General features: G+C 38.2%; 1 protein-coding gene across 1 annotated transcript; it reads right to left on the bottom strand.

Moving 5' to 3' along the window:
• Positions 1 to 26,594: 26,594 nt before the first annotated feature.
• Positions 26,595 to 57,555, bottom strand: PLPPR4 (phospholipid phosphatase related 4). Its single transcript, XM_054285570.1, has 7 exons — positions 57,423 to 57,555; positions 44,200 to 44,385; positions 39,860 to 39,989; positions 37,985 to 38,180; positions 34,780 to 34,837; positions 33,349 to 33,522; positions 26,595 to 31,377 (listed from the first exon to the last, which is right to left on the bottom strand). Exons 1-7 carry the CDS (start codon positions 57,498 to 57,500, stop codon positions 30,040 to 30,042), a joined length of 2,160 nt encoding a protein of 719 aa, XP_054141545.1. The 5' UTR covers positions 57,501 to 57,555; the 3' UTR covers positions 26,595 to 30,039.
• Positions 57,556 to 72,089: the final 14,534 nt, after the last annotated feature.

The following is a 72,089-nucleotide window of genomic DNA, read 5'->3' on the forward strand; positions in this document are numbered from 1 at the left end:
TATTGTTGCAGTCAATGGCTGTTATTTTTATACAGAAAAAAAACCCCAAAACAACCAGGGCATGAATTACTCTTTCTCCTGAGGTGCTTGTGTTGGAGTTTTGGTTTGATGCTTTCACTCCCTTCATCCCCTAAGCTACAGGCAGGTTGCACAAGCTCAGTCAAAGGAGAGAAACTCTGAGTTTCTTCTCATAACTGTAGACTGATCTTGGAGTCAGGAGGCTCTTCTAGTTTGGGGCTAGTAATCTGCAGCTTCAGTGGACAAAGAAAGCAGTACAGGCTGTGCAGTTTGCAAGGGGGGCCTAAAGCCTTTGTGTTCCTGTGGCCGGCAGGAGAAGGAGGGAGTACTGCACACCTCCAACACACAGGGGCCCTCATGACCTGGAGGATATTTGGTACATTTCCAGAATTTGGTACATTTCCAGATTGTCCTTAATAAGTGCCCATGTTGAGCACTGCTTTTCCTGGTTTGGAAGCCAGCTGATTCGCACTGTTTAGGAATTGGCATCAAGGCCTGAAGAGCAGATTTGCACTTGGCAAGATGCAGTGCATTCCACTGTGTTCAGTTCCTGCCTTTGTGGTCTGATGTGGCTGTGTCAGAGCCCATCAGCTGTGATTTCACATATATCTACTACTTCTCAGCCTCATCAAGGTGTGAATTACAGCGCTCTTCATTAAATACCTAATGACATTGCCATACACCTCTTCATACCTTATGACTTAAGGAGAATGCTTCCTTTTGTGAAAAAAGTGCAATGTGGATGCAAGGCATGATTTCCTTGGGACAAAGGGGAGTACAGGATATAAAAATACTCCAGAGATGCATACATATTGTGGAGTAGGAATCTCCTTTATTTTTTTCTCCTTTATCTTTAATTTCTTTTATAACTTTAGTTTTATATGTAACAAATTTTGTAGAATAAATGTATTTAATATTGGTTAAACTCAGAAAATGTAGAGGATAAAATAAAAGACATAAATCCAACAGAAAGGCTATAGATATCTTCTTGGCTTGCAGATATCTTCTTCAGTGCTGTTTCCATGGAAATTATTTATAGTGCCTGGAGGGAGTGAAGTGCAGGTCACAGATCCGCAGAGCTACAGTAGGCTTTCAGCCCAGTTAGGCAGAAGCTGACAACAACAAATGGGCATGTCTTTGAATGGAGCTCTTCTGCTTTCAGAGGAAAATGTAATCTCTTATAAAAATGTGACTTTGAGAGAAAAATATTAATCTCTATGGCAGTTTGGGGTGAAATTGGAACCAAGAGCTGTCGGTTTTCATTATGAAAACGGCTTCAAACTCTCTTCTTCACTTCCCCCTCCCCCCATCGCTTGAAGTCATTAAGGGCTTCATCACATTTATTAGAGCAGAATTCTAAGTACCATTTCAGATTAATACTGTGCATTCCAGTTTGGCTAAATATTTTACTTCTTGAATGTCTACCTGGGATATGCTCAAACAGAGCACAATAGACAAATTTGGTAAATGATGGGACTATTACCAATCATCAAGGAGCATATTCTGCATTTTATTTACATAAAAATACATTTTGTATAAAATATTAAACCTATATGGAACATTTTATATATTATATTTCTGTATATTACACATATGTGTGTTTTTTCTTCTCAAAGACTTACAAAAATAGGTTATATAACAATTTATGTGACAGCTCTTTGTAGAAATTAATGCTTTGTACAAAGATTTTTTAAAGAAGGGTATGCAGATATATGGACTGCCGTTTGAACTAAGAGTATCACTCTTGTTTTGTCACAGATTATTTGGCAGTATTCTCTTTAAGAATTTTGAAACCAAAATAAATTTGTTATCCTCTTAATTAGCTATATTTTTTCTTTTATTAAGTTAGTAATTTGTTTCTTCATCTCTTTCTTCCTAATTTATTAGAGAACATGGAACATTCCTTTTCCTCTTAAAAATTAGGATATGCCCAGGCTCTCTGTGAAACAGGTGCTTTGTAAATAGCTACAGAATAAGAGTGTGTGACCAGGCACTGTTTTTTCCATTTTCCTAGAGAAATGAAGGATGTTCAATATACAAGCAAGTCACTTCTGAATGACTTCATCTATATTCCAGGAAAGGAATAAATTCAGGAGGAAGGTAGTGAAACGGAATGTCGGATAATTTTTTTTTTTGGATTGTAAATATTTGCGCTGTGAATGTTACTGTTTCTCATTTGACTGTGCTCTCATTCACCTTTGAACTGCTGTAGATACTGTTGTACACTGTGTTTCCAGTAGTTCCTTCAAAATACAAATGACTGAATATTGGTGATCACAGTGAAGTGTTTAAGTAACCACGCTACAGATATGAATCAAATTCAGATTGGCTTAGCTGCAAACCCTGATTGTAGTGCTTCAAACAGTTTTTCAACTTTATTTTAGTGTCTGGAAGGGTCTATCTACTGTAGTGTAATACACTTTAGTGTAACTTAGCCAAATGAACTGGGAAAGTCAGGAGCTAATGAAGGTATTGAAGCAGGCCATGTCTGCTGGTTATATCAAGCAAGTAACTTCTGTGATATCCTAAATGCAGTGAGAGACTTATTACTGCAGCTGAATCACAGAATGGGTATGAATGGAAGGGACCACAGTGGGTCCTGTGGTCCAACCTCCCTGCTCCAGCTGATCCTAGAGCACTTGGCACAGGGCTGTGTCACACAATTCTGGAATGTCTCCGGGCAGGGACGCTCCACACCCCCTCTGGTCAGTTGGTCCCAGTGCGTGGTCAGCTGCACAGTAAAAAAGTTCTTCCTCATGTTCAGGTGGAACTCCCTGTGCATCAGTTCCTGCCCACTGTCTCTTGTCCTACTGCTCTGCACCACCGAGCAGATCTATCCTCTGACGCCTCCCTGCTGACAGACATTGTCCCCTCTCAGTCATCTCTTCCTGGCTGAACAGCCCCAGCTCCCTCAGCCTTTCCTGGTGAAATGCTCCAGTCCCTTTTTTGCCTTTGTCAACCTCGCCCAGACCTAGGCAGAGCTCCAGGAGTTCCCTGTCTGTTTTGTACTGAGGAGCCCAGAACTGGTCACAGCTGTCCAGATGTGCCTCACTGGGGCTGAGTAGTGGGGCAGGATCATCTCCCTCAAGTTGGGGCAATGCTCCTCCTGACTGTCTCAGCATAATATGAGCTCATGTAGTTTGTATGTCTCTCCTCAGCTCCTCAGAAGGATAAGAATGGATTAAAGTTCGGTTTCTATATCAGTGTTGTGACAAGGTCTCTCTAATCCCCTCCCCACTCTGCAATATTTGTTAACTTTCTTTTGATTTGGTAGATACTCTTTAAATTAGCACACACTGTTTCTAACAGGTCAGTTAGGTAGGCCACCTGACCACTCAGGTGTAAAAATCTTAGCAGTTTCTGCCGACTGGAGGTTAAATATTAACCACAACCTAGAAATTCAGCACTCACCTCATTAATCCATTTGAAACCATCTGTCATAAAAAGTTGCAATATGTGACACCACTTTTTCCTGCCTCTGGCATCTGCCAATTGCTTTTAATCTCAGGAAAATGTGTTGTTAAATTCAGTAATTTTGTAGCCATACTTTTGTCGGTTTAGATATCTTGGCTGATGTTTATTAAAAATGCTTTCATTAAAGCAGCTCAATTTGAAATCTCTTCTATATAACAGTAAACAATTCTTCCTTGGTGTCATTTTTCTTGTTGGAATGGACTCTTCTGAACAGCAGTAGGCATAAAGCTGTTGTCCCTAGGAGATGCTCTGGGGGAAAAAAAAGAGCAAAACAAACCCAGCCCATATGGTCCCTTCCTGTGTAAAACGTGTTCAGATTCCCACAGTGGAGTAGGTATGGGAAAAAATACCTTATATATGCAGGAGCAATCCCATGCATTGGGATCCATTGTGGTCCATTCCTACAGGCATGGATGGGGTGCAGAGAGCAGTAGGAGTTGTGAACCTTCCCTAACTTGCATGGCGAAAGGAAGATTGAGTACTGAATCACATTCTGTACTACTGAGGAGAGTAAATCCATATCTGCTTCTAGGATATATTGTTGTTACAGACTGAATGCCAGCCTTTATCTCTCTAGTTGTGGTCAGAAATTCAGCAGCTGATCATTTGTTTTTACCTATGGTGGTTTATGGAGATGTAGAATACTTAACTCTCAGAGACTTACATTGGTGGAAATAACTGCTGTGAGCAAAAGCACTGATACACCATCAGCTGCCTGAGCAGGGCACACTTAGGCATCACAAAACTCCTTCTTGACATGCAGTAGCCTGCTTAGATCCATACTGATCCTTCTGCATAGCTATTAAAATAGTCTTTATTTTTCACTACAATGAGCAAGATGGACTCCTTCACTCTTTGAGACACGTTCCTTTGTTACTTTTTCTCATTGTGTGTTGAAGCTCCTTTGTGGTAAGGGAAGGATTAAGACAATGACAGCCTTCTGAAAAATAATTTTTTTACAGAGCATTAATCAACAGTGTTGGTTTTGCTGCAGGTCTTTTATATAGCCTTTTCCAGCACTGTAAAAAAGCCTTTATTTTCTTTTGTAAATGGAAATAGAGAAATATTCTTTTTGTCTGTGTTTTGCCCTCAGATTCCCATGTGTATAGTTGCAGAAGTAGTTTCCTAATTTCTTGCTTATTTTTTTGATCTACAAATATCCTGAATATATCCAATCAGAACCCAGAGTATATCTCACTGGAGCTCTAAAATATCATTTCATAGGAATGAAGCAATATTTTAACCCTATTAGATACTTCTATTTTGATGGGATCCCTATTCTTTCAATTGTATAGCAACTGTATTTGTGTTTAAGTGTAATAAGACTATGGTAAAGCTGAGTGGTTTCACCTCCATTGTCAGGATAATGTTTTGCCATAGTACATCTTATTTATCTTACACTCTGCAAAGGAGTAGTTTTTAGTTGGTAATTGGTTCACAAACAAGTGTCTTGGTTTAGTAGCCATTGTCTGCTCTTTGTTGGGGCTGAGAGAAATTGCCTGCTAGACATGAGTACACTGCTTAGCTGCACAGTAAGTGAGAAGAGCAAATCTTCTCTGATGAGAAATTTGCAATGAATTGGTTTTGGTTTGGTTTTTTTTCTCTCTGAGGTGCTAATTGAAGCTTCGCAGTAAAAAAGACCAGACTGACAGTGATTAGTGCAAACTCTGACAGAGACCTATACTCACTTCAGAAAATTTTACTAGTCTAAACAGCTTTCTTAGCTTTTATTTTCCATTGCATCAGATTAATATCTTTATTATATTTCACTAAACTGAAATATGTACAAAAAAGTAGGGTAAACAGTTTCTTTTCACCCAATGGCTAGACATGTTCTTATCAGCTAAGCAAAATACTACCCATTAATGCTTCTAGACTTAGTTTTGTGCACTGCTGCCCTTTTTTAAAATTATTTTTTATTTAGGCAAGCAGGCAGAGTGAGTGTTCTGAAATACATCTAACAGAGATTACTTTATAAATTAATTTAACACAGTTGTCCCAAATTTGTTAAGGACTCTAAGATGGACGTCCCTGATGAAATATTCAGAGGAGATTTGTTGCTCTGTGAAGTTCTCTGCCAGTCATTACTGTGTGGTATCTCTACTGAGACATAAAATATACCATATATGAGATTTTCATGTAGCACTTCACTACTCTTTCTCTAGAGCTTATTTCACAGCAGCTTGTGCAGAACCATTTTGAATAAATTTCTACTCCTGTGTTTGCATAGCAAATTCATATGAGCATGAATGAGAAGAAATTATAATTTTTCTGCTGGTTACTGCACTTGTGAGGAATACTTGTTTCTATCATAATTATTTTTTTTTTTTTTTTGTCTCTATAGGATTTTAAAGTATCTGTTCAGCGGCTTGCACACATGAGCAAGATGATTTATCGTGTACACTCTGAATAATTCTAGGCAAATAAATATTCAGATGTCTTTGCAGAAAGGTGTGTCTGAGAGGAAGAGCACCTGGTGTAATCCAAAGTGACCACAGGGTATGCAGTTACATGGATGTGTCAGTTGCCTGTGGTCCAATTGGCACACAAAGCTTAAATTTTCTGTTACAGTTCCAGGATAATTATGCAGCTCCCTGACATGAATGGACTTGGTCAGTCCCAAAACAGGGCATGTTTGCTGTTGAAATCAAATGCAGTCAGTTGCTCTTGGATTCTGTTATTTAAGTCTGTCACTGAAGGCATGGGAGAGAAATTCTGGATAAATTATAAAACTGCCTTCATCTCAGGTCTGTAACAGTAATTGCACGAGGAAGTACTTGAAGCAGAATGATTAATTTTTCTTGTTATGACTCAAACTTCACTCTGAACTTGTGCTAGGGACTGTTTGCCATGAGCTATCTGCAAATAGATGTCTGGTAAATAGTTATTTGGGCTGGATGGTAAAAGTGACCAGCTGTGATGCTAAATGGAAGCATTCCTTTGGGTGAAGTTGGAACCATTGCCATGTGTTCTATCACTGAATACCAAGGAGAAGGGCTCAGCACCTTCCCCTTCACTTCCCCTCCTCAGGAAGCCATATAGGGCAATGAGGTTACCCCTCAGCCTCCTTTTCTCCTAACTAGACAAACCCCAAATCCTTTGCTGCTCCCATAGAACGTTCCACCTTTCCCTTTGTTGCCCTCCTCCGGATGTATTTGAGCACCTTCACATCCTCCTGAAATGGTGGAACCCAGAGCTTCACACAGAACTCCAGGTGAGATTGTACCAAAGCTAAATACAGTTGGAGAATTGTCTCTCTTAACAGACTGAATTGTGTGTGGAGAAGAAAACTTTGATCACATCTTTACGACTGCAAAGGAAGGTCCTTGCCTTTATAGCATCTTATTGCAATGATTAAGTTACAGGCATATCTACTCAAACCTCAAAGTCTGGTTAGATATCAGCTCAGACCAGGTTGCTCAGGGCTTTGTTCAGTCTTGACAACTTCCATGGAGGGAGATGGCACAGAATCCCTGGGGTGCCTGCTTTATTACCTGATGGCTTCACAGAGGGAAAGCTTCTCTTCACAACCAGCCTGAACCTCCCATGTTTCAGTTTATCCCCACCACCTCACACTCTCCTGCTATGCACCACTGTAAAGGTCCTGGCTCTGCCTCCTCCAGGAGCTGCTTGCTGGCCAGGCCAGTTTGCCAGGGAACTGGAAGATGTTTGAAGCACCATTTGTTTATTTCACCTGTGTCTCTCCTGAATGTTACATAATAGGATGTGAAACAGCATTTACATTGAACAACATGCATTGCAACATCTCTGAGCATTTTTTATTCTTAAATCTCAAGCTTTCATAAACTCAGATTTTATGGTAGGAATAAGCATGCATTATTTTTTTTTCTTCCAAGCTCCTGAGTGTGAGTGAAAGAAATAGGGAAAAACCCCAAACCACAACACACAAACAAAACTGAACAGAACCAAAACAAAATCGAAAGTTAAAAGGTAAGTTTTTATTTTTCTTGGATTTGTAATTCCATTCACACTAACATTCAGTCTGGATGTGATGTGTGCATGACAGGATGTTGGTGAAATGCTTCTCCTAACAGAGGAATTGTGTTCACAGCCAATGAAGTCTTAATGTTTCTGCTTTGCATTGGATGTACCTGAATAGAAGGGTGACTTTAAAATTAGGATTTCAAGTAGAGTAAATTAAGGATTGTTCTGTAGTTGTTTACGTTTTAACTCTCTTAATCTGTTTATTCCTCAGTAAAAAATACACAGTCAAATAAGGAATAACACTAATGCCGGTGTTGAAGTTTTTGTATCTTTGTTTATAAAGAGTGGTAGTGAAAGCAGAGTGAGAGAAATTATTTTATGTCACACACCATTGGCTGATTCCTACATCTGTTATTAATGAATTGCAACTGTTTATATCAGCACTGGGTGTGATATCATGAGTTTTTGGATTTATCTAGTAAATTCCGTATCTGTTGCATGAGTTCAGTAAATAGCTTAACGTTAACTAAACGGAGATATGAAACTGTGGGAAAGTAAAATAGTGACATATATATACCCTACTCAGATACATTTTAATGTGGATTTGAGTCTTAGATTTTAAGCTTACCCTGCAGCAGAATCTGGCTGATTTGCTCAAAACCTCCCCCCAACCAAAGTGATACATGCACTGTGACCATGTTTACTCAAGAATGCTGAAGTGTGTGCAGTAAGTGCAGTAGTCTTTGAATATTTGTGAGTTCAGTGGAAAAACCCTAAAACCCTAAAGTTCAACATTTAAAAAAGATGAACAAATTGTTTTCACACAAGGGCACAGCAGGTGCCTCACTGTCCCCATCTAGTAATTCAAATGTTCATGTGTTTAACTGAACACACAGAACAAGCTGGGCTATCTTTGATTATTTGATTTGTACACAGAAGTTCACTCATTGTATACACACACCAAAAGACTGGAGCAATGCAAACAAAGCAGATGTGTGTTAAACAGCCCGCACCCTCTAAATCATTTCAGTGGAAGTAAAAATGGGGGGCTGAAAGATGATCTCACTTCTTAGCAGATGGGCTTAGACCTGGATGCTGATTGTTTAGATGTCCTTGAATTGAGGTTTTCCTTCCAGTCTTCAGCTGGAGACAATTATATTTCTATCATCTTTATTTTTAATATATGCTGATTTTAAATTTTTTTACAATCTTACTAAATATGAAAGCAGAAGCAAGGAAAAACATCTGCTGTAGAAAATATTCTGAATCACAGTTTAGAGAGCTTATGAATACTGTAGGCTTAACACTTGCACAAAACTGTGTGGGTGGCACACTGTCAAGTGCAGACAGTGGTGGGAGACTCCAGTATGGGAATCTTTTTTTAATGGTTGTGAAAAGATCAAAGAAAAATTATTTGGAGGAAAAAGGCTTGATTTGGAGGGAGAAAATATCATGTTGGACACAAATTAAATTACTGTATGGATTTGGACAGATTTGACATGATTAAAAATAATGTAGTTAGTCCATCAAGCTTTTAATAGAGCTCATTACCATCATGTGGGAAAATTCCTGCTGAGAACTTTGGTCTGGTAAAGTATTAACCTATGGATAGCAGGGATTTGTCTTTTATTTCTAAAATCTATATTTCTCATGCTAGCCAATGAACCAGGAAGGATTTAAAAATTCAGCCATGCTTTTTCTTCAGTAATGAACCTCCATGTTTTTGGATGCTGTTGTCATTTTCAGCTCTTTCATTAGTGCTTCTACCTGGCTTTAACGTTGCTATGTCTACCAGCTGGGTCTCTAGCTGGGGCTCAGGATATAATAACAGAAAGTGAGAAATGGATGATTGGGCTGAACAAAATAAATATGAGTCTGACAGAATGTAAAAGATTGTACTTGTTACCAGAACATTCTTCTGATTTCCAATATAAATGCCAGCTAATATGTGTTCCATAGACCTGCCTGCCAAATATGTTTGACTTGGAAAAGAAATTTTCCTGCCAGTTACTGTATACTTAGGCTGCCTGTCATTATCTCTCTCAGCTTGTTTTTTTCCCCAGTGATTGTGCATTTTACAGAAGTACAAAAGACAAGCAATTTAAAAGGCTTTTTGTGTATAAGATACTCTACAGGCAACTTACCTGCTGGAAATGAAGTGATTTTGTGCGACAATTTTCTTCCCTGCATATAACATTTATGTCACAGAAGTCATGATTGTGGAGATAGAGTTCTTATCTATTTTATTCACTCTAATTAATTAGAGTGAATAAAAGCATTATTTTGTATATGGTTTAAAAAAGCCAAGCAATTTTTAATAAAAACTGTTTCTTTGCAACAGGGCAGGAAATTGTTTTTTCTATCCCTATAAATATTCACTATTTGAATATCTTCTTTCCCATAATGAAATATGGACCCTTTAAAGCATTAATGAACTTATATTGTGGAAAAATGCAGTCAGGGACCTTGAAACATCTAATTGAAATGACTTTGAAATACTAAATTTATTTCTTATCCTCATTTTATATGCTAAGTTTATATGTACAGACATAAAAAAGAAATTCTAACAAAAAATAGTATTTTCTGTGTTTTGAAAAAGTAGCATAAACTATTTGGAGACCCATAGATATTTTTCCACTTAATCAAGAAATCAGTTAGTGTTTCTGTGTCACAAAATGTTATAGCTCTGAAAATGCCATATTTTTAATTGAAAATATCTAGTCAAACTCTTCTCATCTTCCTGCACTGCAGACTTCCCTCTTATATCTATTTCTGAGCCAATCAATACTAGATTTGTTTACTGCAGTTTAATTTAAAAAAAAAAAGGAGACAATGCAGCACCTTTACCATATCTTGAGTTATTTCAGGAATCTGAGCAGACCCACTATTTTATTGATCTTTGCAGCAGTTTAGTCACCAAAATATGATTATGAAAACTTCTGTCAAAGCTTTCACATTGACACAGTGTTGGACTGTCTTGGACAGATTGTGTCTATGCAGAATACAAAAACCACTTGACATATTCATAGTAATATAGGGATAATAGGTAATATTCTCTTCAGCAGACAGCAGGAGTGGCTCTACATGCCATGATTTTGCTCATATGAGTAAATGTCCTCTAAAATAACTACTGAGGCACTTCAGTTGTAATGCCAGAAGTGTCTCCAGGACAACAACATCCATGATCAGTGCACCTCATCAGACACACCAGCAAACAGGGGCTGAGCAACAAGGGGATGTCACCTAATGGAATTCTGGCTGGGCTCTTGGGTCTCCACAGACTTCTGGCATTGTTCAAGGGGAGAAGGACAATCTCCCATCTATCATATTTGAGGCGGGGGCTCAGGGGCTGAGAATTCCCCACTGTAAAAACTTGCATTTTCCTGTCAGCTGAGAAAGTTTAGGCTGATCTGGTAGAGATAGGACCCCAAAGGTGAGATATACCTCTATGGATTAGCAAGCATCCTGCAGCAGGAGACCCCGACAGACTGAGAGCCCTGGGGGCCTTGTCAGCAGGTCACAGGAGAGCAGGGCCATGTGGCAGTCCCATGCTCACAAGCTGACTGCACTTAGCAGGCAACTTGGGAAGGAGCAGTTCCTCAAGGCTTTCACTGTAGCTATTTGCTAGATGAGCTACTGCTGTATCTCTTATCTGAGGCACAGACTGGGTCCTGGAGACCTTTGACATGTACCATGAGGCAACCCTTTTTCTCATGATACTGCCTGCAGTGTTTTCTTCTAGGTAACTGCTGGAATTGCTAGTTCAGTTTTTAGATCCTTCCTAGTGGAAACAGAAGAGCCAGAATTATAAATGTATTCTTTGTATGTATTGCATGCTAGATACTGTGGTCTTCAACTCACCTACTTATGGAAGGCCATCCACAAATCATCTCCAAAGTCTCTGCTAGTTTAATTCATAAAGTTCATCAGCTGTCATAATTTTTTCATCACTTTTTTTCAAATTATGGTACTTCTAAGAAAAGTGAAGCTTCCGACTCTTGCTTAGGCATTGACTTGAGCTCTTAAACATTTTATAGGGGATTGGTTGTGTGAAGTAGGACAAGAAAGCGACAAATATACCAAATGTGTTCTGCTTCAGAAATTTTTTATGTTTCTGAGGTTCAGTGCTCAGTTTATGTGGCAATGCTGAGTTCTGGCAGTCTCCTCCAGACTCATTTCTCACAGCTCCCTTAGGCACTATGCCATGCTAATGCTGCATTGGTTGTGACAAGGAGAGAATTTCTTCAAGTGCTTTTTTGTCTTTGTGGAATAACAGAAGTTATTCTAGATCAGCAATTCATCAGGCTCCATTGGCTGTATTTTCAATAGGGTATCTTCAAAATAGACTAAACTAGTATAAGACCTTAAAGGATCCCAGACAGACAGACTGATGTCAAATTTTCTGCCAAAGAATGCTGTTTAATGAAAGTTTTGCTGTTTCACACCATAACATGGTTAATGTTTTGTAGGTGAGATGAATCCTGATCTCTAAGTGGATTAAATTTGTGTCATGGACACCATGGATCAGAAATTGTTCCTCCTGGCTTAGAATTAGAACATTAAGGAGAGGATTTCATGTAAATCCTCACTTAAGGGTGTTAAAGATTAAAGTGAATTTTTATTAGCATAAATCTCTCAGTCCCAGTTCCCTGGACCCTCACAGCTGCTCCATAGGTACCTTCTTCTAAGAAACAGCACAGAGAGATTTTCTAATTCATCAGAACTTGTTGGGACAGCCGACTGTGAAAAGCAAATCTGCCATGACTTTAGGCTATGTGGTTCCTTGAGCAGGGAATTAGAATCATTGTGCATTTGCTAAGCGCTAGAAAGGTGCTGTAATACTTAAATCTTGTAAAATAATTCTAATCTTTCTTTGTTTGATCTTTCCCAACTATATAATCCTTTTTTTGTTGTTCTTAGCTGATGTTCTTTATTATTGAAATTAATGCAAATTCAGGTATCTAAAAAATAACTAAGTATTATTCAATGCTTTCATAAAATTCAATAGAAGATGTAAGCAACCAGTGCTCTTGAAAATTAAATTATGCTTCATGAGAATTGGTAGCTAAAATGTAATACCTTTAGTTGCACCATGAATCCAAGCTGGATATTTAAATAGAGGTTGGGTGTCTGTGTGGCATTTGTGCTTTACAATTTTGGCCTCACAGACAAAAACCTGGATCTGAAAATGTGGAGAGTGTTCTTTGCTGGGAAACTAGACTCAGCTTAGAAGCCCACTTCCAGATATTTAACTATGTTATCAGAGCTTTGGTACAAAGTTGTATCAGTATTAAAACAGCATCAGTGATACTGAAATGTAAAAGAATATTATCATTCTACCACACAGAGAAGTGTAGTATAATCATGGCCATCTTATGGCAAGATATTACACTGAAATAGGAGTGTCATTGCTACAATCCCATTTATGGTTAGTTTAAATGTGCATTTATTCCTGACTTAAGGCATCAAGGGTAATATACACCCACACCCACACCCACACACACGCACACAGAGCATTTGCTAGTATTTGCAGAAGCCTCAAATTTTATTTTTAATTATAGACTAAAATATAGTAATGGTTTTTCTTTTATTCTGATCAAAATCAGCATTCTGTATTAGCTTATGGATCCTAGTATGTATTAGATGTATCTGCTAATGAAAAATAAGGGTTCAGGACTTTTAGCTGGCCTAAATGTTGTGGATTTTCATCTTTCTGATATATCTAAATTGCCCTCTCCACTTTTTACTTATATTACTTATAACATTCTTTACATATATAGCTGGTGAAACTGTTGAAAGATAGCAGTGGCAAGTGAAATCATTGAAAGATTGGTGGCTTTTTAGGGCAGTATTTTTTTCCTAGAGAACTGAGATTAAAACCTTGGCTTTTAAGTGCCCAAGTACTCTCCTCTTCAACCTTGCTCCTAAGACTGGGCTTATCTTATTCATTCTGTTAATGCTCCTACTTCTTCTAAAAAGAAATGTTATTAAAATCACAATCAGAATTTTTATTCCCTTCACAGAGAGAATTTTGGAGTTGCTACATCCATTGTTTTAACGAGAGTGTTATACATCCCAAACACAATTATATTTTAGGATCAGATACTTTGTCTGTGACAACTAGACTGAAGACAGCACACCTTAGTTTAGAAATATTTTTATTTCATAAGGATGATCTTGTGCCCTTTGGCTCATGCTGGAGGCCTTCTCTTAGTTCTTTTATGGGCAAAGAATCAGAGCAAAACCACTGTAGCTTAATGTTAATGTTGAATAGCTTGGCTGTTAATTACATGTACCTTTTCACAGTGACTTTGATGGAAAGAATCAAGGTTCTTTAGACAGGCCAACCTCATAAAATATTACTTTAGGTCTGATCACTCCTGTGGTTATGGAGGAGAAAAAACACATTTCAAGCTCACAAAAGCAGAAGAGAAAATGTCTGTTTTCTTGGAGTTCTGGCTTTTCAAATGAATTTGAGAAAAGTTGTGTACTGTAAAGAATTCTGTTTTAATTGGCTCTAAACATTAACGGTTTCTTAAAATTATGTTTCCTTCTCTGTAAGACATTTTTACAACACCAAATGATTTTAAAAAATAGTAATTTTAGGCTCTGTCATTATAGATGGGTGGATGGATGACTATCTGTCATTGCCTGACAGGCACCTACTCTTACCGAACTGTCAGCCTTGTGCTTTTAGATTATTGTTTGCAGGAAAGACTGCAGTTGTAAGTGAGCTCCTACAGTGGAAGGCTGAAGAGAAGGTATTAAAGATCTCTATCAGCAAAGCTCAGGTTTCATATGACAGGGTACTAAACTGCATGCACAAAGTACTGGACACAATTTTGAATGCTAATTTTTGGAGAGGAAATCAAAGTACTGAAAGTTTTGATGTTCCCACAGACTTTGTATCTGGTTTTCTAACATGTAATTTTTGCAGTCATTTGTGAAAATTTTATACAAAATCTGTGTTAGTGACAGTTGGTGGCTTTTGTGAAAGCCACAAAAGCCAGTGAAAGGACCTGTACAAAGTGTAGGAAAAAGTAGAAACACTTTCATAGCTGTTTAGAGTCTGTGTATTGTAATTATTATTACTTCCTCATTTTGGCAATACACGGAGCATAGAAAGTTATAATTGGATTTTTTTTAAATGTAAATCGCCTTACAGCTGAATGTTGGTTATCAGAACCTACATCTTGGGCACTATGGTTTCTTGTCAACTGTGCAAATTCTTAATTTTAGGTGACATGCTGTAGATTAATGACCACATGTGATTAACTCTCATGCTCTGACAAAGGAGAGTGGACAAGAGACTACAGCAAAATGCTCAAATCAGACCTGCACTTTCATTTTGCAAGGCAAAAATCAGCAGGGAGATGTGTCTAAATGATGTGCAATACTCTTCTGGTTCTGATTTTCCAGACATGCTGCTTTAACTGAAGCTACTCAGAGTTTTACTACTGATGGAAGAAAATTCTATCTATGAATCGTTTTCTGGTTTATGCCTGACTACCTCCGTATATCATTTCACAGTATCCTGTTTATACCTGTATGTGGGCCCTAGCCTGTCCTTCATGGTTGAGAGTTCCATATTATGGAATCTATGCGAGCTTCTGGAAGTGCTTAAACAGCTTTATAAATTGCATTTCATGCATAAATTAGCCGTCTGGTCTGCCAAAGAAATATCTCACCTTACTGCATGTTTTATTTAGAACTAAACAGAATACGTGTTATTCTAACTGTAAAGGAGGAACACAAGAAATTACCCCAAGAAAATGATAAAAAAATTCTTCGGTGAACCTCCCCATCTCTTCCCCACCTGCAATATATTAAAATTGTTGTCTTGGGAGTTTTTTGTAATACATAATGTAGGTGACCAGCATGAGTTAAAATTTATTAAATATTTTGCAAAAGAAAAGTGTTTAGAATAGTGTTTTCTGAAGTTTTGAGTGAATTGAGTGTGACATTAACTGTTGGAAAGCTAGAAGAAATGTAATATACTGAAGAGAAAGAGACAGAATTCTTTATTCTCACATTATGGTGTGGGAATATTTTGCTAGGAAGTGGGAAGTCTAAATCATGGCTGGTTCCTTGTCTTGAATGACAACCAATCTGAAAACAGTGTTCTGGAAATAATGGTTCTGGCTCTTGTAATCAGCATTACCAGCATAAGCAAGGTGTTAGGATATGAACCTAGTGGCCATGAAGATGGAATAGATGGACAGAAAAGTAAAAGTCCAGGACAGAAACCTTTTCAGCAGTTGTATGTGACTGATGTCTTACTTTGGTTTTTCTGCTATGTGGAGAACAAAGCAAATGTGATTTCAATCAATCTATTGTGAAAACACATAAAGTATTTTTATCGTTATCTAATTACAGTTTGAAACCATTTTAATCATAACTAAGATCAGTTAAAAGATGATAAATGTTGAGTTTTATAGTTATAACAGCAGAAATTAATCCTATGACAGATGTGACTTTAAGGTACAAACCTATGATGAAAATTCTAAGTGTCTCATTAAATTGTTTCCATGTGCCATCAATTCTGAAACATCTTCAAAAAATTAAAAGGAAGAAGGAGGTCATAAATAACATTGGTGCAGGACATGTTATCCCACATTAAATCAGTATTCTGCAGTGACAATAGCTAATAGTGATTATGTCAGCTAGAACAAGGTAGAAGGTTACTAGAAGGTTACTTCTGTAAGGACATTAAATCAGCGTATCTTTGTATGTTCTCTTTGTAACCCTTTTTTTGTTTGTTTGTTTTGTTTGTTTCCTTTTCTTTATACAAAGATATAGGCCTACAGGGTTGCTGCAAATACATTTGGAAATTCCTGCTTTTAGCAGTCTAAGTACTGGATCTGAGCAGCAAACTGGAGGATTTTGTGTTCATTACCTTCCCTACCTTCCATCCAATTTTAAGGATCTATGGGTAACCCCCAAACCCCATTTTCCTTTTCTGTCCCCTCCCCTTATTTCTAGGTTTACTTCATTGGGAATGTTCATTAGAAAGGTTATAGCTGAATCTGTAGGTTGTCCTACATTGTGGTTGGGATAAGGCCTGTGGTGGGCATGCACCACATCCTCCTGATGGTGAATTCACATGCATTCCCCCACAGTGCAGTCTGTGTTATTCTCTGTTATTAAGTGTAGTTTTGTTGAAACATTGTAATGAACAATGAAGTTATTAGTTGGTTTATTTTAGAAGGATGTTTGGAACAAGTGACATGTGCTATAAATTTGTGATTAGGATAGTTTCTCTTTGATATTTTCAGGCACATTAATGTTTTCCTAATAGAACTGAATGGATTCCTGTAAAATCTATCAAATTTGGAAAAAATTCCCTAATAGGGAAATACTAGACAAGATTTAGAAAGATTTGTTTTGTTTTTGTAGCAACACTTGCTCTGTTTCTTCAGTATGTATAAGTTTTATGTTAGCAATTATAGAAATTCACAGATTATATTTGCTTTTAATCTAGTTTATGCTTTGATCACTCTTTGCCTTTTAAACAGTAACTGGTGGAGGTAATTTTCTTATAAATCTTTAATTTTTCAGGCACTCAGCTTCTTTTAACATTGTGTTGCTGCTTCAAATGAGTCATAAAAGTCAGTCTTTCAGTGTTTTGTGCTTCCCAACTTGCCTTTTAGAGGCTTTCTGCAGGGGAATCTGTAAACAAGGTCTCATCTGGAAGTATAAAAGGGAAGCTAACATTAATATTTTGATGCAAAGCTAAAGGAGTCTGCATTTTTAGCCATTGGAAAACAAGCAGAAATATAATGTCTGCTTTGCTACTTTTCCTAGTTTTTCTCTTTTGGGTGCCTTGCAATGGCACTTGGAAGTGGAAGTTATTGCAAGAGTAACAAGATTCATCAGATTTATCAAAAAATGTCTGTAGGCATTTGTGAATCTGGAACTGACATGGATGTGAAGAACAAAACCAGAAATATGGCTTTATGCCATACTTGTCTATGGAGAGGTGTGATGAGACATTTAAGGACAGCTGTTTTATGAAGCCTTAATGTATTCATAGTGGGAGCTGCAGTTTTCTTAGAAGAGAATAGCAAGAATGGATGAGCAGCAGAGCTGTATGCTTTGAAGAAGAAAGGTTTTATCCGTGACCAAATTCTAGATGATAATAAATTGCTTAAAAAATGTAAGAAATTTGCAGAGTAAATGTTTTTGTGAGAATTCAAATCAGATACTTGTTAAAGTATCTGGTTTAGGTAGTCCCAGTCCTTTAACATGGCTGCACTAAACCCAGTTTGCAACAGGCCGCAAAGGTGTTGTTTGAGAGCCCTCTGAACCATGAAATGTCGAGCAATTGAGATTTTTCTTACATCATTGTATTGATATTTCTTCTTGGTCTTCCATATCCTGAAATATTTTTCTCCATCAAGCCATTCTAGTACTGATTCTTGTAGCACTTTTTATTTTCCCTTTGAAGCTCCAGTCAGTCCTGATTACAAGATACACAAGCACACAGGATTATTTAAACTAAATTATTATCAAAGAACTTGAGGGATGTCAGGGAATCTGAATATGATACATTAGATGTGTGTGGAATGTACCAGCCATAGCTGATGGCAAAGAAAAGAGTTTCATAGGCATTGTTTTACTGAGTTACAAGACTGAGAATGCTGAGGAGTGGTGGTGAGTCCTGGATTTACAGGAATGCTGAGTTGTGTCTGTCTCTGGTAATAGCCAGCTGGTAATCACAATCACTGGGGGTGCTTTGTTGCCAGGCTTACATTGCAATCAAAGCATCCAGAAAAAAATGTTGGTACAATTGTAGGAGGGTACATTTTATTTGCTGTTTTTGTGTTGTGCTGTTGTTTGTGACTCAGAAATCCTTGGTGATACAATTATTTCAGTTTGCAGGTGGATGTGCAGCCATCTGTCTGTCCTGCCACCAGCCAGGTTGCTGCTACAGTGCTGCCTAGAAAGCATTTTTCAGTGAGAAACCAATGCCTTTCTCAAACTGTCCAGTCTGATTTAGAAATCAGCTCTTTTTCCTCAGATTTTGTGAAAATACAAGAGATATTTTCATCATCAGGTGAGCTCCTTGGCAGAGTCAAAGCTACTCCAACTCTGACTGTACTTCTGCTTTGATCTCAGCCAGAAATCTGCTTTTATCAGCTTCAGTAAGCCCTCTTTTGCCACTATACTGCACTGTAGGATTTTAAAAAACCATTTGGAGAATAAAACCTGGGTATCATGGGATTTTCTCCTTTTTCTGATAAGTCACCATTCCAGAGTGGAATCTGGACAGCTGCTACCATTTGGCTTCGTTGACATATTCAGCAGCTGCACTTGCATTTAGGGTAGTAAAAGTCTGCAAGATGCTTGAACATCATTTAAACTGAGCTCAGGTTTGAAATAATGGAGATTATATATATAAAATAATACCTAAAAATAATAATAATAAATGAGTAACAAGAAAGATAGCAAACGTGAACTCTAAACTACAACTGGGAATGTATGTATTTTGAATCAATTCTTCTTCTCTGACCATTGTTCTTCTAAGAAGTTTTTACTAGAGAAATTAACTCAGTTCATACTGAAGCAACGAATGAGCTGTTACTGGAATCATTCGAGCCAGAGGTTTGCTATTTTAGTCCTGATGCCATTCCAAGTGAACTTTTTAAGGTAAATGTTGCTATTCTATGCTCTACAGCATGATAGTAGACCGCCTACTTCAACAAAATGCTTCAGAATAACTCTCAAGATTAATTCTGTTTATGTCTTATAAATAAAACATAGAAGTGTCACTGCTATACTCATTTACATGTCAAAAACCATCAAAAGCAAAGGTGTGCATTTTCTTTTTTAATATGCCTTGAAGTGAAGATGGCATATTAACTTTCCTTGTGACAATGGCAGACCTTGGTGTCTGCCATCAAGGCCACTCTTTCTTTGGCTTCAGCATATAACTAAAAGGACAGAAGTCATTTGAAAGAAAGGTAGTGTGGTGGACCTATGTTGATCAGCTGAAATCTGAACCAAGAACCAAAAATGAGTAAAATGAATAGCCATTAAAAATCACTGATTATCATTTATTTTGTGAGATTGTCCCATTTCAGAAAAAAAACCCATTAGTAGTATTTTAGATAAAATAATGCTCAGCTGCCAGGTAGTTGCTTTGGTGAGAATTAATCTTTTGCTCTTTTGAAGGAGGAGGTAATGATTAAGATTTTTTAGCTGAGGAGCAATAATACAAACAGGGAGCCTTCCTGGCATCACTGGGTAAGAATGGATATTGTGGCAGAGATATATTATACCAATACCACTGTGAAGTTGTGGGTGAAGTGAGGAAATAAACTCAAGTTTGGTGATAAAATTAACAAATGTAGGATGGAGATGTCAAGTCTGGAGTCATTGTACTTCTCTCTAAATAGTTTAGTCCTGAAGTAATGTCTTCTGTCTGAAAATAGCTATTTGGCCATTTCATAGCAGTAGGCTAACATTTTAAGAAATAGAGAAGTTTGGAGTGGTAGGTGACTCTATGCTCCTTACAAATGCGTATGTCTACTGAAATTAGAGTATCTAGACTCTTAATGAAATGTATCTTGAATAATTTTCCACCTTTTAACTTTCTCTTGTAAGAGTTTAAAAACATAAGTTGGAAGAGTTGCTGATGTGATAGAACAAATGACGTTTTAGTTATGTAAAGCTGACTCAAGTTACGAGCTCTTATGCTGAGGAAGGAATCATTGCAGTGCAGGCTGCAGACTCCTATTAGGCTGCTGGTGCTCAGTTGTTTTGCACACACACACACATGCAGAGCCTTGCATGAGGACAATCAGACCATTGAAAAAACCATTCTAGGAGTCTTATATTGGTTTTGGTTTAACCAGAGAGAATATCAGAGTAAAGCTTTTGCTGTTGAAGGACTGTTTTATTTTTGATTTATTTTCTTCAGTGTAATTTGGTCCTGTTCTCATTTTATTTCAGTGGCTTTAGATCAGGCCGTATCACTAATTTCAACTCCATTCAGTTTCCCTGGTAACATTTTATTTTTAGCATCATTATGCTTCAGAGATCTGTCATGGAGGGTTCATTTTAATTTTATTTTATATGTTTCATTTCATGGCAAAATGGTAAAGCCCCTAAACCCTAGTCTGTTCCACAAAATGTCTATAAATATAAAAAAAATGTGACCCTCTTATATGGTTAAAATTTTTATCACTTTGCAGCTACCTCCCCCCATGGATTCCATGGAAGATTTTCAGGATGCAGATTGTTAGACATTCATGCATTTTTAAATCTTTTGAAAATCATTACCCCTTTCTGCACTAGAGATGTGTTATTCTGATTTTTCAGATCTACAACCACAGCAGGCCCCAAACTCTCAGCAGCACAGTGATTATAAAATAATTGGTCTGGCTGAAAAGGAGGAATACTTCTCTCATTCCTCTTCAGCACTAGTCACCTCCTCTCTCTGCAAATTATCTGGACAGAAGTAAAGAAGCTGTGGAGATTGTATCTGTTTCCACTTCTAGGTTCTGTTTAATGACATGTACTTGTATAGTCACCCAAGTGCCTTGCCTAGAAATTTCTTCAATCTCTGTTAGGAATGTGACTGGCTGACATTCTTGGTTTGGAGTCTCCAGCAATGATTGTATAATGGGATTATAGTTGCAGGTTTCAGGGTTCTTTTTTCCTTTTTCCTTCAATATTTCTTGCTTGTCCTTTTGACACAAAATGACTCTGACTTAAAGAACAAATGTAGCAGTTGATAAGAAATTTTGTATACTCATTTAAGTAACCAATGTTTATTCCTCTTAATCCTGAGACACTGGCCAACCACCTTGACATAAAGCATTGCTTGAGAATTTAGACTGAATTTAGTGGGAATGAAAATAACTCTGCTAAAAATTGAGTGAAAAATTATTAAAACCACACAAACAAACTACAACACCCTCAGTGCAATATCAATATGATGCATAGAGTTCAGTGATACTACTTCACTGGAAAAGAAAAAGAAGTAAAATAGTATTTTAAAACTGTCAGTGTTTTTCGTGGTAGTTTGGATTTAGAGTGCTATTAGCCCATTAACAGATCAAGGACTTCCTGATTATGTCTTTTACTCAAGCTGCATAGGAAAGATGATCTGTGAGAATTTATCCGCAGATAAATAATTATATATCCTCTTATAGAGGCTCCCATTTATAGTATTTGTCAAGCAAGTTCTCTCCCAGGGATGGATTATAATATGAGCTTTTCATGGAGTGATGAAAATCTTCCCATACCTCAGGCTTTGTAATTCTCTTTTAGCTGAAATAATTTCCATAATAAGACAAAGGGTCTAAAAAGCTTTATCTGAATGTCCTGTGCTATTCAGAAGATGCCTTGGCTACAAGCAGATGCCTCTATTTTCTGGCAATCCTGAAATCAGGGCTCTTCTAGAAATGAAAAAGAACCCAAAATTTTCATGGTTGCTAGGGAAAAGGAGAGAGAGAAGTAATCCTTCTCTTCCTTAAAAGAATGGCCAATTCATGTCATAAAGTGTGTCATTCTCAGTATTTTTAGCTCTGTATCTTCATCTGTCCAAACAGTCTTGACAATCTGATCTAAAATAGTCTGACAGGACTTAGATGTTAATTGGGCCAATAAGATCTCATCACTATCTCTTGAGAGATGAGGTAAAATAATGACAAAGTTGCCAGTTATGGCCATTGGCTCATCCCAGCTGCCATACCTAAGGGTAATGCTAATGGCAGTTGATGGATTCCTTTCTGCCAAATTTGCTTGTTTTCTTCACACAGACACATTTTTTCACCTCTTGCAGTGAGCAGGAGTGAAAGGCTTTTTAAAAGAGGAATTACTGGAGGTTGCATAGTCCAAAGGCTCAAAAAAATTGCCTGTCAGTCAATTGAATTTGATAGGCAGGAAAGACAGATTGGTGAGAAATAGGGTTAGGACATTTGTGAGGTTCCAGCTAGAACATTTCTCATTTTACAGCTTTGAATTTTAAGGGGAGAGGTGAAATGCTGCTGCTTTTGTTTGTTGGTGTGGGTTAATAATTAGCCACTGCTTAATTTGATGGCTTTGTTATTGCTGATTATTTGATCTATTTTGGAAGACATTCCTGTTTTGCATGCTAAGTGTGATGGTGTGGGAATTGGAAGCATACACAGTACCATAACTCATTGTCTTCCCCTCTTGTTCATATGCTGTCCATATTCTTGTCCATGCTGGTGAATCACTGACCCTGCTGCTCCTACTCCTCCAGCTTTATCATTTCCCAGCCTCTTACTGCTAACAATTTTCAAAACCCAAAGCCTCACACAGGCTACTTATGCTGGACCAAGGACAGACAGGGCTGCACTCAGCCAATTTGAATCCACATTCCACAACAAGAATTCTACACAATCATAATACAGATAGTGCAATGGGTTTATTACTGGCAGTTATCAAGTAATTCTGGCAAATTCAAGGGAATATTTCTTTCTATTTTTAAAAATTGTTTAGAAATTAATTTAATCTGCCTATCAATGTGTCCATGTGTAAGCCATATTTTGACATTATAATTGCTTATCTGGGCAGAGCTGTAAGTTGTAGCAACAGCTAGAAGATTTCCTGCTAGTTTTGAAACATACAAGGTTATTTAATCTTGACAGTTTACATTTCTTCAAGATTGATTTGGTTCCAGTGGACTTCAGATGCTGAAAAGACTGAGTGATTATGGTAGCTAACACACAGAGTTCCAGAAATTTTTTACATTCACTATGACAGCTAAAGTGTGGAGGGACAGAATTTAAGAAAATATAGTGCAGAAGGGAATCACACACCTGAGGAGTTGCAGCTGTACTAATCACCAAAGATTAGGAACAGGCCTGCCCTTAACAGGCCACAGCTGTGTCCAATAAGAGGACGAGTGCTACAAAAGAGTGGGTTAGGTGGTTGAAAGGAGAGTTGGAGTTTGTTGGTTGTGCTGAGAAGAAGGAGTCAGTGCTGTGAGGTGCTGCACATGAGAAATCACTGAGAAGATATGGAACCTTTGCAATAAGATGGCAACACTAAAGGATCTTGTTTATTGTAACTGACTCTTCAGTATCCCAAGAACTACTAAATTTTAATTTTTTTTAAGGTGATGTACATCCCAGTTTGAAAAGAAACAATATGCAAATCTTCTGTCCTTTTGTCTCATCTTCTTAGTAAGCACTCGTTACTCTGATATATACTAAGAACTCTCAAGGAGTTAAAACAAGGCCAATCTGAATGGAAGTGTTTTTTTCTTAAGACTTCTTTCAGGCACTTGGTAGTAGAGGACATAGATTTGAACTTTGTATTTAGTAGGGACAACATAATCAACTAGATGCTCAGTGAAACTTCTAAAAATACATATTTGGAAAGTATATGCTAAAAAGACAGAAAGCACTTTCAGCATTTTATTGCTTAAGTGAGAGATCTGTGACGTTCATATCCAGAAGCTTCTGCTTTCATAGGTTCCTCTATGGTATTGGCACCAGAGACATATAAATATTGCAAATATCTGAATTTCTGGATTCACAGTACCTCAATTCAATTGAATTTCCTCTTCTGGAAAAAGGAAGGATTTTTTCATTAATGCAGGATACAATTACTGCAGTTTGCATAAGGTCAATTCATACTTTTTAGTAGAAAGCAGCATTACTGTGCAAGCTGCTGCCACAGAGCACCATTATGCCGTGAAAACCATGTAGGAGTGCATTTAAATGGAGCACTTTATTTTTGTCTCACGGAAGAGAGAAAATCTGAATACATTTCCAACATACAATTTTTTTTTCCTATTTAGATTATAACATCACCATTCAACCAGGAACTGGCAGCACTCACTAAAGATTAATACAGTTGCAGGAGATTATGGCATCTACTGAATGTCATCCTTGTGCCCTAAATGTAATACACATAACAGATATTATATCTCTGCCTGTAATTTATTATACAACTACCTTGTTTTATGTAGTCCCATTTAAGAAGTGAGAATCAGGTGGACTCAGAATTCAATTTATCAGCTGTTTATCAGTGCTAAACTCTCTTTGGATAATCCAAAGCTCCATGTTGCTATAATTTAAAAACAGAAATAAATTCGCACTTTTCAAGAGAATTATGAATAATGAGATACTGACTACAGAGAAACACATTTCACCTGTTGTCATTATACGTTTTTCTAAAAGTAAACTTTAAAATCCTGTTTCTGCAGTGATTTAGACAGCAGCTTATTTTTATTTGTTAAAAATGTTCACTGATTCCACATAAAGCAGTTGCACTGTAGGTGAAACAGGCTGGTTAAGTCTGTACAAGGCTGGAGCAAGACTGGGTGTAATAGAAGATGGAATGGGCACTCTTGTAGTGGATGGTTCTGGCAGTTGGATTCCTTATGAAAAAGAAAATATCATGAACTGGAATAGGAGAGATGGATTAGGAATATGGACTTTCAGCTTCATTTGTTAGCAAATAGGAACAAACACTGCAAAAGTAAAGCACTCTTTAACTGCTGTAGGAGCAAAGTCTGGATAAGAAATGAATGATCAGGCGCTATAGCTTTTTTCCTTTTTCTGAGAATGCAAAGCACTATGAACATCACATTAAAGCTTCTGAATTATATTTATTCCTTAATTTTTCAGTTTTTCATCTCCAGTTTTCCATTCATCATTAAGTCCTGATAGAAACTATACTAAGCCTGTGCAGCTACATTATGTTATAAAAATAACTGATCATCATTTATCTGTTTCAGGTTTTAAATCAGATTGAACAAAGCAAGTTAGATGCAGTCTGTGGTATACTGCTGATCCATGGTTTTTCCTCAGTGTAGCAATGATGCAGCACATCTAGCAGCTACTTCTGTTTCTATAGCAGCAGATCTCTTGCTGTGTCTCTCTACACGTTTTCCTTTATAACAACAGACTGTTTATGCAGTCTAACATGGCTTTATGGCATACAGATGATGCTGTCCAACTCACCAGCCTTGCTGAAACTCCACTCAGTGAGCTTCACTGGTGATATGCTCCTTCAGAGGTTCTGAAGTATTTTGGTTGTGTTAGCTGCATGTCAAGTGCTAGATTAGCTACTCTTGTTGTAATCTTCCAAAATTTTGATCTTGAATATGATAGAGTATCCATGTAGTTTCTGTATCACTTCACAGGTTAAGATATACATACTCTCACCAGTTCCTTTGGTCCCTCACTCTTCTCAATGACAAGAGCTCAGGACTTCGTAAACTGGGCACATTTTGTGTCTTAATATGCAGGAAATTAATTGTGTTACAGTGTCCCAGTCTTCATTTATTTGAAGAATAACTGAAGAGGAATTAAGAAAGCACTGATTGTACTAATTAGCTGCCTACACTGCTTGATAAAAATCACATGCAAATTAAAAAAATATGATTTTATTCTTTCAGTGCTGCTTACTCTTCCCTTTTGTATAGCATCTTCAACTTGCACAAAGGCCCAGGCTCACTTGGGAAAGCTTCTCAGAGTCAGTTTGCTGCACTGCCATGCATTGCATGCTACTCGCTGTGGTCCTTAATTAGGCCATTGGCATTGTCAGTGCATGTCTCTGCTCCAGCTGTGTCTTCCACCCCAGGCACCTGGGCCCTGCTATTGCTGTTTCAGGGTGTCTCAAGACAGGCGTGCAGACAGTCTTTGCTGTGTGCTTACCACACTACCTTGTGTGCCTTCTAGGTAAGACTGCTTGTCAGAGTGTGCTTTCATTGTTGCCAGCTAAGGGTGTATGACACCTGCTGACTCCTGCATCCTAACTTCTTCCACTGAGGAGAGCCTGTCCTCTCAGGTTTGCCTCTGACATCTGCCCTGTTCTCATTCACAAATCCAAGGCTGGCCTCACCATGTCTGGCAGCTCAACCCAAAACTAGCAAGGTGGCTTAGGGGCATTAGGGGCTTAGCAATGCAACAGGTGCTGCAGAATGATTGAGCAGGCACATCCTCACATGGCTTGAAGATCCCAATTCACTTGGAGTTTTTTTTGTAAAATGTTTTTAGGTTAGAGAAAAGATTGTTTGGACACTGTTTCTTATAAATTCTTACCACTGTGCAAGGTCTCAAGGTTTCTCACTAATGACCACTTTTACACATCATGAGATACCTAATGAAAAGTTAATTAATTCATTTGGGGGGAGTGAGACTCTGCTTCACCACAGAGATAAACAAGCATCAATGAAGAATTTTATCTTTATTTCATGATGTTAGCACAATAAACTCACACAGTAGCATTGATCTGTACTTATTTAACAAAATACATTTATAGCAATTTACAAATTATTTTCCATTTGAAAACATGGCATAACATTTTATTAAACACAATACTTTATATAGAGAATTCTCATTTAAAAACATATTTTATTTTTAAGTATTTTCTTTTCTCAATAAAGCACAGCCTAACAAAGAAAATCGTGCCTGTTAGCAAGTAAGAAAATCAGAACACTAAGAAGATGTCACCTGTCGATTTATTTGATTAATTTTAAATTAAGGTACCAGTGGAATGTAAACAAAGAGTAATTTTACAAAAGGCTCCTTATCAAATATACATGCAGAGGTCTGAGTTCCAATGTATATATTATTACATTTCTGCTCTCTAACGTAATATAATTTGATAAGCCATTATTAAAAACAGTAGCCTTTGGCACTTTGAGTAAAAAAGAATATATCAATATTTATGTATAGAACATAATTTCAATGATTACACAAGAGCTTTAAAATCTTTTCTTAAGAAATAGGAAACTTTAGGAAAAATATCACACTGCACTTGAAATAGTGCAGTAAGTTTTAGAGTAATAAAAGCAACATATATGCCAATATATATCTGACTAAAACCAAGGAATAAAGAACAAACACTCCCACCAGGAATCCTGCTGTTTCCAAAACAGCTAAATTGCCAGAGGGACCGTTTTCTAATCTTTGCTTTATTGCCATTATTCTCCATTTCAATTTTCCTTTATTTCCAGGTTCATCTACTTATGTTCTTTTCCCCTGCACTTACAAACTAACAAATGATTGCATCTTATTTCCCTGCACTGATAGGCCAACAGTGTTTGTGTCTCACCCTTTCCTTTAAAGCTAATCCTACCTCCTTTACCCTGTATCTAGACTAAACTAAAGCCAAAGGGTTTTGTCCATGACAGTCCAAGTGTTTTTAATTCCTAGGAATCTTGTACAAAATTTCATATTAAATACCAAGGACTAAAGATACATCCTCTTGAAAAGAAAAAAACAAATCCTGACTTGTAAATACTAGCATCTGAGAACCTATTTCTAAAAAAATTACTTTTTTTTTTCTTTTTCTCCTGGTATCTATGATTATTTTTCCCAGCTGATGTGCCTTAAAGTGTATCTTCAACATACAGTGCCTTTAACATACACAATATGCTGCAACCCTACTGGGTAGCTTCTTACATGCAACCTGCAGAATAATTTGTCCCAATCATCCTAAGTGTGATGGGGTCATCTTGTATCAATAACAGAAAGAGTGTGGTGATTTCCTTAAGGACTGACACTCTTCCACAGCACTGGGTGATGGGCAGGTGAGGGAAGCATAGCTTGGCACAGTTGGCTTGACAGCAAGCATACAGCTAAGCCTGGAGCACCTGTAAAACTGGGAAGTACACATAAAGCTTTCCATTGACTCACAAACACCATCCTCATACTTGTGAAATTACTTAGGTTTGGGGTTGGGTTTAGGATTTTGTTTTGGTTTGGAGGTCTTTTTTTGGGTTTTTGTTTTGTTGTTTGGTTTTATGTTGGGGTTTTTTTTTTTTGGTTTTTTTTGGTCTATGTTTGTGTTATGCTGTTTATCTTCTTGAACAGGATGATTCTTCTTTCTACCTCCTACTTGCCTGGGGTAGGGTGGGCATTTCCTTAGAGTTCTGTGGGGTAGGGTCTGTAGACAGGTTCTGACTATAGAGAATGTATCTTGTTCTCTGATGCCCTAAATGAGAAGAGGCCTTAGACCAAAACACTTCTCTCACGAAGCCAGAGAACAGACCTGATCTTCTTCAGTGAGAGGACTGCTAAGCCATTCCCTTCCCCTGCTAGCAGGGGAGCTGCCAGGTGTCTGAGAGTAGCTCTCTTTCAGGTAGAATTAGGAGAGAATGAAGAGCTGCAGTGGGTGAGCACTGCCCCTGGCTTCCTTCAGGGTTTAAGTCAGAGCCAAATGAAATGAGGCATTTCTTCTAGCAGGCCCATTCTGGGACATGCCAAGCTTATTCCCTTCAGAGATTATCCTTTCGACAATTTTTGGCAATGGAGATTTTTAGCAGGCAAGTTTTTTCATTATATCCAAAGCTCAGTTTACTAAAATAATTTATGTTTTCTCAGGTGAAGAGACCTTTTATATTCTTAAGTGGCAGTGGTAGGAAAAATACCATGCTTAAGAAGGCTCTGGAGGGTGTCTCAAAGGACATGAACTGTAGTAGTGGCACAATGCAACACTTGTTCAGTGGTTCTGCAATACCAAGGCATTCCATTCTTTAACGCGAAGCACAAATCCCCTGTGTGATGGTGATTGGGGTGAAACTTGTGATTGTTCTTGTGGCATACTAAGCAAGTGAGGTGGATGACTGCTTCTAAGTGTGAGCTATGATATTAATTCCTGACTCCTTGGAAGCTGGTCAGGAAAAGTTGCCATCTATTTTTATTTACTCATGGCTCGCCTTTCACGTTTGCACATCTTGCAGTTATTGGTGTCCTGCACTATCTGTTTAAAAACTAATAGAAAAATGGAAGGGTTGCTGAAGGACAGAATAAGAAGTTTAAAAATGTAAAATCTGAATCACTTGTAGTACTTGATAAGACCCCTTAAAAATGTAATTTAAAACAATTCTACAAGTTAGCCCACTAAGAAGCAGCCTCTTCATTAGTAGCACCTGTTCTTAAACAAAAGTTGAGCAGTAGCAGCAAAACTATTCAAAATAGATAGTAATTCCATTCTAATGGAAAGTCACCCACACATTTTTTGTTGCAGTAGACATCTTAAAGAACTACACAAAACCTTTGCAACCTTTGAATGTGACAGATCCACTATAACAAAGCTGTAAATATTTCCTACGCTAAATGAATGCAGCCAGCATCATCATAGTATTAGCAATATTACTTGTAAAGTAACTGCACATCAATATGTCATGTTTGCAGAGTCTAATAATTATGCAATTTTTCAAAACATGTAAAGTTATCATCAGCACCACTCTGTATTAAAGATTTGGTGCAAATTCTGCAAAGGTGAATATATACCACTGATACAGCCTTTGCTGTGAAAAAGTCAGTCAATTTTGGACACAAATATAAAATAAAAAGTTGGCACATTCAGGAAATACAGTGTCTGTGTTTAAGACCGTTCTTTTAATTGACATCATCACCCTCAGATAAATGTTTTGAATCTGAAGAAACAAGTTGCATGAAAATGTTTCACATTAGTTCTGGCATTGTGCTTTTCCCCTCACCACATGCTTTTCACAGGCTCGTGCCCATTGCACATCAGCAATGCAGGGCTGCTGGTCAATAATTTGGCACATAAAGGTAAATGTCAGCTCAAAATAAAGGGAGCAGAACCTGTGTCAAGACATGTTTACTTTGTGGAGGCATGGACCAGCTGATATGTCTCCTGTCAGTCCTTGTACGCTCGTGTGGGGGATGTGCCTTTATAGAAGATGTTTCTGGTGTTCTCTGGACTGCTCCCTCTCTCAGGGATTAAAATGATGTTACCTTTTCTTCGAAGTGTTGAGTCCCGGCTAGAAGAAATGGACAGAGTCTCTGAGCCAATCTCACTTCCCTCCACCGGAGTGACTCTTATTGTAGTGATTCCATGATGGTGATGCTCAGTGTTATCTATGTTGCTTCTTTTCCTGTCACCTGACCCATAACTGTCTTTTAAGGAGTCACAGCTCTCAGAGTCTCTGTTAAGATCATTTAGCTCATATGTTTGACGAAGAGTGACTTTTTCAGGACCTTTCCATTTCCAAGACCCACTTCCTTCACCTTCTGATGGCATCTGAATTACAGGTCTGTTATTTTCTGGATGGGCCTCAACTCTAACAATGCTACTTGGCTCATGGTCTGTCAAGGTTTTGTATCTGATGGCTCCTGTACAGGTCACTGTGCTTCCCTCTGAACTCTTTGGACTGCCCTGAAGCACTCCTTGCTGCTTAGACATGGCTATTACTTGCATGATTCTTGGCTGGCTATTGCTCCTGCATGCAACACTCTTCTCAGCAGCTTTCAGCCATTTAGCTCTAGCTGAACTAGTTTTGGGTGATGTGTTCACGTTCTCCTGAGTCTCTTCAGGAATGTGTACTAGCTGGGATGAGCCAGGACGGGACTGAATAGAGACCCTTGGCCCGCCAGTAAGACCTGAGTTGTTACAACCTGGAACATTGCCAGGTTGGATTTTCAGGTATTGGCTAGTTGGGCCATGATGATCACCATTTACACCCACTCTGGAGGGTTCTGAGCTTGACCTCATTTCGATAGCCCTTGGTGGTGACTGGCCAGATTCAGTCTCTATCACTTGCAGGGACAACTTTCGACTTTCATTCTTGTTCTTCCACTGGGACAGCAGCTGTTTGGAACGGGCAGAATCCATTGATGCGTGTATTGTTGCATTGCGTCTTGCTGGATCTTCCAAGGATGGTGTGTTGACTCTTGGCAAAGTGTTGCTGAAAGTAACCATGTTCTCCTTTCCCATTGGGCTTCGTGGTGTTATTATTTCTACATCAGCATTTGCTCTCTTGAGATTGGTCAGAGAGCCTGAATCTCTGTGGTTTCTATTCAGGATACTTTCTGTACGGTGAGAGACAATGCCATCGCTGCTGCTGCCATTTTTACCTGGCAAGATTCTGTTGGCATCTTGACTGAGGTCTGTCAGTGACCTTAGAGGTTCTCTGTGAAAATTTGGGTGAAACACATTCTCGTCACTTGGTAAGAAGTTCCCCACAGCATAGATGCCCTGATATTTGGACAGAAGCATCAACAGTCGGTTAAGAAAGTTAAAAAGGACATGTTTTAAGGTACTGTAATTGCATTCTTTAGCTTTTCAATAGAATTCAGTGACATAATTACTCCAGCTAAACTGACAGGTATGCAAGTAAGCATACTAGTTTATTTCCTCACTAGTATAGCCTTAGCCCAGACTCTGTCCTCAATCTGGTACCTCTAGGTACATGTGAAGTAGCCTCACTAGGGCATATTATTCATGGCAATAAATAGTTGAGGTAAGGATTTAGGCTCCACAAGCTTTCTTCTTTTTATCAAGGAACAGATACAGATACAGAAATAATGTTTTGCTAGAAAAATAGTAAAATAGATGTTTGTAGTCTCTTAGGCAAAGCTATTTTACAACTATACTACTGTTTACCCTGATTTGCTGAATCTTGTTACAGCTTGAGTTGATCTCTGCCATCTGCAGATTATTTTTACTGTACAATAACCATGTAATACAATGCCTACATCATAGAAAAATTTATCAAATTTAAATCAATTGCTTTCCAAGCTATGCAGAACTTTAATAAGATTTACTTCTAAAACATTTTCCTAATCAGTAGACTCACTGTAAAGTGCTGTCATTTTAAAAAGACTCCACTGAGAGTATTCTGTGAGAGGGTCAAATATCTGACTCAATCACTTGAGTTACTCGTTCTTTATATTCCTTTCAGAATTATTTGTAGTTTCACATTATTTCTCCTCCCCATCCTCCTAGTTCTGAGGGCAGATTTACTGAGCACTGGGTATCCAGGAAAACATACTCTCTGCTCTATGATCTCACACAATAAAGTATACTTGTTTGTATATTTCAAACCTGGGGATAGCAGCTCTATTTAGGTAGATCTTCAACAGAGAATCATTTGAAATAATATTCTCAACAGAGTGCCTTTCTACTCACAGTGCAATCATAGAGGCTGACTTTAGTAGCTCATGGGGTTTCTGTTATTATTCTGACTGCTGTTTCTTCTGCCACTGTGAAAGCCATTTTTCCCTGGTCACCTTTGCAGACCTGCAGACCATCTGCAGGTATGTCAGCTTATGTTATCATAGGAAAAAGGGGGTCAGGAAATGAACTTATTTTAGTATTATAGTAAAATTCGTCATTGACTTCTTGGGGGTAAAACCATCCCACTGCCTGTTAAGACTCTTCTGTTCACCTGCCTACACTCAAGCAGTGGTGTCAGCAGAAGCTCTGATTGCTCCCAGGCACCTGTGTTGCTCTCTGAGCAGCCAGGGCAGCAAATTCCTGCTGGAGACATACTGAGAGCAGCAAGCAAAAGCAAGTGCTTGATGAGCTTCCTACTGACAGGTATGACCTACATGCTTCCTTACAGGAGCCTTCCAAGGTGCTCCATCTCTTTTGACACAGTACAAAGGAAAAGCATAGGAATAACCTGATTTGACCATCCTTTTTCCCCTGCACGGTTTCTCTGAGAACTCCAAAGAATGACAAGTGTATAATATTGCCTTTAATTTCCTGCAGATTCAGCAATTCACTCAGATGAGTTGCTCAAAATAATTCAATAATTTTTTGAGATCATAAAGCAGACACTGTCAATATCAACTCAGATGAGCAACAAATACCAATTAATCAAATATTTTCTTGTGTTATGCTTTTAAGTGTGGATTAGAAGAGATGAGTATTTTTAAGTATTTAATAAAGCCCATAAAGTTAGAACCATTTCTGTATACAATGCCAGATGATTATATTCCACTTTATGCACTGTTATGGAACTTTACATTGAAATACTTGTTTGCTTTTTCCTGTTTGCTTTTAAAGTCTTTATCTCTAATTCATAATTTTCAACACATATTGACTTTATTTATACTTATGGCATGTGAGCATGATGGTAAGTTTTCATAAAAATAACCAGTACTCTTATTCCAGCCTTGTAAGTTTAATTTTTTTAAACTTAACCATGACTATTATATTTACCAAATAGAGAGCAATTCCTCCTCCTATGAGAAAGCCACAGTAAACATCAACTGGATGATTCTTATACTGGGTGATACGAGTCAGGCCACATATAATTCCACAGATGATAAAGGCAAAGACCAAGAGTGGTTTAAGAAGTTTTGAGGAGTCCGTTAATGTAGAATTGAAGTACATCTTGAAAAAGAAAGAAATAAAGAAGCAGTTGAAGAAACTTAAATATACCTAAGAGGTTTCTAATGTTCAGTGTTTCTTTTATATATAGATCACTAGTACACAGTAATATTACAAGTGATCCATTTAATTTTACTTTACAGCCCTGTTAAAATTTGCTCACTTTCTGCAGAAAGATCTGAAATTCCAAGGAATAGATTTTCAGAAGCATAGGCAGTGTTGCTAATTTACATCAATTAGGATAAGTATTTTATGCCTCAGTACTGTTCCCAATCAGCACCTAAATGTTCTATAAATGTGACTAAGGAGCCACCACTTGTGAAATACAGAAGCCAGATGTCGTGCTAGATGAACGCAGTAACCTGTTCCAACAAAAGCTGCCACCAGACGCTTTAGAGAGCCATTTCTCAACTGAGGGCCATAATATCAGGGAGGTTACAAAAATTAAATGGAGGTGGTTCATCAGTGTTATTCCCAATTCTGGCCTTTCTCTGGGCAGAATAAATACTGACAAGCTCTCAGTACATGCAGAATACTATTATCTAATGTCATTAACTGGTCATTACTGTTCTTTTCCTCTGACTTTTACAGCACAAGGTAGGTGATGGAATTACTTTTTAAACTTCAAGTAAATTGTCTATAGTACAGACATTGTGGGTCATACTGAAGACATGTTACTGCTCAGAAGTGCAAAATCATCTGTGATTGCTGCAGCATGACCCACAATTCTCTGCTAGTGACTGATGGGTTTTATTCACTTTCTTTGCAGTAACACCTTGAAGGCCTCTGGGAGTGATTGTGCCGTTTCATCCATGCTGCAAATCTCTGGAGGTGAAATCAAACTACATCACATCAACGTTTTGCCCTTAATGCCTCAAGTTTAAAAGCAGCCCAACAAAGAAAAGGCAGCATACATAACAGTTAATTTGACTGGTAAGTTAAAGTATCACTCTGTGAGACAGATTAACACTGCATTTTGTATGACAATAATATGAGGCATCAAACATACTTTAACATAACACTTTTGTTTTCTTCTTAAAAAAGAATATGAAGCAGTTGAATCTTTTCCTTATTCTTTAATAGCTACAATAAAATCAGCTTTATTAGTAGTTTTATTTTGCTTTCAGATTAGTAGGATAAAAACATACATACATCCATCCATCTAAGATATCCAGGCAACACATAATTTTACAATATACAGCAAATTACTTTCTGACTTTTGTCTTGTATAAATGAAACTGAACAGAGTTGGTTACTCACCGAAATGTACACTGCTGCAAAGGCTGCCAAGGTAGCATGTTGAGAAGGGAATGATTTTCTGCCAAGGAAGGACACTCAAATTATACTTCTCAGTTCAAATGCACAGTGCTAGTGCTCATTGAAAAAAACCACTGAGCAGCACAGCCATCTTATACTTCCTAAGCAATATGTGATCTATTGGTAACATTTGTCATTGGGTGACATTTTTCTCAGAGAGAGGCAAACTACATCTTTGTTTGCTATGTCTATAGGTTTATTTAAAAAAAAAAAAATCAGCACTTTACATCATGACAGAACCTAATGGAGAACAACAGCACAGGGAGGGTATTTTAAGAATGACTGGGCCCCTTCTTGATGCCCAGAGAAAGAGAATAAATGAAAACATGTCCAAACTCTTGAGACAGTAGACAATATCAGGTCTGCTCTTGATATTGCTGAGGGCCTTCTGCTCCCAGTGAATACCTGGAGACTTGAATGATGTGGACTGGACCATTTCAATTCTCTAAAAACAACTAAAGAAAAGTGATGTGAATGCGAAGGAGGTTTTTACATAGTAGAGAGAGAAAAAAGCTGGGTTTGAATTCAGTAATTCCTATTCTGCAGTGGACATCTAGATCACAGAAGCCCTAAAAAGTCTATGACCTCTGAGCTCTAGGAATGAGTCAGATACAGTGAAGATTTCTCTCTTTATAATGGTATAGATATGTAATGTAACATGCTGCATGTCTTGGTGAAGACGAGCATGTCTACCTTGTAGTCACAACAGAAACTTTCACCCGAGAAAGCTCAGCTTGGGATAAATACTTCAACTATAATTTGGCTTCACAGATGGGGGTCTTGCCACCCTAACTGGGCTCCAGTACAGTCAATTTCCAAGCAACTCCTGAGTGAGCTAGTTTAAAATAGCAGAGACTGAAACACAGTTCTTTAACTTTAGACAGACATTTGTTCTGCAAAGCAGCAGAGTCTGCTTTCTAAATTTCTTTCCTATGCATTTTGCCTTGTCTGTTCTACATAATTAATTGGCAGTTAGAAATGTGCATGTAGTTCAGTGTGAATGTCACTCTGCTGACCTGAATTTGAGCTTATGGCTCCAGCAGATTCATGACTCTGGCGAAGATGAAATATGAATGGCTCCTTTTGAATTTCTAAAGACAGACATAAATTCTATTAATTTTATTTTATTTTTAAACTCCCTGAACAAATCTTTCACAAACAGTACTCCTGCAGAACAAGCTCAGGTTTGAGGACTGGGGAATAAAGACATGAAAAAAAAATAAGGTAAATGTTTATAATAGCTAATCAGCTCCTTTACCTTTGCAGGCTTTAATGAAATAGAAATCTATTTAGCGTCTCTGTGGAGCTAATGTGTATATTTGAGTCCTATGAACTGTTCTAGCACTTAATCTTAATTTGATGGCATTTTAATAGTATATAAGGTGTGTCACAATGGCACAGTCAATTTTCTCTTTATTCTCTTTTCTATTCACATGCTTTCAGGGCAAACAGACTAAATGCACTCTCAGTGCTCTCTAATGGTGTCACTGCTTTTGTTCCTCTATTTGTTATCTTTTAATCTCAAATTAAAATAACTCCAGCTAAAAATATGTAGCCTTTTTGTATGGCTCTGTATTGAAAAGGTGAACAAAGGTCTCAAAGAAAACATGTCCTGAACTTGGATGACAATGTATCACTCTAAATGCTCATCCATGGGGATGTGTAGTGGGGGAACAACAATGAGAGTCCTACTGAGAGAGAGAGAGTGTCACACTGAGTCAGAACATCAGAGATGACAGAGGACACAGACCTCACTAGAGAGCTGAACAAAAGTGATTGAAAAGGCTCTGTGAAGATAACAGAGGAAAAGATGGACAAAAGAAACCATTGGATATTTTGGGATGTTGCAGAAAAATGATTTGATGTAATCAGTTGGATAATTATGTGCTGCTCTCTATGCTTTTCATACAGCAGTCCAGAGGCAAATTTCTGGAGCCAAAGTTTTTGGGAAGTACAAATCAAAAATGAAGGCCATTAGCAAACTCAGAACAAGTTCCTTCCACACTGAAATTATTGAAGTCAAATTAACCTCCTGTATTGTAGAAGTTATACCATAGTTTCTACATAGGTGACTGAAGGAAGTAGCAAGTGCTACTGAAGAACCAGTAGCACTTGCTCTGGTAAAGTTGAGACTGGCATAAGGAAATAACAAAATAATAAAGAAAAAATGCAATAAAATTGAATTAAGGAGAAATTGTGGGTGGTGCCAGAATATTAGAGATAGCCAAATGTATCCTCTATGATGGGAGTAACTTTGAGATATCAATACATGGTTGTTTTTCTAGGGAAACAGAACCACCCAAAACCGGATTGCTTAGTCTTAATATGTTTCAAATAATTTCACTGGTTTCTTAGAAGTGATGGTATTTAAACTTAGGAGTGATTGGTGATTTTGGAATGTTGTTACAGGCAGTCAATTCAAAGCAGTAGACATCATATTTGAGATAATGAAATGAATGAGATGTAATTGTGAAAATTTTTCTGCCTGCTCCTATGTAATCATGTCCTGATTTCTCTGGGACACCATGCAAGACACTACTTGCAAGCATCAGACTTCACTGGCAATATCCCAGTATCAGCAAATGGTTATGGGGAAAGAGAGAAAAAACCAGTTAGAAATACCATGCAAGAAAAGATTGGTTTAGGAAGACACAGCTTTGTACTATTGTGGTATTTCCTTTAAAAAAAGATATTTTTTCAATGCTGTTTATAAAAAAAAAATAATTAGAGAAACAGAAAACAAACTTATCCAACAACTCCCAAACACCCAAGCTGTAATGTATGTTATACAGAGGTCTCAGACCAAACACTTGGGAGACTTCTTCCCCTGCCTGTTACAGGGAACTTACTCTGTTCTTATACCACTTCAAAAACAGTAGAAGCTATACCGAGTGACAAATTTATAGGAAATTGCCTCCTCTGAGGGGGCAGAACAGCTGCTTATGAATGTGCTTTGGAACCTGACAAGGTCTTCCAAAGCCCACTGCTAGGCAAGTAACTTTATGGAGAAAATTGAACATCACTAAAAAGACATTTATGCATTCACCTTTAAATCAGAGACTTTAACTAGATAGAAAAAAAATCTTGAAACTGGGACAGAAAATAAAATGAATACTTAAAAATGTATACACTGAAGAATAGAACCAACCTTCCAGCGTTGATAATATTGAGATCAGCTCCTGAGCAAATATCTTCCACAACATATGAATTCTCTGAGCAAGATACGTTTAAGGATGTATAGTTAGGCTTGCAAACAGTCAGGAAATATGGGGCCTGATATCCTGTTGATAGCTGTATAATATCAGTAACAAGAGCAGTTGCACAAAGACCAAATACATGTACACCTAGGAAAGAAATCAACAGAGCTTGTTAATTATATTGTATGCATTAATTAGGTTGATTAATAGTATAAACTACATTCAACAGAGCTCTGATGGCTTTTGTTATTGGATTTGAGGAAATTTAAATGCAGAATAAGAGAATTTAAATGCAGAACAAAAGCTTATTGCAAAAGAATATAAAAATTAGAATTGTTTATGCTTGTTTCCTTCCTGTTGATACTTAAAATTTTGTTTTAATGTCCTGATGTCCTCCAACATCTTTTCATCAAAGAGTGCTACACTGGAGCTGCTTCAGTCTGGAAAGAATTTTTCTTAATTAACTAAAGAGTAGCCAACTATTTGAGGAGAGCATATGTGCTTATCCAGTCCTTGGAGTTTCCCACTGGAAGAGAGGTTTCTAGGAGTATGGACAACTGCCCATTAGATCATTGCTCTGAAGACCTGTTCTCTTTTTGCTACCACAGAATCACCAGCTGATGATAACTTAGGCTACCTTCACACCTCTGATGTTTCTTGAGTATTGTGTCCTTGTCACTAATCCAAATATTCAAGTCTATTTCAGAAGGGATCAATGCTTCAGACTGATTAATAATTCACAAGAGAATTGAAGTAATGTAATTGCTTTACTGAAAATTTTCAAATGCTCTTCTCCTAAAGATTTATCTATAATTCCTTACTTTTATTCATAGAGATAAATTTACTTTTCATCCTAAAATTGAAAGAATGTTAAAGCCATTAAAATATGAAAAAAACTTCAAAATCAGAGTAGGAATTTGGGATGAAATTCATGTGTCTTTGTTTCCTTGGTGATACCAAACAGGAGAAGTGGATGTGGGGTATGTTTACAGTCCTCCTTGCTCATGGTGTAATCCACAAAGCCCCTGCTTTCTTTCTCACTGCTGCTCTTATAAAGCTTTACTGGTCATAGATTGCACAACCTCACTTGCCACTACCTCCCTGTTTGCCAGACTACCAAAACCCAGGGAACAGTTGTTCTATCAGGTTTTCAGTCTGCTGTCCTGCTGGTCATCTTTTCCTATGCTGCCTTCTCTAAGGAAAGATTTCTGAAACAGAGGAAACCTTTTCTTTAGCCACTCATTGGGAGAGGAAAGTAACTGTAAGAAGGGGATCAAAGTCCAGTTGCCTTTCAAAGTGGAGTTTTTTATAAATGACAATTAAAGTAAAATGAAGGAATTTGACATGTTCCTCCATCATTTAAGTTGCCAGATTCTAGCCCTTTTTGAGAGGCAGATAAACACATTCCAGAAAAAGAATGTCAAATCTACTGAGAGTTTCTGACAAGTTTTCACTGTCATGCTGAATACTGTGACAGGTGGGTTGAATCCTTATGATGCACTGAAGACAGGCAGGGGAAGCTATACACTGAAATAATTAAAAAGCAGCCAGCTCAAGGTGGGCAGGGAAGGAAAAAAATTACTCTTTTAGAAATACTGACAATAGTATAGGAGAGGAAAGGGGAAATGGAAAGTGTAGATGCTGCATTACTGAGTATGGGGCTGCTCTGTTGCAGTCTGAGATTCTTCCCGTGTTTTCTAGCAGAAGATCCGTGCTAGTGACAGCTCTGCACTGTTCTGAAAGGCTGTTTCAGAGAAGCAAACCTGCATGGTGAAAACTGAATGTATGTGGAAAGTTCTTTCTTGGGAGTAACAATTGAAACCCACCAACAAATCTGACAGCTCTTCTAAGAAAAGAATTGAAGTTGCATCCTCCTGCATTAATATTGGCCTCTGTTCCAATCCCATTTCTTCTTTTGGACAGGCAACAGTAGAGAATTCCTTCTCCTATCATTATCTGCAATGACAAAGGAGCCATTAAATTGAATGTAGCACTTACTCAGAAGATCCTGATTCAATTTAAAGGGCTGTAATATAACTGTAACAAAACCAATGTCATCCACTGACATGCACTCAACCTTAAAAGATTTATATCAATATGTAAACATAAAGTAATGCAACTTAGCCTGAATGAGGGCAGACAAGAAGATGGCCCTGAAATTAAATGCAAATGGCATACAGTATATAGTGCTCAGTGGTATCCAGGCCTTGATCTACAGCTGAAACTAGATGCTTCCACAATAAAAAGCAGTAATTATAAAATATCACCTCTAAAATAATCCAGAGCCACTGCAATATCTTAGTGCTTCTGAAGTGGTTTTAGCATTCAGTCTTGGCCACAGGCCTAGCAATCCTGAGCAGCTTCTAATTATGTGACAGCCTGTTCTGTATTTGTTTAATTTGGCTTGGGTTTTAACCTGATCCACAGCAGCAGAAAAAGTTCTGTCCTTATGGTCCCTTGCAACAGACCAAGCAAAACAGATTATGACCAAAACCCTAGACAAGAGTTTCTAAAAGAAAGAATATAAATAAAAAATGGTGTCACTTGCTGGAAAATCCAGACACATTTATACATTTTCAGCCTCAGATTTTATTGTTTTCCTTGTTCAGTAGTGTGACTATTTTGAATTCTGTGCAGGATTTGTACAGAGTTCAGAGTAAGGGTTAGATTGAAATATTGCAATTAATGAGGCAGCTCTCACCAGCAAAAGCAGAGTCACTTTGCCTATCCACAGCTGCATTGAATACTAATCCATGCAATGAGATGCCAAGGCATCTGAATTATGCTGAATCTGCTGTAATTGCTGGTGGTATTTGTCTATAGTAACTCCTCCACCCTAGGAAAGGGCAGGTAAAGTGGAAAAGCTTAGTCTAACTCTTTAGTAGTTTAAGTTTTAATAAATTGAAATTTCTTGACCAGGAAGATCGAAGTAGTGAAGGTTCTCCTACAACATGGAAAAACCAGCGGTAAAGGAATTCTAATTAGCTGAGAACTATGGCCACTATTATCTGTCTATATTTGATCAAGTTATTGCTGAAGCTTCCCAGAGAAACCAGTAGTATTCCAAACTTAAAACTCAGAAAAACTGTAATAATTTTTAGCCAAGTTCTAGGGAATGGTCTGGTACAGGGAAAACACCCCACAGATGGATTAGCTCGTGTGATAGAGCAAAAAAACAACAAGGCCCATGTCAAGGAAAATTCAGAGGCTGGCATTTTCAGAGGAAAAAACTCCCAGAGCAGAATGGGCAGGAGTGAAACTGCCAGCAGTGAATTTCTCTCCTTGAGAATTGATTCTCCAAATCAATGTGATCTGATGTCCTAGTGATCTCTGTTGGAAATGAAATTGTTACTTCTAAACAGGTTTTTAGTCAGTGGCTGATTAGAGTGTGAACCTTCACTGATATGCTTAAATAACTGGTCCTAACATTTCTGAATGGGTAACTAGAGAGAAAAATCTATCAGAGGATCAGATTCAGAGTTCTTTGAAGCAAATTGAAATCATGCTGCAATCCAGGTGTATCTATGGTCCAGACATAAAATATCTATCTTGGTAATTTCTTCAAGTACAGGTCAGGTGTTCCACACTGAAGTCTCCTGCAGTTTTTGAATACATACACAAAATTTCATCTCTGTCACAAGCTATAAGACATATATCAATAATAGAGGTAGTTATTTTCTGTAACCCTTCAGGGCTACAGAACAGACCTTTTAAAATGCATTTTCTACTTCCTAATAATGAGAAAAAAAGCTCAAAGAGAAAAATGCAAAAATGCAAAGCCCCAAAGCCAAACACAAGCCTTGTGTAATAGTGGCTTAGGAAAAGAAGTCATAAAATGTTAGATCTTTTTTTTTTGTATAAAAAACTACTCTAAAGTGAATAGATTTATATATGTTCTCCAGTCTTGGGAAAAGTATTATATCAACAAAAATAACATAGAAAAAAATCCTATTCTAATATTTACATAAGGTTTTAAAGAGGGATTGACACTGAAATTTGCTTGTCTTGCTCCCCATGCACACTTTTTTTTCCTTTTTTTTTCTTATATATACACTGTTTGATAATATTTAAAATGTGGCTAATCACACCTGTATTTTATTGAGTCTTGACCTTCTGTCTCATACTGCAGTAAATCCCGACAGAGGCCAAGATATGCAACATTACTGGAGATCTTCAATTCCTCACACAGCTCATGCTTTCTTTTCTATCTTTTACAGGTTTTATAAAGTGTGTAATCAATTTAAATACTTATGAAAACTATCTTACAAAATGCTAAACTCTACAATATGACAATGGCACAATTGTAATCTATTTACACTGAGCTTCACTGGCCTATGTTTCCAAAGAAAAGTAAAGGATTGGACAGAAATGTCTCCTAGTTCCTTCATTCCAAAATTGTATCAAATAATAAGAAGTCAATGCCTTTGGTGCAACTGAAGGAGGTTGTGTATTTTGCACTGTCACTGCTCAGCCTCTAACTAACACAGGCATCATATTCATGCTTACACCAACACAAAAGAATTACATCTTCCTAAGGCTTGCAGCTTTTAGCCAGTTGTACTTTGAAGCTTTGGGATTTACTTTCTTTATCAAACTTTCTTTTTTATAGGCATGCTCAAGTATGGGTTTGAGTTCTTCACATGGTATACTTCTGATTAATTTTCTGTACTGCTGATAGAACGATTCAAGCAAGAATAACATTTTCTATTGCAAAATTCCATGCAATGATGAAAGAATTGAATTATAATCAAAGCCCTTAACAAATAATATATAATTTAAAAGGCATATTTTATCCTGATTTAAGGTGTTTGATATTACCTAGGCTTAGCAGAAACTCTCTCAAGTAAAAGCCAGGTTTTCCCACCTACTCGGGCCCAAGTAAGCCTAAATACATTTCTTCTATAGGTGTTTCAGAAAAGTCCAGTTTGTTCTCAGCAGAAACACTTAAGATACCCAGCCAAACCCCAGTACTAATGTTTTGCTTTCATCATAGTATTTGGTACAAAAATCATTTGCACCAGAATCACTTAGAGTCTTAGCTCCCAATTCCTAAATGTACCATTTTTAGCCAGCTGGTTGTGCAAAATCCTTCAAAAATGGTTTCTAAAGCAACGGAAATAAAATGCAGTAAGAACTGTTCAGTTAAAAAAAAAAAGCGACAAATAAAGAAAGAACATTTTGGAAAGCAAAGAGAGAACAGCACTTGATAATTTTTATACAGGCATCACATTTTATAGATTTTGTAGCTGTAAACTGGATAGTATAATAAAAATAATTAACTGATGGAAGTTATATTTGCAGCTGGCCTTTGAGAAGTGCCTAACTGAGATGCATAGTCATTGCTGTCAGGGGGAAGAAGAGATCCTTTCAAAAGGTTGATCCTGTTCTTTAGGTGCAGAGAATCACCCACTCAAGGTGAATTTGTCTCTCCATTTGCCAGACAGGAGTGGTGTGAGAAATAAGGCTCCTATCTGAACTACTAAAATCAGACAAAATGAATTTATATATATAAAGACAATATCTACTTTTCTTTTATGTAAAATACTGACCCAGCTGCTCATTCTGACAGGATATTTCGGTTCTGTTGAAATCATCTCCTCCCTTTGGGTGAATGATTAAACCAGCCCACTTTTGCCTGCTCTTAATGACTAACTTATAATTTAGAGGTGTTTCAGTGCTTTTTTGGAAAATGTAATTGAGTTCACTGACAAGATTGATATACCTTCTCTCTGAATAAAGCTAGTTCTAACAAAAGTGGCAAGTTCAGGGCTGTGAAAGTCTTGCATTCAAAAAAAAAAAAAAAAGTCTTGCATTTTTGATGATTTTTGATATATCTGAGATTATGGAGATGTCCTATCTGTAAAAGTTCAAATATTTGTACAGCATAACAGAATGATTCAAGCTATTCTCATCCAACTGTAGATGCTGTTTCTTAACATTAAAGCCCACCATCAAGATAGTGAGAGTAGATGAAGTGCTACAGGGAATGTTATAAGGAATGTATCTCCTTTTGTTACAGAAGAATGAAACATGAATTTAAAATCCTAAGGAAACTAACCCACATGACACTCTACAGCCTAACCAAAACCAAAGGAGTTATTTTCTTTATGCCAACTGAAACTCTGTTCAAAATCATTATTAAGTGACATTAGCACTTCAAACTTACCGTAATTGATGGTCCAGCAAAAACCAGACTAAGCAACATCAAGAAGGGAACAGATTCCTGTGTAGGTTCAATGTATGGCATACTCAGACTCTTGTCATAGCAATTAAATCCAGAGTGAACTGGCTTGAAGACATCAGTAAGTTCAAGAAAATAGAGGCTAACAACAGAAGATGCCAGTATGGGCAACTAGAAGAGAAGAAAGCAACAAATTACTATTTGGAAATTGAATAGCAATGCTTTTGCAAAGACAACATAGTCTGTTAATAAATCTCTTTGATGTTTGTGGTTTATAGCTCACTGCTCCTTGTCATGCCTCTTTTACTATCTCTAAATAATTAATTCTCTGGAGATATGGTACTGTTCAGTTGATATCAATAACCCTGCTGTCTACCAAGCTAGTCAAAACACCCAGCCCAATCTTTGGCACATATAATTTAGCCTTTTCATCTATGAATCATTAATAGAAAAACTTTGATTTAATTTTTTTTTTTAGGAAAGTATCAGGACTGCAGTCTCCCATGTGGGGGCCTCAGCACTCTGCTGTTCATCAATCACCCTTTTTGGTCCTTTAGCAACTCTCTGTCATGTATGACAGTCTTCACATCAAAGCCATTTTGCATTAAGTTTCAAAGTAATAGTTAATGAAAACCAGTATCCAGTCCTTCCCTAGAATCTAAATATGTGATAATGCACATCCATTTCACAATTCTACCAAAAAAAGCAATTAACTTTGGCAAGATTCAGTCTGTTTAGAACCTTGATGACTATAGTTCACAATTCTTTTATCTTCTAGCTATTTAGTTATCTAACCCTTTGCAATTTCTTCCACTAATTTATTAAGAGCACAGTTGGCCCTTCTTGGAGCCCAAATTCACCACTGCTCACCATGAGCTCCTTAAAGCACAGGATCAACCACTAAATGTCTGTGGAAGGAAGTAATTTAACAGAAGATATAGCAAAAAGGCATTTTAAAGCTGTTGGTTTATAAGTGAACAAAGAGAACAGCTTTGCTGCCCTGGCAGATGGGCATTCAGAGGTGACCAGCAGGACGTGATTATTCTCTGCATCCTCCTTAGTAAACACTCAGAAACACTTTTTGTTTATTGTTTTCCAGAGTCCTTCACGAACAAGGCAATATTAGAACAACTTCCTGCTCTGCCACTGAGATGCAAGGAGTCCTTCTGGTGTCTGTACTGCAATGAAGGTACCTGTGGTTAACAGCACCTGAGATTAGGAGACAAAGCTATTATCCTAAAAGAATTTTGAGCATACTTAAATTATATTATTTTTGCAATGCCCAGTTCAAATTTACAAATACAACTGATTGTTTAAAATCATTGTCATTCATCCCATTCTACAATGCAATATGAAAGCAGAGGTAAAATGGGACCCATATGCATTTGGAGAAAATTATTAATAAAATCTGCTCTACATGGCAGAGGGACAATGGTTTCTTGCATTAACATGCAATTTTCAGTTTTTTAAGCATTCTGCTTATAAAATTCAGGCTCTTTGTGCATAAAATGTAATTTTGGGTGATTAAAGAAGGAGGGTTCCAGCTAAATTTAATCGAAACATCTTTTAATATGAGTTTTTTTAAAAAAAGAACAGCTTATCTTTGATTTGCTGATTTGAAAAGGGTGAGTTTTGTCTTCAAAGTTTACAAGCAAAATCTGAAGAGGGTGGTGAATGGAAGAATGTTGCTTGTCTGGTTATATCTGTGTTCACCTTGACTGCCTTGTAATATCACATAGTTTACAGGCTGTGATTGTGTACAAAGGGAAGAAATATGGATTGGCATTCTTAAGTGCTGTGAGCATTACAGTAATAAGATCAGGCATCTAGGAAGTTTGCTTCAGTAAATAGTGTGCATATGTATGTATGTATGTATGTGTATATATATGTGTATAACCCAACCACGTCCATATTTGCACTCACCCAACCACATCCATATTTGCGCTTACATAGTATACCATACATACATATTATGTGCAGCATATAACATACATAATATTTAATACATATGATGTGAATACATAATATATAACTATTGTATAATCTGACAGAAATATGTATATATGTATGGAGTAATTACATACAATGTCACTAAATTAAGTTCTGCTTCTTGCCTATCATAGGAAGAAGTCCAGTTCTTTAGCAGGATGTAGCAGGATGTAATTTACAATATATATATATATAAAATACATATAATCCTCACTTTGTTCTGAATGCAGCCCTATTGACCATAATGCAAACATTCATGATCTGTCAGCATGAGCTACTCTGCTTCCAGTCATTACAAAGATGTGCAGGATGAAATAGGCCTTCCCTGATATCTTCACACTCTGGGAATAATTTAGATTGTTGTGGAACTGGGTGCCCTTCTCTCAACACCTGCCTGCACAGAGACTCTGCTGATTGGCATACGAAGCCTCTGGACCCAAAGGCTGCCACAGTGTACCCTGTCCTGGTGTGCAGAGTGCTAGCACTAACTCTGTGCTGCTTTTGCTAGGACATTGAAATTCTGCACAGCATTTGATCTCTCAACTTCCCTTTTGCACTACATTTAACTCTTGAAACATTTGCTATGTCCTTTATTAATAACTATTTGAAACTCATACTTAATGACTTAGTAAGGGTCCAGGTCCCATTGGGCAAAGCACCCTAAAACAGGACACAAACTTATTCCAGTGGGCTAAAACAAGCAGATGCCTATTGTCCCTTCTTTTGAGAAATTATGCCCTTTTATCAAGATGTCCCCAAAGATTAATTTCCCCGAACAAAAACACAGAGCAGGCCCACTCATGGAACACCTTACATTCAGAGTTTCATCTTCAGTATTTTTCCATTTCTCCAATATCAGGAAGGGAAAGTCTCTCCTTGAACAATACTTCATGCATTAGCCACAGGGCAAACTCTACTTAAATCACAGTATTTTTAGAGAGGCAACTGTTTTAAACGGCAGTATTCAACTATCAAAAATAGGCAATATTTGAAGTGGTATTTTATTGTGGAACACTAAAATAAAAGGTAGTGAATAACTTTTTCTTTAAACTACTGTATGTAAGCTGTGACTCTATTATTAATTTAAAAATCAAGGAATTTAAGGAATTGCATTTTACTGTCTTATGACTTCAGTACAGGACTCCTGTATTATTTCTGACTGTAATTATCTGTTCTGCTAAAGAAAATATATACTTCTAAAGGATTATGAACCTCTGACATAACTGCTTACAATACTAATGATTAAGTCTGTAGTCAATTTGCTATATACAGTATGTCATATCCCAAAGAACATTTTTCTTCCCATCTTTTTAAAAATACAGATATAAAATATGTCTTCTACAAGTCTCACATTTATAAAAAGGAAAAGGCAAATGTTTCTAAAGTCTTCTAAACAGTATAACTGACTATTTAATATATGAATATTTATGGAGTGTTCTGCTTAAGGCAGCAGCATTTCTGTAATTATAGACTTCGGCGCCCAACACCTTGAAAATGTCAAATATAATTAGGTGGTAGAATGTGTATTGTTTTAATTACAAAATGGAATAGGAATTTTCCTGTGCCTAATTAGAATAATAAAACCCTCAACGTCAATTCTTGACTAATCCTGACTAATAAGTCTTTATACTCTTACTTCCTTGGATGGATAATGGAGAAAGATCCCTGTTTAGCTTTTAATTTAGACCTGTAAATTTAAAGTTTAACCCAAATGGTCAAACCCTGTTCAGCTTAGAGCCTTAAAGTCACAAGGATAATCAGCATAGCTATTGAAAAAGTTTGATTTGTAGTCTATTTATTTTTTAGAAAGAGGTTTTCTGTCTTTTGCCTCCTTGCTGTTTTCTTAAACTGTAAGTTAAAAGCCTTCATTAAACCCCAGAACTTTACTATTAATAATAATTAACATTATTAATATTTTGAAAGCTTTTACTGTATTGAGTGAGGAATAGTTCAAGCATTAGAAAAGATGTTCTCTGTTCCCAAGAGTTCAACAAGGATGCAAATACCCAGAGATGTTGTAAAGAGAAAACTTCCTGTATTACATAGTGCAGGACAAACCAAAGCAGCATTCAGCAGCACAACTTCTCTGAATTGATGGGGCATGTAACAAATCTTCCTTCTGGCCAAGAGCCACGGGACAGCTATCACAATGATAGATCACAGAAGTCTGAATGAAGAGTGGAAGATCAAGGCTTAGGATGGAAGTCCTATTGGAGTGGATAGAACCTGGCAATCCCTGGCTTCTATAAATTCTCTAAAATTGTATGCTGCTAGTTTTATATTTTACTCTCATATTCATCAGTACTTAACAAAACAAAAAGTCCCTATTTATCTTCAGGAAAATAGCATCTTAAAATTCATGGCTTCGTGAGGATTCAGCTATGGAATGTCACGTACTCAGATGTCTGAACTTGTTTTGTAGGTTGCAGTTATGTGACTTGTGCTTTGCTAAATTGCACTGTCTGGGGGTTCTCTCTTACCATGAACTCATACCCAGATCCCACGGTGATGCTGCCTGTATAAAAGGTAGGCAGAAAAGAGAGAAGCAGCATGGATGTAGCTTTCAGAGAGTCAAGACATGATCTGCCAGATGCAAACTAAAGATGGCATGACTAGACCAGCTGTTGAAAGAAAGGATTATGGTATGCTTGATACACTGTCTGGATATTTTGTATCTTGTAAATAATTTTTAGACTTGGATGGACAGGAACTTCTCAGATTCTTAGCTTGTTCTGCAATGCTTCCACAGCAAGTAACAGGCTCCTGAGTATGGGAACTGCCTCCTGATGTTTCTCTTGTTTTCTGGGAATTGGAAATCTTTGTAAGCAATCAAGTAAATAAACAGGATTGCCTCAAAGAGATAATAAATGAATGCCCCTGGTTTCCCAGCATGAAAAAAATATCAGCCAAGTCTTTCAGAGAAGGATGGTCTAATTAATAACTATGTTTAGTTCCCATGACAAGGCTGTGCATTGTGGAAGATTCTATTAAATTTATCATAAATGTCGATCCTTGTGCCAAGGAATTCATGGTCTAAATGACAAGGCACAACAGATGGATGAGACAAGAAAGAGGGCTGTAGTGGGTTGGAGGAGACAAGGTGTTCCTTAGCCAACTCCTAACAGCCAACTCCTGCAGCTTTCAGCCACCCTGGCTGCTGTCCTGTGGTACCTTGCTGCAAGATTCACAAGGAACAGGAGCAGAGAATGGAAAGAGGATAGAGGTTTCTCTTATCCTGACAGGGATGAATACTGAGCTCATTACTGTGATTGAACACCTTCTAGAATAGGTCAGTATTAAGAAATGGCATCAGCCAAATTCTGTCATTTTCTCATTTTTGAGAACCCATGACTCTCTGAAGAGAGAGCACTAAGCATGGGATGCCTAAAGAGCAGGGGACTGGCTTGACAGAAAAGTGAGATTTTTTGATTTATTTTTATGCTCTAAACTTAATTCTCAAATGTTGCAGGCTTATAAAAGAAGGCATTCTGTCTTTTCAGAAATTTAAGGCTTCCATCTGTACAAATGCTTTTTTGCTTTTCTGCCTGAACTTGACTTTCTGCTGCTCCTTGTCCCTTTTCTGGATGCAAATTTCCTGGCCCAAAGCTAGAAGGAATTAGTCTTTTCTCTAAACTACCTGTGCCTCACCCCTGTCTAATTTTTGTGGAAATTGTGTACAGATACATGATATAAAGGTCTTTCTTCTCATAGACTTAATGCTATTTGATTTAATTTCAACTTAAAGTTGAATTTCAAATCCCAGATGTCTTTGAAATCTATTATAATTACCATTTTGGAAAATTAAGTTATATATATTTCCAGCATTGGATTTAGAATTCAACTTAATTGTTTTGTGACTGCCAATTACAGACTAGCTTTGGAAATACAACAGCTATCTTCATGTAACTTCAAATTATCCTTATCTTTTACCAGATCTTGAAAGAAAAGTCTCAGTATGTGTAAGACCTAAAACAGACCTGATATATCAGTGATACAATTTCTACTTATTTCAGAAATCTCAATCATGCTGAATGCACAGTAACCCTAAAAGTGCTTTTTTCTTTTTATCTTTTTTAAATAAATATATGTGAAGAAGCAATTATACAGGGAGAAACAAACAAAATAAAAATTCTTCAACAAAAATATATTTGGGGAGTCTATAAATCTATAAATATTTTACAAAATTTCCACATTATATATTTGTATATATTCTATTAAAGATATGTGTTTAAAGTAAATTTTCAGGCAGAAATTTAAAACACAAAACCACATGTAATGCATTTTTCAGTGTGACTTCAAACATAATTGATGACTCCTTATCTTAATTATTATTGTTTGATTACATCAATTATAATTAAAATAAATGAATAATTGTTATAATAAATTAATAACTATAGACAATGAGATTTAGGATATTACACATACTGTTGATTGAAAAATTTATGCTTCTGCTGCAATGTTATGGTAAATCAAGAACAGCAGTACTTCAACAAAAGGCAGTTGTTTTCAGGCACCAAATTTCAGCTAGAAGTTTCTTCAAAAACCCCATGTCTAAGGGACAAAGCTGCCAGTCCCTACACAATGCTACAATTTATTGTACTCTCTAAAGCATGCTGATTTCCCTACATACAAAAAAAAAAAAAATTAATCCTGTAGGTGCCCTTCTCCAGTGGCTTCCTCCCGTGCTGTTTAGCCACTTCTGAACTCCCTACAAACTAAACTTTTAAGTGACAGGACATCAGACAAGATACCATGTTTGTAATAGCTCAGCTCCTGGGCATGTTAAGGTTCCACAATATGCTGGCTTTCATTAACTTTGGCTTCACAGTAATAGATTTTTAACAACTATAAAAGAAGATCACAGATGGTAGAATTATACATTTTTGGAAGAGGTAGTAATTTGGAAAAATGTATCTCCATTAATTTCTAACATATTCAGACCTTTTTTTGCTACTGGAAGTATTAGGTCAAGAGGATGTTGCTGGACTGAAAAGGAAGCAAGGCCTTCTTTCACTGAGAACTACTCAAACTTTACACTTGCCAAGTGTAGGAGGATGGAATATAAGAAAATAAAGATTGTGTAGAAACTAATCTTACCCCTAAGGAGTTGCAGCTGGGCCAATTATCAAAGATTAGGAACAGGCCTGACTTTAACAGCCACAGCTGTAACCAATGAGAAGAAGATGCTATAAAAGAGTGGGGTGTCTGGGTGAGAAGGGAACTGGAGTCAGTGGCTGCTTTGTGAAGAAGAGTCAGTGCTCTGAGGAGATGCCCACGAGAAACACCAAGAAGGTATGGAACTTTTGTGATAAGGAGACAACAGTGTGGAAGCCCTGCAATGAGATGACAGCACCCAAGCACACAGCCAAAACCAGAAGGGACGTCTGCCCTGTGGCATTTGCATGTGTTTCCCAAAGACAGCCTTGGCAGCGGTGTGACACCTCCCTTTTCATTCCTCTTGTATGGGCATCTCCTGCTAAAACTGGTGTTGTTTAGGCTGTACAACTTTTCTACAAGCACAGAAGTGACAGGGAGAATGCAACATTGATGACTTGGCCAATGAATTATACAGCTGTTCTGAATTCATAGCAGCCTCCTCAGGTCTTGGATAGCTCCCTAATATTTTGGGGATATTGGTCTGTAATGCGGCTTTATAAACACATGTCACATCTACCTTCTGAGAGGTTAGCCACGTGACTAGGTCAGCTCAATGAGCAGAGAACTAAGTGTATTTCTCCTTCTCCTTCTCTCACACATGGTTGAATCTTTTGAAAGAAAAAGATGTGTTTGGAAAACACTATGCTTCTTTGACAGTAACAAAGGGATAATTTCATCTTCTGCCATTGGGGATCTTTGTTGGGTGCAGCCCCCAGTTAATTTAAGTTTAACAGAAAACCAATCTAGAGAAGACTATACTGTGCCTCCAAGGCACAGCATTACAGTTTAATTTTTACATTAGATCCAAACATCCTATTCTTAGGAAGAAAGATTTATTCCTACAGCCTATTCTCTCTCTTATTCCAAACACTGCACTCCACTGATTTTTTTTTTTTGTCTTTTGCAGTCACACCTATACATGACTTGTGGGTCATTGTAATTTAAATATTGTGGGTTGTGCATGGCTGAACAGCTGAAAAGCATTCCAGATGTGACTAAGAAGTGCTACTGAGTTTCAAATGATGTTTCAAGCCCAGCTCTCTCAGCGTATGTTAGAAAAAAAAAAGGAAGTAAAGCACCTGTTACAGAGACACCGCAGCCATTCCCTTCATGCACTTATTTCAAGGGGTCTCGTGACCTCCTGAGTTCTGCAGCCTGCAGTTCTACAATGATAACAGATCTTTGTGCTTTCTGCTGGTGAGAATTCCAGCTCCTTTGGGGAACAAGGAAAATAAGTGGTCTTCTACCATTGGAAGAAGTGTTTCCAAACTAAGACCTGGCTGAGCTCTGGAAAATGTAGAAAAAGAAGCTATATCCATATGCATTCATAACACAAAGTCTAGAAGACAACATAAGGAAGAAAATTCAACTGCACAAGGGACAGTGTCTAAAATATGTCCAATTTTAGTCCCTGGAAGTTACACAACCAGCAGATGAAGGCTGTGCTACAGCAACACAATTTAGCTGGAGAATAAATGCATCAAGTTATGCAGATTGACAACACCTTGACCTTTTGCATTTCCACATATTAGGCACTGGATGAAGCAGTAATACCACTGAAGTCAAAGGCAAAATTTATGCAACTTCCATGAGAGCAGGATTTAAACCAGGAGCTTTTGAAATGGGACAGCATGACTAAAGACAGTCTATTCCCTTCACTGAGAGAAATCTATCTGTCCTGACTCCAAAGTGTGACCACTCTGCCAGGAATAGAAACTACGTAACTCTGGAAATTTTTCAGATTGATATTAAAATTCAAGACATCAATATTTTTTCTTAAAGTGAATACAATAATGGTATTCACTTAGAGAAATGAATATGCTGAAAACAAAGTCAGTTAACGAAACCTAAAACTTATTCCAGGAATACTAATTTTCAAGATCTCCCAGAGGTATGTAGACTTTTTACCATGAAAAGTAATTCCCACTAGGCCAGAGGGACTATGAATTTTCAAAGAAATCTTTGTCTTTCTCAGCTATGCAAATGAAATTCAGATAACCCATAGAAGAGTCAGTCTACAGAACCCTAAAATGCTTTAAGCACAATCAGGAATAAAAGAGGCCTAACTGCCTGATGGTGATGATGATTACCATGCCCTTCAGGTAAGTGTGCATAAGGCAGTCTAAAATTATTCAGCTCTCAGGAGTGTGTGCTAATCAGAGGTTCTGCTAAGCAGAACTATTACCAGTCCTTTAAAATAACCTCTACAATGTTCCTACAAGACCTAGGATAAGTTATCAAGTTACTTTATTTTATGAATCATGAAACTTGATAACATGTAACTGAAAATGTGTTGAGATTTACTTCATAACGTTTATTTGCCTCTAATGCTTTTAGAGAATGACCCATCCACATTTTTTGGAAGCTGTCTCTTCATTTTCTTTCCATTTCCCTGTCTTTCAATGCTCTACCTTGATTCTCCTTTTGCTTTCCTGTGTAAATGAAGAATAGCTCTAATGATCTTAAGAGGAGCATGTTCGTTTTATGTTTTAACTCTTTTGTTGGAAACACCTGCTGGTTTGAATTATCCACCAGTTCATAGAATATGAGTTGGAAGGGACACACAAGGACCACTGCGGTCCAGCTCCTGGCCCTGGACAGGACCATCCCCTAGAGTCACACCATGTGCTTGACGCCGTTGTCCAAACACTTCTTGAACTCTGTCAGGCTTGTGCTGTGACCACTGCCCTGGGGCTCTTCCAGTGCTCAACCACTCTCAGTGTGAAGAATCTTGGTGTAATATCCAACCTAAACCTCCCCTGACACAATTTCCTGTCATTCTCTTGAGTCCCGTTGCTTGTCACCAGAGAGGAGAGATTGGTACCTGCCCCTCATCTTTTCCCTTGTGAGGAAGCTGTAGACAGCTGGGGTCTCATGTCAGTCTCCTTTTCTCCAGGTCAGCTGGCCTGCCTGTATTCTATGTAATCATATTTTTATCTAAGCCTGATAGTCACTGCCACTAAACAAATTTGTTTACTGGAGTTAAACTCATTCATAACACATTCTTAAGGATCTTAACAGTTGAAACCCCTTAGTGTCAGAACTGTGTTTGCGTGTTGCTGTTTCTAAGTTCAGCATGCCTGCATTATATTGGTTGTTACATTTATTATTTAACTCATTTCAGTCTTTAAAATATATTTCACTTGTATAACATGAATACATCCCTTTCCTGCCATGTTGAAAAAAATTTAACTTTCTACTCAACATCTTTTTTTTTCCAAGTCTATCTTTTTGTCTAGCATTCAAGAGGAAAAAAACAAGCACACTTTTCGAAATGTATTTTATAAAAAATGTGGTTATCCCTGGGCCTAGACCTCCTAAATAGGTCTTGCTGGAAAGTGGATGTCAGCAAGCCCTACTTTTCTTGTTTGAAGATGGAAACTTAATGGGCTATGGGGGTTTTTTTGTTGCAATTCAGAGTGGGAAGGCACTGTCTTCTATGAACGGGAGAGGGAAGACAGAAGTGGATGAGTGCCAAAAGAAAAAAAATACCATAAAAGAATTGACAGCATTCAAAGACAAGAGGTTGAAAGCCTGTTTCTTACCATCCATTTATTAAAGTAAAAGCTTTAAAATTCAGAAAGCCTTATTTAAAGTAGGCAAGTTTTGGGTCTAAGTAGTTGGCTGTTGTTGGATTACATTAGGACCTTACCTCCTGCTTACAAAGGAAATCCTTATTACATGGTAATGCCTGTCAACCACACTGGGTGACTCCTCTATCCCTTACACTTGCAAACTTCTCATTGCAATTAAATGATCGCTGAATAAATCCCTCTTTATGGAGTACAACTCAATCTGGTTCTGTTTGAGCCAATCACAACGGGAGATTTTAAGTCACATCCTTTCCCTGATGCTGCTGAAGTGCTGGCAATTTGCTGTGCTCCAAAGCTTCAGAAAGGCATTCTTGTTAGTCTGATTAAAATTGGTGCGCATGCGTCAAACGCCGAGTGGGCGTTCACAGGGAACACAGGCTACATGCTCCTTTCAAGAATCACATGAATTGGTGTTACCCTTTCACCCAAGTGATTTGAGTCCTCAGCTGAAAGGGGGAAATGGTTTCAAATCCTCATGCTATGTAATTGGACAGGGCTGATAACTCACAAAAAAAGTTTCCTAATCAACGTTTAGGTTCGGATGTGTTGCAGTCAGTTTTTCCTCTTGATGTTGCTTTTACTTTTCAGTTCAAGAAAGGCTGTAAGTCTGCAGTTCAGTAATTAGAAATTACTCCTGGTGGGGAAGGGCTCACACAGGCTCTTGACTGCTCCTGTGACTGAATAACATAGGAGTCTTAAAGGTTCATTAGAAGACGTTTCTGTTAATTGAAGGCTTTGACTCCCTCAGAGCAACTGGGTGTTGAAAAGATCTCTACCTGTTTTTAAATGAAGCTTGGAATCTTGCTGAGGGACCTAACAGTCTAGACCTGAGTGGAGAACTTGCCTGCCTCATGTGGGAGCTGTAAGCAGAGCTCAGTGTATGTTCTTAGCTGCTCACAGAATCCTTTACCTTATTCCTTGTAACAGCTGCAGGGAGCTTCTAGAGAAAGTATATGCATGCAATCAGTATTACATAAGGCAACTCTTAAGAGCAGCAAGCACACGCTTTGTGCTGTTGCTCTGCATTTCATCCCATGTTGCTGCAGGCCAAAGCACAGCACAAGTCCTGTTGTGTCTTGCAGGACCTCTACACCATTTCCAGCATTAGAGTCCTCCTCAGGCTGAGGTACAGCAACCTCCCTTCCTGTCTGCATTCCCAAAGCAGCAGAGAGCACAGAGTGAAGGACCCCTTACCTTTTCTTAGGGGCCTCTCCAAGCTTGACCTCTGCCTCCTGTGCAAAGCCAATATAAGATATATGGCACAGCAAGTGCCTTCCATCAAAGGGCTCTTCTTGAGCAGGCCTAATCACATGGATAGGATGAACTTGGTGCGTCCATATAACCAGACCCTGTTAAGCTTTCCAGTTGGTGCAGCTTAGGGTTAGCTGCTGACCGTATCCAGGTGCTTACAGAACAGAAACACACCACTGTTACCTAAAATTCCTTCTGAACCCAACCCCCTTCTACCTTCTAGAGAACCTCCAAAGCTCTTCAGGTGTATTTGAGAGAAAATATATTTTGTTTTATATTTCACCCTATGTTTATATTTTCGTATTTTTATATATCAAGTATACTAGGTATAGTTAACTTACACCACATTTTACCATTAAGTTCTTCACATTATTTTCACAATCTGTTTCCTTAAAGGTACCTCAAAGTGCCTCAGGCTCTCTTCCCTGTGAGTAGGGTCACATGAAACACTTTGCTCAACCCATAAAACATTTGTACCTTCCTCTTTCTGCTGTGCCATTAAACAAATCTACGTCACAGCTGTTTCTTTAAGCTTAAACTGTGTCTACTCATGATCTTCCAGAAGTACCTAAGTGACTGTAGCTTCCAGAGGCTAAGTGTCTCCAAGTGACACACCAAGCAGCCAGTGTCTCTGCAGCTCCACCTGCTACCAGCTGAGCAGCCATAGCAGGTTTTGCCCTAGAAGATGTGCTGAGAACCTTGTTCTGTTTTCCAAGCAGACATTTTTAGCTCTGATGGAGGAAACATACACTTCGGGGGTCAGCAAAAATATACCAGTGATTACCAATTTAAGAACATTTCTATTTTTCTAAGCATTCCCTTATGAACGTGATTTTTATTCTATCAAAGCAATGCAAGCGGCGTTTGCCTGGAAGCCAACCCTTCTTGAAACATGTCTTCCTCCCGAGAGGTTCCTGTGCACATAGTCAGATTTATTTGAAAACCCTTTCATGTTCTGAGTAATTCTTAGAAATAATTCCTGCTCCAAAAGGCTCGAAAGATGAGATTAATTTATCCCTGCTCCTTATGGGGAGCTTCGATGCTGATTCCGGCGCGACAAAGTATCACGTAAGGGTTTTGCATCAGACGGTGCGGAGAGAGCACCGAGGCGAGCCCGCTCCCCGCGGGCGCACCGCGTTCCCCGCGGATCGGCTCCGCGCCGCTCCCCGCGCCCGCCGCCAGCCCCCGGCCAGCCCGCTCGGCGTAGCGGCCACTCACCTCCACGAAGTAGAAGCAGGGCAGGAGAGTGACGCTGTCCTTGGTCACTTTGCCCTTCTGCCGCTCCTTCGCGGACATGCTGGCGGGGCTGCGGGCGGCGGCGCCGCGGCCAAGCGCTGCCCCGGCCGCTCGCAGCCGCCCGCCCGCCGCGGCTCTCCTCCTCCTCCTCCTCCTCCGCCGCCGCCGCCGCCGCCGCCGTGCCGAGCGCTGCGCCGTGCGCGGGGCTGACGTCAGGAGCCGGCTCGGCGGGCGGGGGTCCCGGCCAGCTTAACTCCTTCGCGCCGGCCGGGCGAGAGCGGGGAGCCCCGGGCGGTGCGCCCGCAGCGCGGGGATGCTCTGGCTGCGGCGGGAGATTTGGGCGCACACGTACGGGGTCGAGAGATCCCTGAGGGCATCAGGGTGTTCGGTGTGCTCCTTGGGGAGTCTGCGGCGTTTATCTTGTTTCTGGGAAATATTTTTTCTGAAACACAGCAGTAGAACCTTCCAGGGAATAGCATTCCTATACAACCAATGTTCCTTTCTTGCAGGTGTACTCTTTTTGAAATCAAGACGTTAATGACAGCTCACCTCAGTCTCAGTGCCAGTCAGGGGGAGTAGTGTGACTGGGACTGAGCCAAACTGAGCTCTTCAACCCCATGTGCAATACTGAGGCATGTGATTTCTCTGATCTGTCAAGTATCTGGTGCAGTTCCTGCTACAGTCTTGAAGAGAAAAGAATTAACCCGAGCAATTGTTTCCATGGTGAAATGTGCTAAGATCCTATTTATGGATCAAAGTTTGCAGCCTTTTCTCAGGCAAGATCCTGTTGATGTCAGTGAGAGGTACCCTGGATAAGGCCTGCAGGAATTCTCTGTGAAAGATAGCATTTACATTCTTTGTAGCACATTAATAAGGTCTGCAAAAGTTGTCTTGTGCCTATAAGCTCATTCCTGCATTATGATGTTCAGCTTTAATGTACAAGGAGAGAAGTGTGACTCAAGCAGTCATTGTTTATTTCCTGTCTTTCTCCTTTTGAGGGAAAATGGGAAATTACCTGCTGTTTTTGTTTAGATGGTTGCTAGTATTTTGGCTGCTATGGCAATGGAGGTGAAGATTCTCATCAGCCCCTTTTCTAGCTGTTCTCTTTCCATTTATCCAGAGTAGATATGCCAATCCATGCTTTGCACTGAGTAGACAAGCTTCATGAGAGGGTAAAATCAAAAATGTACTTCATGCCTGCAGGCAGGTGTGGAAGGCAAATCTGTAGACTGACTCCAAATCATTGAAAAAGACTTTTCAGAGCTGCAGCACACGTTGCCATACCAACACATATTCTTGTTTTAACCCTGTTAGGAAAGATTTAAAGGGTTTCTGCTGGCTCAGGAGTCAGGGCAATTGATGGTAGCCTTGTAAAAGGCAGGTCAGGGGCCTCTAGGTGGTGGAGGTAGCCTGGGGGGGTTACTGGGAACAGAAGATCTGAGAGCAGAGGAGATTTGTTCCCATCTATCAGCACTGAATTCCAGGAAATTACTAAGAGTGCTGTGGGGATGTCCAGTAGTGGTTCATACCCATCAGTACAAGTCTAGCCTTTAAATAGAAGTAGACACTTTTTGTTAACTTTCCTGGTGGTTTATCCCAAGTAAAACAGCAAGAGTTGAGGAGCTGTTGTAAGATTTTGTTCTTGCCAAATATGTTATTATTGAGGAGAGTGGGTAATGAGTGATACCACTTAATAGCCTTTACTGTATCAGCCTCAATTTTTGTGAAATCATTAATCTGGCTTGAAAATAATCAGCATACTCTAATAAAAATTATTCAAGAGTATTTTTTCTGTTTCACACAAAATTGCTCTATTCTGGGAGAATCAGGAGGACCAGGTTCTTCTCTGGTAAAATGAATGAACAAGCTCACATTACGATGTAACTTTAGAAACTGGAAAAATTCCTCCTCTAAGTTATATTTTATCATTGGACTGCCTAAAGGCCTGCTAAGAGTGCATTTATGATAGGTACAGTGAAACAAAAGGTAGTAGCCAGCCTCTATTCTACAAACTCACTATAAATATGTTTCTGATGGGAAGGATACCATGCAAGCTGTGTGGCTGCTGTAAGGGCAGGAGGAGTTGTGTTAATCCTTTGTGTTTGATTCTGATAGAGCTAGGAGTGGGGTTACATATGAGTTAGCTGAAGAGGTTGCTTTTTGTCAGTGACATAGCTTGCCACAGAATCACAGAATGTTGAGTTGTAAGGGACCCACAAGGATCATCAAGACCAACTCCTGGCCCTGGACCATGTCCAAGAGCCACACCATGTGCCCAAGAGCATTGTCCAAATGCTTCTTGAACTCTGTCAGGTGCTGTGAGCACTTCTCTTGGTCAGTCAAACACTGAGAAGGATGAGCCTCCCTCCTGATATGCACAGTGACCCAGCTCCAGCCTTCATCTTTAACAGGCCCTTGACTAACAGTCCTCTAGCTAATTACCCTGTAGGGTTCTGTGTCCACCTGCTTCTCCACTACACTGGAGGCTCAAGACTCCCAAAAGTCTTGAGACTGTAATGTCTCTGAAAATAACCTTGCTCATTCACTTGAATAGTGAGTAACCTGTCCACTTCTTCCTGTAGCTCCTTCACCTGGTGACACAGCTCCTCACCCACAGCACACCTTCTGCAAAAGAACTGTTTGTCATCCCCAGCCTCACAAAGAGGCATCAGGCACTGCTGGAAACCTGTGATCTGGACAGCTACATCTACTGTCAGCGTGCTCTGGCACAGCTGGCTCAGTGACTCTTGCAGCTGCATGGGATTCTAGTCAAACAGAGAAGGAGAAGGCTCGTGAGTGCTTGCATCCCAGTGTGGGACAAGGTCTCTGTCTTGAACTCATCTAAAGGTGACATTGATGGGCAACCATGGACATGTCTAGGGTTCCCACCCTTCTCTCTGGGCTTTCACTTAGGTCCTCACTTGGGACTCAGCTAGAACAATCACCTTCTCAGGAGTAAGTAACCAAGGTACAGCTAAGTGCCACTTCACCATTTCAGCCTTGGTGTGCTGCCAGCAGTGGATTCCTAGATGCCAAGAGGGTTGACAATAAATTTACTAATAAATTGATACTGAATTAAACTCATTTCCCCAAGTCTAGTCTGTTTTGCCCAAGACAGTAACTAGTGAGTGATCTCTCTCTGTTCTTGTCTTGACCCATTAGCCTTTTCTCATATTTTCTGTCCTCTCTCAGGCTGAGGAGGGGAGTGATAGAGAGGCTTTGGTAGACACCTGGTGTTTGTCCAAGGGCAGTCCACCAGAATGAGTGTCTCATCCATATGACCTTCTAAAGGAAATGTGTTGGTGGTAACTAATCCAGAAACACCTCTGGTCCATTTCAATCGTGATAGTCTTACAAGAAAGTGTGGTGATGTGTGACTTATGAATGCATCTATGTGCTGGATAGTCATATTTACAGAGTCTGCACTATTCCTGACAGCTTTTCTACCCACCTTCAAGCAAACTCAGAGAAGTGTCATGGACCATTTAGCATAAAGCATAAAATTTTTTGTTTGTGCTTTGCTTCAGCAAAACCAATCAAGTTCATAAAAAAATTTAAAGGAGTTGGGGAACTGAAAGATGAAATTCATAGATGTGGACTATAGGTCTCTTCTGACTCATCTAGAATGAGTTTTTGGGAGTGATTTATTTTTACATCAACAAAAAGAAAACTCGGCAATCAGTAGGTGCCCCTGGTGACTGCAAGCTGATTTTTTAGAGCTCTGTTTGACCCAAGACCTTGGCCCCCTAAAGAAGCATTGTTGATGAAACTTCTTTAGGTGAAGAAAGCACCTTTCTTTGTGCTTCTCAGGCAGACAGTAGCTGCCACAGTTATTAGAAACCTGATTTGAATTCTTTTCCAGTACAATCTAGTGTGTTGGCAAAGTTGCACTGCATTAGATGAGACTGCAGGTCATTGTCTCTTTGTCCACGTCCTCTCTTCCCTCTGCAGCAGAGTCTGCCTTTGCTCCCAGGCTTTGGTACGTGCTGGACATGGGCAATGGCTGTGGTTTCACTGCTTCCATGGCAACAGAAAGCACACTGCAGAAGCAGGGACCGCTGTTACATCACTGAATAAACCCACTTGCAAAAGCAGTATGAAATAATAAGACAAAGATTTAGAGGAGCTGGTGAGTCTATGGCCATGCAGATTACCTGGTCAGAGAGTGGCTCTGGGGGGTTTGTAGCAAGCAGAAGTTTGGCCAGAGGCTGCAGCAGCAGCTGCAGTTACAGTTACCATTGCTTAGTAGCCTAAGGAAACCTGCTTTCTTCTGGTCACCACACAATTTCCCCACAGAAAGGCCACTTCTGAGACTATGTCCATGGATCAGGGTTAAATCATATTATATAGAAAGATTATTTTTTCCTTTGGCCCACTGAATGCAGAATAGATGATGTGAACTCAGCATATTAAAAGAGTAATCCTCTCTTGAGAAAGGGTGGCATATGGGAGCTGGGCTTTTCTGTGTGGAACTGACAGATGTTTTTTGTTCTGCTTTGCTTGACATATCAGAATTCAAAAATGCAGCAGTGTGTGTTTGTACATATATTCTTCTTTCCCTCCCCAAACTCCCAGTCCCTCAGGAAAATCTGTTTGGGGGAATTCTTGTGTGTGTTGAATTCACATATATTCCATAGGTAAATCTGCCCTGTGCAAGTGAGGGGATATTGTTTGTTTTAGTCATTAATTTAAAAGATTGTTCTGGCCATAAAACAGATAAATTTTTATGAATATTTGATGAACAGGCATTCTAATCTTTGGTGCAACTACCGCACTATAGTCTGTTATTTGGAGGAAAAATACTGCTGGCTCCCAGACAACATGGCAGCATCTTTTCCATCATCTAAGCAAGGTACCTTTCATATGAATCTGATAAATACTATGAAAGGGAAAAATTACAGGATATGGCAAAATTTAATAGCTGAATGGTATCAAGGGCATGCCCTTAATTATCAGCATTTGCATTAGCTTTCTTCAAGTGCAGGATTTTTTTTCCTTGCTTTTTCATGTCAGGGCAAAATCTTCCCATTTGACCCATCTGTAGATCCCATGTTGGCAGCACATACCACTCTTGGATAGATGGCATGTGACAGCACTGAGAGATTCATAGTGGAACAAGTTCAAAACATACAAAAGAGATGCACAGTGCAGATGGGAGAGTTAAATTCTGCTTTGAAGTTGTAATTGCAACAAGCAATTGTTTCTCTGCTATGCCTAATAATCTCCTGTTGTTTGCAAAGCTCTGTATTCTAATGTCTTTTCCTTGGCTGCTAGATATAGGTCACAGCTTTAAAGTAGCAGATGACTCTGAATGATTCCTGGCTTTCCTGCTGCCTTTTACGCTGTAGTGTTTGGTTTGAAAAATGAATTTTCCATCTTTTGCATGAGTCAAGCTAGGATCATTTTTCTGCATCTGTGGCTTTAAATAGTATTTATGAACACATCTACATAGTATTTTGCAGACTTACGTGCCTGTGCTTTCTAGCCTTAGGCAAGTTATGGGTTGCAAGGCATGTGGCTGCAGAAGTGTAATACTGGACTGTGGTTTGTATGAACTGTTTCCCCTTAAGTGAGATTTAGCAACAGGCTGAGTGGTTATGTGGCTTTTTATTGAAGCTGTCTTGTGGCTGGCTGATGTCTGTGCTCCTATGGACTGTGCCCAGTGTGTGTTTATTTCTATGTTAATGGTAGATTCTTACCTGCACACATCTGTATTTAAGATCTTAATTACTAGCATGAAGGCTTGAAAATGTCAGAATGTGAAAATCCCAGCCCATTTCTGGAAATCAATGCCTCTTTAAAGCAACTTTGTGTAGATATCAGTAAAAAACCAAATCTGGAATATTATGCAGTGACCTGTCACAAATATTTTGCTTGAATCTGGGCAGGTTATCACCAGCTAATTAGACATCAGCCATTTAGTGCATGAGCTCAGGCAGAGACAGGTTGAGTAAGAAACTATAGTCATGTAATTAACAGTAGAACCCATCGTCTAAATGGAAATGCTGGAGTCCCAGTAGAGATTCTCTTTGCCCTGCAGTCTATATGAAATACCGTGTCTGAAAAGGACTGGTACACTTGTTTGATATTTTCAGGACTACAATAACCTGTTGATATTTATTAGTCCATCCCTTTCTAACTACTGCACATATTTGCTTCCCAACATAGTTTTGTCACATCCAAGACTCTGATGTCATGTTTTTTTCAGCTTAAACAAACACCTTCTCAAAATAGAGATTTTTTATGAAAAATGCATGTTTCAAATTCCTTGACAATGGCAACTTGAGAATAGCATGCATGACTTTGAGAAGGAAATTTAGCAAGTGAATTGTAACAACACAAGATGGTCTTTTTCATAGGAGGTAGCGGAAAAATATCTACAGTACTAAAAGTTGTATTTTTCAGAGTCCTCTTAGATGCTCCAAAGAGACAAAAATCTTTTATTTTTACAATGTTGAAGTCCAGTATTAACTTCCATATGAGTACATCAATTATTTTGAAAGTCTGTAATCATAGTGCTGTTTGTTGTCAAGGACACAAATGAGGTAGCCTCACAACTGAGGAAAACTCCTGCCCCACACTATTAAATATTAATTTTCACTATTTATACTGTATAGCAGCAGAAAACTCTGACTGAACTACCAGAAAGGAGAAAACCATGAAATACTTATTTCATTATTTGTATAACATTTTCCTTGAAAAAAAATCAACATCATCAGGCAGCAGAAAAAGTCATTGTCAGTCAATGTTGAATAAGTGCAGAAACAGCATGGTGCAGGAATCAGTCTATCATTCTTAGAATAAAAGTGAATAAAAACCAGATTTATGAATAAGTTGAGTAGAAATACCTGGATTATAAAAAATAGTTGAATATTCCCAGCAACAGTGTTCTTTATAAAATTAGCACTTGGGCAAAAATATAATAGGTTATACAATGATTTTGTGCTTTGGTTCTGTAGTGTGAGAGTGAAGAGCTGTCAGGTGGCTTTCAGCCTCTTTGTGATCGTGCTTAGAAGGCTGTTAAAACCAACCATTGCTGAAGTAAATGTGGAAAAGTCTGTTAAAAATGGAAATGTAGATGTGAACAGTCAACAAGCGTTCACCATAGAAGTATCTTGCTAAAGTTCAGAGTTGTGATGGCAACTGTAATAATAAGATATCACGTAAGGGGTTGATTTTCCTGGTGCAGTTCTTCATCTCTCCTGACTGGAATACCTCAAACACCTTCAAGCCGTTATGAATTCTCACTGAGTTTTGAAAATTGTAACTATTAGGTGTAACTTGCAGAAAAATAATTAAGAGGTGTGGAAGATATAAGATGATTTTGCAACAGTGCAAGCAGAAGTGGATGCTTGAGCTGTGTGCAGGTCATGGCATAGCGTGGCAGTAAGTTCTTGTTTTGTGTAGCTGCTCCAGTAAACACAAACAGTAGGATAAAAAAGAATGGGGAAAAACAGGGAACAAGACATATCTGATGGCTTAATGACTGCTTTTAGCACTGGCTTTCCCTGGGTGGTTGCTCCTGAATTCGACACATTTGACACTATAGAAAGAAAATGGTATAAAATCTTGGGAAATTAGGGCACAGAGTGTTACCTAAGATAAACCAAAGTAGCTCAAGTGTACTTTGACTTTGTTGCCCGAACAACAGGCTATGGAAGCATTCAGGAGCACCAAATATTATAGTAAGCATAACTCCTGCAGGCCTCTACCTTGTGGACTGGCTGGTGAAGAATTCTCCTGCTGGCCTTATATTTCTGCATTGTGTCCCTCAGCCTAGTGAAATTCCTCCGAGAGATCTGACATTTTTATGGCTTCTGAATTATCAGTGTAAGAATCCCCCAAATGAGGGACTAAAGCTTTGCTCATATAACTTAGAGGAATTCGTTTTTTATCATTAATTTTGTAGATGTACAGAGGAGAGAAGCTGTGTAGCCAAATTCAGAAAAATTCAGCTGCCATTTCCAGGGAGTTCCACCCTGAGGGGATGCTCTATGAAGAAGATGGTGAAATCTACAAAAGGAGAGAAGCTCCTTTTCATTGCTGTGGGAGTAAATGGCTTTTATGGACAAACAAGCAGCTATCAGTTAGCTGAGGGGCAAGGAGCAGTGCATTGCCTGAGGCAACAGATCATTGTAGGCTAAGGGAGCCCTTAGTGATTTGCTTTGGTAAAAACTGTATTGAACTAAAACTGTAACTTCATCCAAACACTTGCAAGTCCATGAAACATAAGGCATTCCTTCCTGGAGATATTACTTTAAAGGCCTACACCATTTCACATACTAGGATTTCAAATTGCAGCTTAATTAGAGGCCAGAAATTCATTACAATCTCTTTTCCTATTGTGGACAAAGGGATGTCACTCTGACCATTTTTCAACAGTACCCCTGAATTGCACTGAAATAGAATTATTGATAGCTTTCGTCTAACTCAAATTAAAAAGCAAACCGTTGAATTTTCAAAGACCCAAAACCTTACAAAAATGTAATTAATTCCAAATTAATACAAACACACAACAGTGTAGTTTTATTCATCTTTCCCAGGAGTTCATTTATGTTGATTGAAGGATTTATTTTTTTGGAGTTTAAATGTCTTTGATAGCAGAATATCAATGTAAGTACTTATTTGGTAGAATGTAATTTTCATGTGTTTTTTATTACTATTATTTGCCTTCCTGCTCTGGTAGAATGCTTTCCAGATGCAAATTCTAGTGATAAATTGGGAATCGTGACCAGTGACAAATTACATGTCTAAACCCAAGGAAAATAAATGAAGGAGGTATTATTTTTGTAACTGCCTAATACTTGATTTTACCATTCTTTGAATGGGCTCATCTGTCTCTCTAATGGCATTAATTTATTTCAACTATTTTTTCTACATTTTTACTGCTTTGGTAACACAAAAGTTTTACATTTTGTTGTAAAATTCTACATTTAATTAATAATAATTAAATAAGAGTGTGGGAATAGTTCCTTTCATTCACATTGGAAATTAGTTCAGGGAGTCTGATCTGCTGTTAAAAGATCGTAATGTTGTAAATTTCACTACAGTAGAAGTAGGGCAAAGTAATCCACAAAACTTTGTTGTTTATGTGCATGCAACTATATGAATATGCAGATGAACCCTGTCACCATCTTTGTTACAAGAGGAAAATTGTTTATGACTCCTGGATATCATCAGCTAGTTTATTTATAGCACAAAAGCAAAATTAAGCAATGAAGGCCCCTATCATCTAAATTAAACAGGTTAAAGTGCTACATTTTAAATCGCTCTGATGTCAAAATTGTGATCATTGTTAAGAGGATGGAAAGTATTAACATTTTCCCAGGACTTAAAGCGTTTCTATTAATCTGTTAATGGATTGGTGGCTTGAATAATAAGTATTGATTTGTCTTGGGATATAGATGTGAGGTTTGGAGATTTGATGTGATGTTGCAGAAGCAGGTATTACTGCCCATAATATGGATTACGTATTTCAGTAATTCAGTTCTTGCCACACAATTTTGTATGTTTGCATTTCATTTTATGCTCTCTAGTTGCTTGTGCATCTCTTGTTCATGTCTATTTCACATATTTTCCCCATTTTCCTTGCCATTTCACCATCCCACTTCTATCAGTCAATTTTCTATAAACCTTTTCTTTTCTTCTACCTCAGTATCTTGTTTACTTCCTCCTCTACAGTTTCTTACTACTCTTGCCTCCTTCCCATCCTCCCTTCCTTATCGTTTTCCGTCATCCAGCTCTTCCAGTCTTCCATTTTAATGTTTTCACCCTCTTCTGTTTACCTTTGGCATATCTGTTTCCAAACTCCCTGTACCTTTCTCCATAGTGCTCCAATTCTTTCTTTTTCCCTATCATCCTGTCTCCTGTGTACTGGCAGCCAACCAGCTCTGCTTAGGGCAGAAGTTATTTGAGACAGAAAGCAGAAACTGAGCCTGGAAGTGAAGAGCAATATGACACCCTTCTCTTTACTTGGGCCCATGCCCTGTGCTTACCATACCCCTCAAAATATTGCCTGTACCCCGGTCACCACTGTCCAGTGGCACTGTCCCCTGTTCACTGGCAGAAGTGATGCTGAGGAGCTGTCCAAGGTATGGCTGGCAGTCCCATCTGTCTTGTTCCGTCCTGTTTTGTCCTGTCCTTCTGTCTACTTGTCCTTCAGCGTTTTAGCACAGAGCTTTTCAAGAAGGTGACTGAAGATGTATCCAGGAAGCCTCTCTTTCTCTCATCCTAGTAACTCCACTGCTGTCTGTGGGGTGGTATCTCTCATCTGTGCCCAGCTAATAGAGTCCAGGATAGCAATCTCAGGGTGCTGGAGTCAGTAGGATGTTGCAGCGCAGGCAGCTCAAGCACCACTTTAGCTGCGTAACATAAGGAACACAGTGGAAAGCTGTATCTCCTATTGCAAAGTTTGGCAGAAGAAACATGCAGCTTATGCATGGAGATGGAATTCCAAACAGATCACCAGTGTCCTGCTTCCCTAATCCCTTGCCTAGTTAGATTTCTCAGATATGCAGATATGTTGTTCTACATCAAATTCCTACCATCAGATTTGATTGTTTTTAAGTGCTGGGAAAATCAATTTGAAATGTGCTTCTGTGTATTGCTATCAGTATTGTGAACTTTTCCATTCTGTTGACCCAACCTTTCATTTAGAATGTATGTAATGGATATCTGGTGTATCAAAGATGTGATGAGAGATATTGACAGGTTCAAGGGATCAGCCTTCACCTCTCCTTGTTCAAAACAATTATTTGTTTTCATGGGCATTCTCAATTAAGTGATCTCAATTCTTGCCTGGGATATTTTCATCCTCTGTTTGATGAAGTAACTTCTCTACACAGAGGACTAGGTAAATTTTGTCTGGTTTTCAGTTTGCTTAATTTGTACACTTGAGAATTCCTTGTGTGTATTTAGTTTGTTCCTCAAGAGGTTCAGTTTCCTGCTCATTTATGTGACTCCAGGAGTGATATACCCAAAACCTAGAAAAATAGGATTATAAACTCACCTTCTACACAGAGGAATGGTGGCATTGGCACAGAATATAAAAAGTTGTTGTTTCTGTCATTAACTTTTTTCTACACTTTTTTTTGTCTCTTTTAAGTTCTCTGTGCTGAGGTTTATGCCTCTGTAAAATGGAGATAATATCCTTTGCAGTGTTAGGAGATGTATGACTGTTATGTAAATTATAATTAATTCAGAACTGTGAGGCCATTAGAAGAAAGTCTGTTGTTATTGTGAGTTACTGTAACTCTAAAGCTACTCATTTGGGCACAATTTCTACCAACATTGCCCAAGTCCTCTTCCCAGAGGAGCTAAGGGACTCCTCTACTGTCCCTAGAATTTTTAGGATCTGGTGTGGTAATGTGAGGTTCAGCTCCTCCTCTGTCTTATCTCTTCCAATCACACTGTCACTGAATGACAACACAGCAATTCTTAGCTCCTGCTGTGTCTCCAGAAGATTTTCCACATAACAGATGAAGTTCTAGGAAACAGTGAACCTGAGGTTGTGACTTTCAGTGGGTATTTTCCATGGCTAGTGTTTCTTTTAATGCAATGACACATTTTTAATGACACAATGGGATGATTTTTCATGCAGAAATTTCACAAAACAAGAAATAGGAGTTGTTATTATTAGCACTGTTCTATGAATTATCTCACAGATTTCCCCTTTAAATGTAGCACATAAGATTATTATATTTATGTAATAATTTGTCATTTTTTTACTAACTTAAATTCTCAAGTTCTTTTTTCCTCAATATATTCCAAATCTCTAAGGAGTCTTTAAAGTGATAAATAGGAAAGGTAAGAAATAAGGGTTGACAAAGCAATGGTGAGATTTTTTTTATATGGATCAGCTATTTTTCCAATTTTTTCCTGTTATGAAAATAGAGTGAACCAATAGTGTTAGCAATGTAGTGATCAAATGTCTTGGATATCAGTTCTGAGTAAGATCAGCTTTTTCATTTTGGAAAACTTGAATATGGGAGAAATGGAAGCTGATTTTTTAGGAGTGGTATAAAAATAATTATAGTCACTTGTGATTTATAAAAAACTATTCCTAAAAACACCTCTGGCATGTAAGATGAGAATTTTGCCAGGATAAGTGTAGTATTTCTCTGTGGGTTTTTACTTCAGGAATTATGTGGACTCTAGGGAGACAGGACAATCCCCACATGGCACTGTAGATGAAAGTTGCATTGATTTAAAGCTCACCCTTGCTACCACAAGATCTATAGATAATAGGTTACTTCATAATAAAAAGAAGAAGAGAGAGACTCTTTCTGAGTTATTTGCTGCTAGTTAATCCACCCCAAGAAAGAAGAATTTCAATAAGATACAGAGGTGAAGATTACACCTGATATAATGGGACATGCATTAATATTGCATTAAATGCAAAAATTAAAAGGAAATATTCATAGCTGTTCCTCACCTTTGACCTTTTCTACCTACTCCATGTTCTGGGAGTGAACTGCTACTTTAAGTGCTATTTTTATCTGGAATGGATTTTTCAGCAATCAGTATGTCAGGAAAAGATCATTTCCTTCAAGAGTTTTCTCTGTAAAAATTGTTGAAAACCAGCAGCAGTCATTTCCCCTCACTTCCAGTCACGAGTGCTTAACCTCAGATGGAAGAGTCCTGCTGAGGTCTTTGCACAATGAATCCTCACCTGCAATTAGATGCTGCAGATGGCATTAGTTATTCACTCACACTTGATAACATCAATGGCTTCAAAGGACATGGGGCCTTGCCCCATCCATGTGTGTGCTGTGCTGGTTTGTGAGAGAGCTGTTGATGAAAACTGGGCCTAAGCAACCTGTTCTGTACGAGTGCCGCCAGGGTGTGTGTGGAGATGTTGGTTATTGCTCAGTTCAGATGGTAGGAGTTTCACTGGAATGCCTAAGGGAAACCTTTGCATCTTCAGTTAGTAATTCTGCCCTCAATCTTTTCAGGCAATTATGCTCTATTTAGTGCCTGGGACACTAATGGTATTTAGTAAAACAGCCACAATCCCTTCAAAATATGGTGCTTAGTAAGGGATGGTGCTGAACAAGAGCCTTCTTGAGTCCTTCTTTCTTTCTTTCTGCTTAAAAATATCAACAAAAATGTGTATTTGGTTCCTTCATGTTTTCTTAGGAGATGCAAAGAAGTAAAGGAAATAATTTTGTGACTATTGTTAATGGAAAGTGCTTAGTATTTCAATACAGGTAGTCTACCATGTAAAACCTGACTATTTTATGATCACTTTTTAGATTAGTACTGTATTACACTTAAAATGGAAAAAAATCTGAGCCTAGTTGAAGGTGATGACTTCAGTCAAACTGTATTTTAAAGTATTTCATGAGGAACTGCACTCCTTTGTTTTTATAAAGAAACAGCTTACTGAAATAAATTCATGGTCCCTTTCTAGGCTGAAAGAAAGAGTAAATGGAAGAAAAAAAGTTAAATCATACATCCATAAAGCTCACATTTATTTGATATACATTCAGGACAGATTTGTGTAGAATTGCTTGAGATTTTTTTAAGATGTCTTGACTCTTCCTTCCTGAAATTTGGATTCAGCTTTCAAAACATTAAATTTTGCTATAATGATATTGATATTTCCTGCCCCACTGATATTGCTTACATCACTTCAGTACCATATAATGTTGGATCATTACTGTAAAACATATATTTTTAAGCAGAAAGAAAGAAAGAAAGAAGGACTCAAGAAGGCATAGCCAGGAGAAAATGACTGTCTGTCTTCTTGAATGAAGGGAAATGTTATCACAGATCAGACTACACATGCATAATGTATGTATTTTTCCTCCTATGTTCTCTCAATCAAGCCTGATTATGAGGGGAAACTAAAAAAATAATGGACAACTGGCAACTGCTAGACTATCTTGGTTTAGAATCCTTTGATTATTATTGAATGAATTAGTTATGCCATCAGGGGTAGAACAGCTGCATTCTGAACCAGAAAATAGCCTGATTCTGCCTTCATTTTTATTTTAAGTCAGTGAAAATAGCACATGACTGAAGTCAATGCATCTAATGAATCTTTCAAAATACCTTCCTGGCAGGAGCTACTCAAAACATAGCCACCTTGTGAGCAAAAACCACTAGAACCAAATATTGCTTCCTGGTGTTTCAGAGCAGCTCCTTTCATTTCCAGTAGGACTTAGGAACACAGCCTAGTGCTTTGTTTTTATGTCTCTTCAGACTATACATTACAGAAAGAAAAGGTTACTAGTTCAGCAAATTTGTGGAGCTCCACCGAGTAAAGGAGCTGACTTAGTATGGTTATAATACATAAGAACATTTGGAACATTTTATAAAAACAGAATACTCATTCCCTTACAATACGTGTTTTAGTATTTACTGTATATTTTAGGTCATATTAATTTAAAAATCTGAAATAGGCAAAGGACCCTATAATGTCATATTTCTCTGAATGTCCTGTATGTTTGCCCAAACATGAGATCTGGGAAAACTGGGACAGTTGCTCTGAAGATGGAGCATCAAAAGGAATATTTACTTTGAAATATTTAAAGTTGTCTTGATCTTCTTCTCTCAGGATTTTCCCTCTCCTACTTGAAAAGGCAAGACTATCTTGCAAAATTCTCAGGGATATGTGTTGTGATGAAAATAGCTAAGGTAGCCTGG

The sequence above is a fragment of the Melozone crissalis genome, unplaced genomic scaffold (assembly GCF_028551555.1).
Source record: "Melozone crissalis strain CALT ecotype California unplaced genomic scaffold, PUWL_Pcris_2 ptg000045l_1, whole genome shotgun sequence".
Classification (NCBI taxonomy): Eukaryota; Metazoa; Chordata; class Aves; order Passeriformes; family Passerellidae; genus Melozone; species Melozone crissalis.

Coding starts and splice junctions, on each gene's coding strand:
- PLPPR4 (XM_054285570.1), bottom strand. CDS start 57,500: ATGTCCGCGAAGGAGCGGCAGAAGGGCAAAGTGACCAAGGACAGCGTC. Junction 44,386..57,422: donor CCTGCTTCTACTTCGTGGAG/GTGAGTGGCCGC, acceptor CTTCTCTTCTAG/TTGCCCATACTGGCATCTTC. Junction 34,838..37,984: donor AATATTATCAACGCTGGAAG/GTTGGTTCTATT, acceptor CTTCCTTGGCAG/AAAATCATTCCCTTCTCAAC.